At 44.8% G+C, this 72,089-nt stretch overlaps 2 protein-coding genes and 1 long non-coding RNA gene across 3 annotated transcripts; all 3 read right to left on the minus strand.

Moving 5' to 3' along the window:
* Positions 1-14,293: 14,293 nt before the first annotated feature.
* LOC109705662 (pentatricopeptide repeat-containing protein At2g35030, mitochondrial) lies at positions 14,294-16,873 on the minus strand. Its single transcript, XM_020226414.1, has one exon. The coding sequence runs from the start codon at positions 16,689-16,691 to the stop codon at positions 14,757-14,759; it is 1,935 nt and encodes a 644-aa protein (XP_020082003.1). The 5' UTR covers positions 16,692-16,873; the 3' UTR covers positions 14,294-14,756.
* A 6,688-nt stretch (positions 16,874-23,561) lies between these two features.
* On the minus strand, positions 23,562-24,874 carry LOC109705661. Its single transcript, XR_002214833.1, has 3 exons — positions 24,833-24,874; positions 24,682-24,741; positions 23,562-23,595 (listed from the first exon to the last, which is right to left on the minus strand). It is a non-coding gene; the product is annotated as an uncharacterized LOC109705661 (long non-coding RNA).
* Positions 24,875-60,435: 35,561 nt separating this feature from the next.
* LOC109705663 lies at positions 60,436-61,936 on the minus strand. Its single transcript, XM_020226415.1, has 3 exons — positions 61,388-61,936; positions 60,771-61,299; positions 60,436-60,683 (listed from the first exon to the last, which is right to left on the minus strand). The coding sequence occupies exons 1-3, from the start codon at positions 61,934-61,936 to the stop codon at positions 60,436-60,438; spliced, it is 1,326 nt and encodes a 441-aa protein (XP_020082004.1).
* Positions 61,937-72,089: the final 10,153 nt, after the last annotated feature.

Genomic DNA, 72,089 nt, shown 5'->3' on the forward strand with positions numbered 1-72,089 from the left:
GACAATTCCTTTTGTTGTGTCCTTCGATGCCACATCGATGACACACTTTGCTTTTTGAAGTTGTTGAGACTTTAGATGTCGCCGTTTGATCCTTCTCAACATATGTCCGTTCATATCCAAGGCCCAATTTGCTCGTTTGACCCAATCCAAGCATTTTGTCCAACTTCTTTGATTCCGAAGAAAATTGTTGAAGATCGGATTGGAGTTGACGAACTTGATCGGTCAAAACTTGATTGGACTTGTGCGATTCATGAAATTGATGCTCCAAAAATCCAATCTTGTCGTTAGAAGATTTGATCGTTGATTCCGCTTCATTGAGCTTCTCTTGGAGGTCCGAATTAATCTTCAGGTTTGAATCCCTTTCCTCCTCAAGAACTTTATTCAAATTCTTTACGTTGTTGTTTTCCTCCTCAAGTTCCAACAAACGACGTCTCAACTTCTTGTTGAGTTTAGCCATCTTCTTTGATTCAATGAGAAGTTGATTGTACGCTTCCGCTATGTCATCGTCGTTTGAATCCTCCTCACTTTCGTCATTGTTGCTCGATGAATCATGTGAAGAAAGAGAAATATTTGAGTTAGTAGCAATAGAGGATAAACACACAACTTTCGACGAGGGAGTATTAGCAAATAGAGCAATTTGATCATTCTTTTCTTCGTCACTTGACGATGATTCACTTGATGTTGAATCATCCCACGTCTTTGCTTGCATAGCCTTTTGTCTATAAGGCTTCTTTGAAGGACAATTCGTCGCAATATGACCGTAACCTTTACATTTGAAGCATTGGATTTCTCCTTCAAATTCATCCTTTTCCTTTGAAGACTTTGTACGGTTTTTATCCTTAGACTTTGAAGATGAAGATGATTTAGACAAAGATTGTCGCTTAGATGATGAAGCCTTGTCCAATCTATTCTTGTTCCGAAAATTTCGACGAAACTTCTTCATGAGGAGTGCTAATTGATGTTCGAAATCGGCAAGTGAAATATCTCCGTCGAAATCCGAGTCGTCTTCTTCTTTCTTTGTTGATTTGAGCGCAACCCCTGTGCTTTTCGAAAAAGACTTGGAAGAAGATTGATTAGTAGGAAAAGTCATCTCATAAGTTTGTAAAGCGCCTACTAATTCTTCGACCTTCATCTCGTCTGGATGCTTAACCGTTTCGATCGCAGCAACCTTTGCCCGAAAGCGTTCCGAAAGAGTTCGAAGAATCTTTCGCACAACTTTAGCATCCGGGATTTTCTCTCCCAAGTTAGCGCATGTATTGACCACGTCTTGTAGACGCGTATAGTACTCGGTAAAGGTCTCATTTTCGTCCATAAAAATTGAATCAAACTTGCTAGATAGCATTTGCAATTTTTGTACCTTTACTAAGCTCGTTCCTTTATGCGTAACTTGTAGAGTATCCCAATTTTCCTTTGCCGTTTCGCAAGCCGAAACACGAGTAAACTCCGTTTGAGACAATGCATTAAATAAAGCGTTTATGCACTTGCCGTTAAACGAAGATGTCTCGTTTTCTTCCTTCGTCCACTTGTTCCGTGGTTTTGGCTTTTCAACATTATCGACCTTTTCTATCGGATGTTTCCATCCAAATTCAATTGATTGCCAAACCGGCTCATCGATAGCAATTAGAACAGCTCTCATGCGAACTTTCCAATAGGCATAATTCGTGCCGTCGAAGAGCGGAGGTCGATTAATGTTACCACCTTCGGCCATTAGATAACAATTTATCTAGATCCCGCTCTGATACCAATTGAAAGTTTTGAGGAGCCTGAGGGAATCTATCTAGATGTACTCTATCACCTAGAGGCGGCGGTGAATAGGTGATAAACGGCGCAAAACTGCACAAATCTCCAATGCAATAAAAATAGATGCGGCAAAATAAAAAGCAACACGCGAGGGATTACGTGGGAAACTCCATAACTTGGAGAAAAACCCACGGGACCAACACGCGAGAAAAATAATTCACTAAGAGTAAAAGATTATAAGGTGATTACCGACTCCACGGATTAACCTCTCTTTAACTTTATGAATCTATCGGCGCTACCCTCACGGTTGTCCACCCTCCCACGTCCGACATACACGAACGCACTTCACTTCGAATCCACGAAGCTTCAATCACGCCGAATCGCACGCGCCACTGCGATCCGAGCGAGCCTACGATGACCCGAATCCACGAACGCGCCGTCAAATATCGCCGAATCCAGCAACCACCATGAAGAGTTCATAATATGGGTATCCTCCGCTTTGGAGTATCGTAGACAAACAGAGGAATAGAACTCCAAGCGAAGTGGAGATCAAAATCGACATACTTAATACTCAACTTTCAATATCTCGATTGGATCTCCAAAAGATGCTTTGTGTCGAAAATAGTTTTACGATGAAATCCAGCCTCTTAGGGTTTCTCAAAATCGTATTTTCGTAGGATGCTTATTCAGATTAGAGAACCCCTATAGCTGCTTATTTAAGACTTTAGATCAAAACAGAGTAGGATCTAGAAAGTTTCTTTCAAAATCAGCACCAGTTACCAAACAAGGAAAAGCTGTCCAGGCGTACAACGATAGACGGACAGATTTTTCTGCCGAAGCTCCTTGTAACCCTGGCATAGCTTCAGCTTGTTCCGGACTAGGGGCCTGTACCGCTACGCGTGAAGGTTGTAGCCGGAACAACCATCAAACTCTCTGCGCGATACGTTGATGGCTGTACCCTGGACAGAAAACCCTTGTACCGGTACAACAATGCAATTTTCGCTGAAAATGCATTATTTTGGGTTTTACAAACTGTTAGAAACTTTCTAATCAATTACAACTTGAAAATATGATTCTAAGATCTATAAATAAGTATGAATCACCATAAATAAGATTTAAAACTTACCTACGCATCGTGATTCAAGTTTTGCGTGTTTTGCGTCCTTTCCGGTTCTTCGAAATCTTGAATTCTTCGATCTTTAATACTCCGCTCTCGACTTCTTCAAAACTCCGACTCGACCCACGAAACTTGCCAACACATAGGACCTAACAAGTGTGGTGACACTAGGATAAGCATACAGGTGAATGTTGGAGAACAATTTCACTGAGCGTGACCAACTATAAACAATCACATGGATGTTTACTCACTCGTCAGTAAATTGTTCCATACTGTAGTAGTGTGAGTGATCCTTTGACTTGTGGCACCACGGTTATCTTGCTTGTGGGTTATTGTAGTTTGACTGTGTAAATACTTATACCATAATCATGGGTTAAGTCAACACATGTTGGCTGCAGTGGGTCATACGTGGAGGTTGGTGTGTGTCAAGATGGAATCTATCACCCTCGGTAGAGAAGTAATTGTCCTATGCTATCTGATTTACAAGTCCTTGGCTAAGGCAGTATGATTTTATGGAACGGAGTTTCCATATTAGTTGTTAATCAGATTAGACATATGATTGAGTAATGGGGTTTGACGAGTAATCCATAACCTCGGCTCTATCGGGACAAGTGGTAGAAGGATTTTATCACATGGTAACTACACCTAGAGATTCTGTCTATTATTAATTCTACTTGGATTGCCGCGATATACTGCTAGGTGTCACTCGTGGATTGTGGGACCCATGAGAGTAATTAAGATAGTTAATTACACTCAGTTGGGAGAGCAAAAAAATATTTTGGTCCATCGAGAAGAGTTCCGATGGTGACATTAAAAGAGTTTAGTGTCACATCTCACTACCAGGTAGAATTGAACCTAAGTGGTCACACACAATAAAGGTTGCGTGTGATCTAGTGCTTAGAGAATTAATAGAGGCTATTTTGCTAAAGTAGCAAAGTAAGAATTTATTTGCTAAGGTGATTAGCAAAACTCTAATTGCAAAAGATGAAATTTGTGTAGAGTGACCTAATACTAAATTTGATTTAGTACGAGGGCTTATGTGCAATAGTTGCAACAACTTATGAAGTGACTACTCTCTCTTCGTATTTAATCCTTTTATTGATTATTGGGAGATGAAGACAAAAAGGGAGAGAGAAAGAAAATGAAACTGTACATTAATTGTACTATTAATGGAGAAGAAAAGAGAATGTTCGTTTTCTTTTGTTCTCTTTGTCTCCGTACATATTAAATAAAAGGAGTTAACTCTCCTCTTATTTATGATGCACGTTTCATTCCTCTCGTTTCTTTCTCTCCTCTCCAAACAGAGAGATGCTTTATTAATTGTATTGAAATGAATGTCTCATTATGAGAACGCTCCTCTACCTCTATCTCGTCTCTCTACATTTGGCCTCAGCTTTAAATAGATGGATCTCCCAATGACGAAAAAAAGATATAGGTGATTTGAAGTAGAATGCAAACAAAAAGAGAAAGCTTTTCAACTATATAAAGCTCTCTTTTAATCATAAGAGAGTGATCTCCTATATTAATTGGTTTCTATAGTTAATCCTCTTGAAATTGCTAGCACAATTTGAGGATTAATTTTTCTCCACATTGACACAAGAGATCACGTAAGGAGTTTCGAGATTATACTGTAATTGTGTGAAGCACATATCCCGGAGCAGCCTTGTGTGGATACACATAGAGGTCGAACACTTGTGCGGCTCAAAGGACCAGAAGTTCAGATCCACATCAATCGTGAAATAATTTTGGTAATTTGCACTGGTTGAAATTCGAACCATTCTTCTAATTAGATTAGAATAATAATTTTGTACGTCACATGAGATGACCTTGGTACATATATATTCTAATATTATAAATGTTATGATATTAAAGTATACATGATTGGATCATATTTTATAAATAAAATTTATTTTCGCTACATTAAATGCACATGTAGATGCATACATTTCCTTACAGCTGAGATGCCGAGCTTATTTTTACAGCAGTGTTTAGGCTGTTCCGGACTGTCGGGTGCCGTTGAGGTTAACGGTGGACCCAGATTGCTGTTTTTACATCAGATTGTGCCGAGCGCACGTGAGTTGGTTGTTAGACCCTGGTTACTTTGACTATAGCCTGTGAGAGCCTGATTGAGCTCGGCTGAGATATATGTGCATACTCAGTTGAGTAGCGCCCACGTGTGCCACTCTGGAATCGGGCTTAGTGCTGTTGCGTTGGTGTCGTTGTGTCCTGGTTGGACTCGCTCTCCACTGACTATCCAGTATGGTGGTTGTTAGTGTAGCTTCGACAGGCGGAACATGTATATTCACAGTCCCTAGTGAGATTGGATCAAAGATTGCATTGTTCTACAGATAGTTACTGTTGGATCATGATAGTATAGTGGCATATAGCTCTAGATTGTTTCCAGTTCCTTACTATCATTGAGCATACCTTCTGTAGATGTAGTGGGTGAGCCGTTGAGGTCGGTAGTTGTACCCACTGAGGACTACTTTTTGTAGTAGTTCTCACACACAGTTGTGGATCCTTTTTGCAGAGCCCTCTTCTTCGGCTGCTGCTATCGTGGAGACTGATCGTGGAAAGGAGTCGCGTGCTAGATCCCTTCCCAATTGCTGCTGACCTAGAGATTTATACCAGCTACAGATAGTTATAGTTTGTGGTTCTTATACATACTGATGTTGTACCTCGCTGGAGCGAGTGCTTTTGTATCAGGATACTATGTATGTATGTTGAACCGATGTTATTTATATATGTTTCTTTTTAGCAGCTCTATGCTATTGCTTGTAGTGTTGTATGATTACAGGTATAGGTACAGCTATTGTTTCGTGTACATGAAAAAATTTTTTGTATACGGCGGATTTGTCGACGTGCCTAGGGAAACGAGTAATCCGGGGTGTGACACCTGGTGTCAATAAATACACCCAAATGCTGTGACTAAATCATGCTGATATGCTCAATGCGAAAACCGACAAGAAGCCGGTACCTAGGCTGAAACTAGATACAAGGGAGTACAACGATGAACCATGAACAACTAGATCAAAACACACAACAAAGGAGTCGATGTGTTGCTTGGACCCAAGGTCCACAGATATACAATATATGCAAGCCTGCTCTACATGTCTCCTAACAACTATCACAATGCTACTATCAAGTTATAGATAAACGAATGATAACAAAGGCAATCGACATGTAGAGACTAAAGTACTGATATGCAAGTGCAATAGCAAGGGAGAGGAAAGTGAAACGATGTCACCGACTACCAGCTCGAAGCACCTACATGTATCAGTGTTGCGCTTGTCACCAAACTGTATACGATCGTCAACTGGACCTACGGAGGTTCCATTGGGTCATATCCAACCCACGAATCCAAAATACACGACTCACGAGCCCCACACAATACCCGAGAATCGGTTTCCTAAAATCGATCACTATAACTCGCTGGAAGTCCCGAAAATCGCACCGAGAATCTGCCGGGACCCACGAAGTGTTCCGAAACTCACCGACTCGCGCCACGAGTCACCCGCTACCACACAACACCATAATAAGGGTGTCCTGACAGCAAACACGTATACTCACATCGAAATGATTATCGTCGGATAACAGTTCCGATTCGGGTTCCTGAAAATGTCAAGTTCGATACCGGAACCCACCGTCGCTCACCCGTCATCTCCGAACCCTCGAAATGACATAAGTGATCAGCCAACCAGGCTCAACGACCATTAATAATATGCTCGAACATCGTCGGAAGGAATCCGAACTGAAATCGCGTTTGGTCGGCGAATTTTGCCGAAAAACGCATCAAAAATCGATATTCGATTTTCGCAAAGACCTCGGACATTGGACAATTAGTCCAGAGATCACCCGCCACCCACACATACTGCCCACAGCAGCTACGAAGTGTACATTTGCACAAAAGTCCCTACAATCACATAAAATCACATTATTTTTGTGATTTTTGAGGTTTTACCGCCCAACAGCACAAATCGAGGGCTTTCGAGGCTGACCGAGACACATGCTGACAGGTCTCAACGTGCCGGAGGTCGTGCTCACAATCCAGACAATAGTCGTCCGAAATTGAGTGAACTTCGTGCACTCGGGGTAAATCACGTCGAAAACGCAGATTCGAAATTTGCTGATCATAAGTAAGGTGAGCACTATGATCAACACTGTCCAGCGATCACCGTGCTCACCTCCGGAGGCCTCGAGACAGTCTTGGATTGCCGAAAAGGTGAGAACAACCCAGAACACCCCAAAAACTGCACTGCGTAGACTTACCGAGCAGGGGGAGCTAGGGCACGGCCGGCAGCAGCTCGACGGTGGGCGTGTTGGAGGCAGGTGGGTGTGGCCGACGAGGAGAGGCTGAGGCTCGCGCCGGCTGGCAACAGCGGCAGCGGTGGCGGTGCTGGAGTAACCCAAGCTCGCACGGGCTGAGCTCGGGCTCGGGTTCCACGTCGGCCTCAGCGGCGACCAGGGCACCTCGGGGCGGCTGTGAGGGATCGCTTGAGGCTGGAGGGAGGCAGCAAGGGCTGCCCAGGGTGGCGGCGGTGCTCGGGAAAGAGTGCAAGGTCAGCTCAGCCCAAGCTCGCCCAGGGAGGCCGCAAGGCTGCTGCAGTGTGGCGGCGGCGCTCAGTGATGGGTGGCAGTCGGCGTAGGAAGTCGCCGAAGGTCCAGTGAAGTGCCGGAAGAGAGCCCAAGGGTAGGGGATCACCCAACCAAGTTCTCGAGCAAAAAAGGTGGGGGAAGGAACAAATGTGAGGGAGATGGAGAGAGGTGGTGGCTTTTCGGCAGCCGGAGACGCGCGCCGGAGGCCAGGGTGCACGCAGCGAGGGCAGGGGAGGGTGGTGAGGTGGCTGGGGTCTCAGCTCAGGGTGGCAAAGGGCTAGGGGGTGCAAACCCTATGTGGACTTGTATACATGAATGTATAATTGCGCGTAAGTCCACCGAAACTTAGTATTTTCAACAAAGTCCCTCACAGCGCGAGTAAAACGTGCGAACACACACCAATATTTGATTTCACGCAAAATGGTACATGTCAAACAAAATGTCAAGCCAATTGATATATCACTACTAAACCAAAAGTTCACCACCAAAACTGTCAAAACATCGACTTTGCAAGTCGATTTTCGAAATAAGATCAACCTTGGGCCAACTCATTGTGAGTCTTTCAACTCTCAACATCCAATACTTGAACATCCAATAGCTGCTTGCAACCCTAGGCCGCAAACCACACAAACTAAAGTTTTAGGAAACGGTTTCTTTAACCGAATTTCTAACCACACACAACCAATACCCAAAGCTCCGAGACCTCCAACAACACCTTGTAGTATCTCGCGACAAGACGCAAGCCTACAAAGACCACCTACTGTCTCATAACACGCCAATTTAGGTGTTAGGATAACTGGATACGATGTATGAACCAATAGTGATCTGATACCAAGACTGTTTCTACCAAGTCCAGTATACGTCAGTTTGACGTATGAATTAGTTGAAGGTTGAAAGACCTGCACCGACGATTCTATATGCAAAAAAGAAGGGGGGGTAGGCATCACAATCATACCCATAAAATCTAATAAAGAAACACCAATGTTTAAGTCGCCTAAATGGCCCACTGTAGTTCTGACTATAGCCGCTCTAAGAGTCGTCTCCGTAAAGACACTTGCAGTAGCTCTCGTGCTCTACATAGGGAGTGAGGCCTGGCCAATAGCAATTGTGTTACGATATATTTTATCTATATTAGGATATTGTGTATTATTGCCTTATATAGAGTAGTATCATTGCTTTCTATAGAGTAGGATTATATAGTATGTAATCCTAGTTATACTCTTACTATAGTAGTCATTGTTACTATAGTAAGACAATCTCTTGTACTATATATATTCATTAATACAACTCAAGAGGGCATGCTCTTTAACCCTTCTTTCATGGTATCAGAGCAGGAACCCTAATATGGGGATATCGATCCATAGCCACCATTCACCATAAATCTAACCTTTTTCTATAGGTGTCTTTTCTTTTGGTTTTCTATCTTCCCAGTACTGCTACAGGACTATCACTACAGTACTGCTACAGTATCATCGCTACAGTACCAACGCTACAGTACCAGCACTGCAGTGCCTCTGCTACAGTATTTCTGCTACAGTATTTTCAGCGTTTCTGTGATTCCTCTTTGCTCCTCTGGTGCCGTTCGGACTATCCTACTGTTGGTTGCTCGTATCGCTCGGTTCTTTCCTTGGTGCGGTCGATCTTATTTGGTGATAAGTGGTTCCTCTCATGTGGTAGAATTCAAGTTCTTTTTTATTCTCATCCGCTACATTCCAATTTATTTTTCTTTCTTATCTAGTGGTGGATCCTTATCTTAAGGTAGTAAACATGTTTTCTTCTACATCAAATTTGCCAATTGTTAATATCAAAACTCTCATACCACTAGAACTCACCGATTCCACATATCTTGTGTGGAAACAAGTCTTTCTTAATATTCTAGAAAGTTTTGGTGTTACAAAACATGTGGACGGAACTAGTGTTGTGCCTTTTCAGACTATCGATACTGCTGATATGAAGGAGGTTACGATACTACTATACTTTTATGGATTAATGCCACTTTATCTCTTAGCATATTACATATTGTTGTTTCTAGCTCACCTAAAACTGCATATGATGCTTGGAGAATTATTGATGCATATTTTCTTGATAAGACTGCTTCCACGGCTTTTTCTCTGAAGTCTGAATTGCGGAGTATCAAGAAAGGCTCAATGAGCATGAGTGATTACATGCAAAAGATCAAGACGATTGGTAATGCTCTTCAGGCGATTGGTGAAATCGAGTCAGACCATAATTTGGTCATGATTGTTCTTCTAGGGCTACCAGAGGAATATCGAGGTTTTGTTAGTGCTCTAAACACACACAGAAATAAGCCAACTTTTGAACAACTTCGTCCACTCTTGATGCAAGAAGAAACAGAAGTTCAGCGTCCCACTAGTGTGACAACATCCTCTGCTATTCCCACTATTGACGGTGAAGCTCTTTATGCCAATCGTGGACGTAGTAATCGTGGAGGCCATGGAGGTAGATATCGTGGAGGCCGAGGACAACGTGGTAGACACTATTCTGGTCGTGGATCTCCTGAAATCTATCCACAGTCTCAACCCAATTATCCTCAACAATCTTACACTCCAAATCAACAACCATACATTCCGAAGTCCGGCATACAATGTCAGATATGTGGAAAGTTCAATCATTCTGCTCTTCAGTGCAGACAACGCTTCAATCATTCTTTCGCTGCTGATGAAGTTCCTCAGACCTTTGCTGCTATGAATCTTCACGAACCCGATGAGTAAGTCTGGTATCCGGATACCGGAGCATCAAATCATATAACCGCAAACTCTGGTATTCTCTCATCTTCTAAACCTTATAGTGGGCATGAAAAAATTCTTGTTGGTAATGAAAATTTACTTGATATTACTCAGACAGGTGAAACTCAATTGAATACATCTTATAACTCTTTTACTCTCAAAAATGTTCTTGTTGTTCCTACTATTAAGAGAAATTTACTTTCAGTGCGTAAATTCTGTCAACATAATAATTCTCTTTTTGAATTTGACTCTACTAGTTTCTCTGTGAAGGATAAGGAAACAGAGAAGGAGCTTCTTCTATGTCTTAGCTCGGGAACATCACTTTATCCAATTTCTTCTAGACTTGCAAGTGTAGGGAATAAGCAACAACTAGCTCTTGTTGCATCTAGATTTAGTGGAGATGTCTGGTATAGACGGTTAGGTCATCCTAGTTTTCCTGTTCTTTCTACATTTATTAAAAATAATAAAATTATTTCTGATTCTTCACTGAAATTATCTATCTGCAATGCTTGTAATATGGGAAAACATGTTAAACTCTCATTTCATGATTCGGAATCTCAGTCTGCTTTTCTTTTTCATATTATTCATTCTGATGTTTGGCAATCATCTGTACCCTCGGTTTCTGGATACAAATATTATGTTATTTTTATCGACGATTATTCTAGATTTTTCTGGCTTTATCTTTTAAAATTTAAACATGAAGTTTTTGACAAATTTTTCGAGTTCAAGAAGATGGTTGAAAATATATATCACAGCTCAATAAAAATATTTCAATCTGACAATGATACGAAATTTGTAAATGACAAGTTTTCTAGTTTTTGCTCACAAAATGGAATTATTCACCGATTTTCTTATCTTTACACTCCTCAACAAAATGGCCTTGCTGAGAGAAAACATAGCCATTTATCTAACATTGTTAGAAGTCTACTGTTCCAAGCTGGCTTGCCTTCTCGTTTTTGGGCTGAGGCCATTCACACTGCTGTTTTTCTTGTAAATCGACTTCCGTCTCTTACTATTTTAAATGGGCGGTCACCATATGACATTCTCCATGGTTGTGCTTCTCCTGACTTGCAACTTATCAGAGTCTTTGGATGTTTGTGTTATCCCGATGTTCAGGACATTGCAGATCACAAGTTCTCTCCCCAATCACTTCCTTGTGTTTTCTTAAGTCTTTCTGACAAACATAAGGGCTTTCACTCCCTCTATCCGAGCACTGGTAAAGTTTTTATTTCTCGCCATGTTACTTTTGTTGAAACTATTTTTCCTTACTCTTGTCTGTCCAAATTTTCTTCCTCATCTTCCCCCACTACCTCAAATTTTCAAATGTTTCAACATTTTCTTTCTAATCCTCCCTTATTGGGCGAAAGTCCTTCCTTTCTTGATGCCATCTCTGGTTTTTCCTTCACACGCCTTTCTCCGGATGTTAGTTCAAATGCATCTGTTTCACCATCTGAGACTGTATCGACTTTTCCTTCCACCTTGAATCATGATGCCACACAGGTTAGTGATGAACATGCTGCCACTGTTGTTGGTCCACCTGAACTCCGAGTCTATATCAGACGACACACTCTCCGACCTACTACTGCTATAGCTTCACCTTCTCCTGTTGAGTTGACGCCTTCCACATCGAATAGGCCACCTTCACCTCAGCCTGCTGAGCCTTCCTTACCGATCCGGACACACTCTATGCTTTCAATCTATAGCTAAGAATTTTGCTGGGTCTTTCTCCTTCCTAGCTTCTACACATACTACTCTTCCTACTGTGCCTACTACTTTTCATGAAGCTTTTTAGGATGCAGGTTGGCGTGCTGCCATGGCTGAAGAATTTGATGCATTACTCACCAATGATACTTGGGAGCTTGTTCCTGCTCCTCCTTTTGTCAATCTTATTGGCTGTAAAAGGGTCTACAAAGTCAAACAGAAGGCGGATGGCTCTCTTGAGCGTCTCAAAGCTCAACTAGTGGCTCAGGGTTACAAACAACAACAAGGCATTGATTTTGATGAGACTTTTTCTCCGGTTGTCAAGTCGACCACTATTCGTACTGTTCTTTCAGTCGCTCTCTCCTCTAGATGGTCTCTCCGACAACTTGATGTGAAAATGCCTTTCTTCATGGCACTCTCTCTGAGGAGGTTTATATGAAACAACCACCTGGCTTTGTGCATCCTTCGCTTCCTAGTCACATTTGCCGCCTACATAAAGCGATATATGGTCTCCAACAAGCTCCTTGGGCTTGGTTTCGGCGCTTCACTTATTTTCTTTCTGAGATTGGTTTTGTTGGCGGCACTGCTGATCCCTCAATATTTGTTTGTCATTTTTCCTCTGGTACTCTTGTTCTTCTCTTGTATATTGATGATATTATTGTCACCGGCAGTTCCTCATCTCTTCTCGATGCTCTTATCGTTACTTTACAACGCGAATTTGCCATGAAGGATCTCGGACCGCTGCATTATTTTTTGGGTATTGAGGTTCATCACTCTCCCTCTGGTCTTCATCTATCTCAACAAAAATATGCGCATCAATTGCTTCAGCGACATAGTTTTCTTAACAGTAAGCCCATTTCTACTCCTCTTTCGCCAACATCTCATCTCTCTTCCCATGAAGGGCATCTTCTTTAGGATCCATACACTTATCGTCAGATCGTTGGTGCTCTCCAGTATCTCACTTTCTCCAGACCGGACGTTTCATATGCCGTCAACTCTGTTGCCCAGTATCTTCATGCACCTCGTGAACCACACATGCAAGCGGTCAAACGTATTCTGCGTTATATTCGGGGGACGCTGACTTATGGCCTTCCTATCTCTCGCTGTGACAATCCTTCTCTTGTGGCCTTCGCTGATGCTGATTGAGTTGGTTGCCCGAATACACGTCACTCTACTTCTGGATATTGCATTTTTCTTGGGCCAAATCTTATCTCCTGGTCCGCTAAAAAACAACCCACCATTTCTCGTTCTAGTTCTGAAGCAGAGTATCGTGCTGTAGCCTACACACTTGCTGAGACAGTCTAGATTCGTCGTCTCCTTCGTGACCTTCGTGTTTTCTTATGGCGCTCTATCAGTATTTATTGCGATAATCTCAGCACTACCTACCTTGCGGCCAATCCTGTTCTCCATGCTCGCACGAAGCACATTGAACTTGATCATCAATTTTTGCGGGAAAAAGTTCAGTCTGGTGATTTGGCCTTAATTCATATCCCTTCTGACAAGCAACTTGCCGACATTTTCACCAAGCCCCTGTCATCCTCTCGGTTTTCGATATTGCGGCTCAATCTTCGCATCCGACCACCGGATGCTTAGCTTGCGGGGGGATATTACGATATATTTTATCTATATTAGGATATTGTGTATTATTGCCTTATATATAGTAGTATCATTGCCTTCTATAGAGTAGGATTATATAGTATGTAATCCTAGTTATACTCTTACTATAGTAGTCATTGTTACTATAGTAAGACAATCTCTTGTACTATATATATTCGTTAATACAACTCAAGAGGGCATGCTCTTTAGCCCTTCTTTCAAATTGAATCAACAATATAGACCTAATAAATGCCATCACCTGGCCCGTTAAGGCCACCACTTGCCAACAAGTGGCTATACCCCAGGAATCTCACCCTGCCCTATGTAAATGCCACCACTTTCAGTATAAGCACGAGTCTGTGCCAACACCGTAATACATACACAAAGTAGAGAAGTAATTAAACACCTGTAGCACAAAATACGGGGTAATAAAATAACCATACACCTCGAGATTATTAAATCTCGACCCAGACACCAGGACTTAATCCCAACAACCACGCGCTCTCACGTGCCCATAAGCCTTAAGTTATCCTAAAAGTCATCCTAAACTGTGGTTGATTGTGGTCAACATTTTCTCTGATACCATTTTAATTTATCACATCCAGGAGTTCTTTTGGAAAGTCCTTTTAGAAAAACTAGGGAAAAACATATAGATTTTTTTTTTTATAAACACCTTTGAGAATAACCCGCGAATGCACACAGACCCGCCATATGAACAAGAGATTCCCTGTACGAACAGACAGTCCCCTCTGTACATGCACGGCATAGCACTATAGTACAAGATCAAGAACATACAACCACACAACACAAACATCTATTTAATCATAATAAAACAATATTTCAAATACATCTATTAATATTTAAACATCAGTGTGCAAAGAACTAAACAAATCCAACAGAAGGATAATGAACGTCAACAACGAATAACTCTGGGACAACTATGTAGCACCGTCCTCATGCATCGTCCCAACCCTTACCGACCGCGTCATCTGAAAAATGATGGGGGTGAGAACATGTAATATTTAAACATGTAAATGGTGGGGGTTTGCAATGGAATTCACAAATAGAGCCTAGGCCAAAAAGGCACTTGATCTAAAGCCCTTCACTGTTTTTGCAGCTTACTTGAGCTGCCAATTCAACCATATAGATCGACTAACAAAGCACAATGCTCTTTCATACTTCAATGAACCTGCGCTGCACAATGCTCTTTCATACTTCAATGAACCTGCGCTAAACTAGGTCAAATCATTAGTTCTTAATCATTTGTTTATCCAACTCATATCGGGTGTGTAACCATCCATCTTCATCTTGTGATGGAGATCTTGTAGCAAGCTATAGATCAAATCAGACTCTCCATGGGACTTATCACACACAACAAACACATGAACCCTATTCCCAACCTCAATCCAACTGCATCCAGGCTGTTTCTTGAGCCCTTTGTCTTTCATCTTCAACTTTATTTTTGCCACTTCTCTCCATTTCCCAGCAGAAGCATAGATGTTTGACAGTAGCATGTAAGTTCCTGCATTATTAGGTTTCGCTTCCAAGAGTTTCTTAGCTGCCACCTTCCCTATACTTTCATTCCCATGAACATTGCACCCAGCAATAAGGGCTCCCCACACACAACCTGATGAAGGCTTAATATTAAGCTTGTTAATTAGATTTTTAGCTTCTTCGAGCCGCCCGGCTCGCCCACAAAGATCAATCAAGCAAGCATAATGGTCTTCCCGCACTTCAATCGATCCATCTTTTATCAGCGAATTAAAAATTCTAAGCCCCTCATCAACCAAACCGGAATGGCTACATGCTGAAAGCAAGCCCACATAGGTCACATCATTTGGTTTAAACCCATTTTTCTGCATGTCTTCAAACAAGCTTACTGCCTCTCTACCATTTCCATGATGTCCATAAGCCGCAATGATACCATTCCAAGAGACCAAATCCTTCCGCTTTGACATATCAAACACCTTCCGAGCAATACATATCTGGCCACATTTTGCATACACATTCATGAGAGCCGACTCGACGAACGGATCAAACTGAAATATGGTTTTGCTTATGATCTGGTGTATTTGTTGCCCTTCTTGGAGTGCTGCTAAATTACTTACAGCATCAAGAGCACTCACAAATGTCCCCTGGTTAGGATTAACACAATTACTAAGCATTTCAACAAACATCTTTAAGGCCAATTCATTCTGCCCATCTTGAACATAGCCTGATATCATTGCAGTCCAAGTAATGACATTTCTATCCTTCATTCTATCAAACAAATCCCTAGCTCGGTTCAAGCAACCATTCTGAATTAACCCAGTGATCATCGTGTTCCACGAAGGAATATCCCTCTTGGGCATTTTTTGAAACAGATCAAGAGCTTCATGAAGCCTCCGATTTTGGGCATAACCTGATATCATGGCATTCCAAGAGACAACATTTCTCTGAGGCATTTGATCAAACACATCGCGAGCATCATCGACCTTTCCATTCTGCGCCAATCCTGCAACAATCGCTGTCCACGAAATCACATCTCTCTCAGGCATCGATCTAAACAGATCGTATGCTTTGACAATCCTTCCTGACTGAGCCAGCGCAGTTATTATTGCATTCCACGATACCACATTCCTCTCCGGCATCTGCTTAAACAGCTCGTACCCTTGATCGACAAGTCCGCTCTCTATATAGCCGGAGACCATCGTGTTCCACGACACCACGTTCCTCTCGGGCATTTGTTCAAACAGTTCCTCGGCCTCTTTGAGGCGCCCTGACCGGACATAGCCGGAGAGCAACGCGGTCCACGTGACCACGTTCTTGCGGGCGTCGGCGCGGTCGAAGAGGAGGCGCGCCTCGCGAAGCATACCGTAGCGGGCGTAGCCGGAGATGATCGCCGTCCACGAGATGACGTCTCTATGGGGCGTTCGGTCGAACAGGTGACGCGCGTCGGCCATGCGGCCCAGGCGGCTCAGCCGGGTGATGGCGTGGTTGGACCGGGCGACGGCCGCGTCGGCGCTGCGGTCTTCGCTGCGGAGTGGGGAGGAGATCGGCGGAGGAGTGCCGCCGCCGCCATTGGTGGAGCTGGGAGAGGAGGACGCGAGGTGGTGGAGAGAGAGAGTTAGGGAACGGAGGAGGAGGGCGGAGAGACAGGAGAAGCGAAGGGAGGGTTTGAGAGTCCCGAGGAGGCGTAATGATGCGCGGCGCATCACAGAGAACGGGAAGGAATTTGACGAGAACGAGCACTTAAAACAAGGCTGCCTACGTTGGCCCAATTAGTGCGTAGAAATTAGCACAGGCCGCGAGTTTGGTTCTGTTCAAGATTGGAGACAATTCTGTCAGGATTGTTGTATTTGATTCATTTTGTTCATAATTTGATCGGAAATCTATATCTTCATGCTTATGCTTATCTATTAACTATTATATATCCCCAATAGCTTTGTCACTTGGCAAGCTATCCTTCACCCTCACCAACCTGTCTTTTGAACCAAACCGTCTTTCTGAACCAAACCGCTATTTTTTTTTCTTAACCGAACCATTCCTCTCCTCTCTCTTATCTGTCTCTTTTTTGAACCTTCTTTAAACCGAACCGCCCCTTCTTTTTTTGAACCACCTCTAAACTGAACCGGGCTCTCTCCTCTCCATGTTTTTTGTATGATACTTTGAACTGAACCATGCCTTTGAACCGGACTGCTATATTTCCCTCGAACCGAATAGAACCATCGCTCTCTCTTCTCCACGTTTTCATACAGCGTTTCCTCTCCCCTCTCGGCCTACCGTCTCTCTCTTCTCTCTGCTACGCGTTTCCTCTCCCCTCTCAGCCTACTATCTCTCTCCTCTCTCTGCTATGCGTTCCCTCTCCTGTCACCATTCCGCGTTCTCTCTCCTCTCACCGTTTCCTACGATATGTCATTCCCTCTCCCCTCTCCACCACATGGTCTCTCTCCCCTCTCCACCGCATACGATGGATCCGATGAGATGGATCCGAATCTCATCAAATCTGCCCTCTCCTCTCACTATTTCGTACGGTACGTCGTTTCCCCTCCCTCTCCACTGCATCATCCCTTTTCCCTCTTTACCGTATACGATGGATCCGATGAGATGGATTCGAATCTCATCAAATATGTTGCTCTGCCTACGATTCATCTTGCCTACTATATTAATTTTTTTTTCTTATAGAATGTGCAATTGTCTTCTTTTCAGGAATTTGAAGGCTTTTAGATGAGACCTGAGGTGGCAAAAGGGTCAACGGATGGGTTTTTTAGGTATCTCTTCATCTCATATTTAATTTGTGGATTTGCATATTATACATTTGATGTAGTGATGAATTTTGTTGGTTGTTAGCTATATAATTTTCCGAAATGCTTCGATGGTTATTTTTGAAACTTTTTTAATTCATAAAAATTTTGTAGCTTTTTAATTGATAAAAATTTTGTTAGCCGAACAAATTATCATGCTTTTAAGTCATATTTCATTATTTTCAATGTTTGGTTAATCAAAGTAATGGTTATGACGAATGAAGGTGCTCAATTGTGTTATTGTGGAAGGACGAAAGTATGAGATTAAATTGATTCTTAGCTTAGTCAATAATCTAAAATATTACGATTGGAAGACGCAATATATTAAATAGGCGTGAGACAAAGACATAGGATTGAGCTCCTCAAATGATTCTTTCTTCTTTGATCCATCGATTTGGAGTTATTCAAGATTTATTAGAGGGTAATATCAGCTTGCTGCTAAATATGTACTAAAAAAGGTTTATTGCTAAGTCGCAATCGAATTTATTTGGGATGTTCTGAGATATGAACTTTAAATATAATGATATTTGATCCAATATCGGATACCTCTTAGACGATGCTAACAAAGAAAAATCACTTGGCTAGAACTGAATAAAGATAATCCCATCATCTTTACATGGGAATCAATGAATGAGACTCAGTGTATATCAGATGCATTTGGTGACACCTTTCAAGTAAGTGCTCTCAATTTATTTTTCTTTTTTAGAGAAATAAGTATTCTCAATTTCATATATCATTGACGTGTCATTCATTGATTCCCATCATCTTTACATGGGAATCAATGAATGAGACTCAGTGTATATCAGATGCATTTGGTGACACCTTTCAAGTAAGTGCTCTCAATTTATTTTTCTTTTTTAGAGAAATAAGTATTCTCAATTTCATATATCATTGACGTGTCATAAAATATCATGTCACTTTGTAATTCAAGTGCAATAGATAATAATAGTACATTGTGAGTTTTCAATTAATATTTTTTGCTCTAAAGAATTGCAGGATTGGATTGAAGAAATGGCAGAATATGTGAAGTTGTGTCACGCCCGGGTACCAGCGGAAGCATATCTGGTACGTGCACAGACCCGCCATACACCTACAGTATATAAGGCATCTACAAGAAAGCAAGTCGATAGGAGAAAAATAGAGAAGAATCATATCCTGATATCAGAGCATATATAAGTCTATAAGACTATCAACAAGAGAACAATAGTGTCCAACTCAAAATATAAGTACAAACAAAAGTACCAAAACTATAACATCTGGATCCAATACTTATATACATCATAGGCTACACAAAACATCTGTACAATGGTAGTCTCTCTATACACTGGACATCACCCTCGGCCGTAGCCCGAGTAGCAAGGTGATCGACTAGCAAGCTCCTAGCAATGTCTAGCTAGACGCGACTCCCTTTCCACGATCCCTAGCCTCTCCTGTAGATGGCTCTATAAAAACAACCATAAAAGGGCGTGAGAACTATTAACAATAGTTCCCAGTGGGTAAGCCGCCAGGCTCGGCGATTTACACCACTAGGCTCATGATGTACTAAATGAAAGTAAAAGCGATAATTGCATTATATATATATATATATATATATATATATATATATATATATGCTAACAAGTAATAGGCATGTAATCAACATATAATTATAATTTCTGCAGTAATGAATCAACTGAACAATAGAAGCATATCAACTGCTATAAACATGAATATAAACATGGATGTGTAAGTAAACACTGTACACTATAACTGATAACCATTCATTACTGTCATTTGTCATTTAGTACTTTCATTTCATTCATAAGGACCTACTCAAGATAGTCCAGCTTGCGCCGCGCCTAATGGTCCCGTGGTAGTATACACTCCCCACGGCAATCCACTTCGGCACCCAATCCCGCACGGGCGAGCGACTGTCGCGTAGGCCAACTCCGAAGTGCCAACTTGTAGGGAGCTACCCTCACAAGCGTGTGCGAATGAGCACGATGGCAAGCAAGCAAAGTCCATAGCCCAATATGTCTTAATGCTCACGATTTAACTTGTAATGTTCTCACTCTCGATCCTTTGATCGGAATTTCAATATAACGAATATTGACAATAGCTAGTATCCACTAGATTAATAAACATGTGAGAATAATGCTAATTTACATATGGCATTAGAAACTTTTTCACTATCATGGCACTATCATTATAGTCACAAAGCATGTCATTGTTCTTTAGTTTCTAGGAACGTGATAACTTGTCCTTTAGTCATTCAACTGAATTGAACATAAACATAAAGACTTGTATGCATGAATGTTCTCTACTTTATATAGATCTCAATTCAATTATGTATTGACACTATAGTATAGTGACTAGTCTCAAGTCTTATATCAATCACAAAAGCACACAACTATACCAATTCTATAGTAACATATAGAACATAGGGGAGCTTCACTTGCTCTGGTTAGGTCAAACCTACCTATTAATAGGCTCAAATCAGTCCACAAAAGTTCCGAAATTCAGCTCAATCAAGCCTCAACCCTGTTGAAAATAATGCATCAAAACCGTATCAAACATACATCCGAAATATCCAATTTCGGCTTAACTCGCACTTAGTATAAAATAGTAACTTAAATCCCTGCTTTGAGTTACATTCGTACCTCAAATGTAACCTCCAAGAGTCAGTCGAAGACAATCCAAGGGTCGATTGCACTCTCGCTGCGAACAATCATTAAACGGCGTCAAAACGCACGTATACTAATTAATATAGCCGAATTCTTGTGAAATTAGGTTTCTAACTAAAATTCCAGCTTACCTCAGGTTAGAACACCTTCTGAACCAGTCCCCAAGGTCACCAATCAAGCTCAATTTGGTTCAAAAACCTGCTGCGAAGAGAACAATCCAAACTGCATTAATTCGCCGAAACAACTCGTATATAGTTCCGAATTAGCTTCATAGTGAACTAATTATCTCTACTAAGCTTCAAAGTAGCTTATCCCTGGTCTAAGGAGGTTAATTCACAGCTAATTAACTCATCTTTATTTGCTGAAACCTCAGTTTAAAATAGTTGGAAGCAAAAACCCAAAATCTATACTCAACTCGTCTAATACAACGTTGATAACGGAAAAATTGAGTCGATTACCTTCTCAGGCTTCCAACCAGTGAACTACTGGCTCAAGGCTACGAAAAGCCTTTCAGAACACTTTCTCACACGTCCACGTAAGCTCTGCGACGCTTGCAAACAGCGAAGAACAGGCGAGGCGACGAAAACGAGCTAATTCGGCGATTTCTATGTAGAGAGAGAAAAAAACCCTAGTGAGAGAGAGTGGAGAAGGTGGAAGAACAATTCCCTGAGCTCCAGCAACTTCCACTCAGCTCCTGTAGTCGTGCTGGGCACAAGGGATAAGAACAGGGAGCAAAAAGACCAAAAAAATCCTGCTGCCACGCACCTGCTGCTGCTGCTGCTTGCTGTACCGGTACAGCATAATGCCTGTACCGGTACACAATGCAAAAATGGCCCAATTCGCAAGAGCAATGCACTTTCTTGTCTCCGACAATCCAATCACTCTCAAACTTGTCCAAAAACTTGTCCAAGTCTTTTAGAACATGTAGGATAGTTCCACATATCATTCGACACACTCGAACTCCGCAATTTGTAAAAGTTCAGTGTATTACAAGTTGTGGGGGTGAGGAGGATGTTCTGAAGCATCCAAATATGCATGCCATACACATGCTACCGAAGGTCAAATGGGCCCTACCTCCTCTCCCCCATTCCTATGACATCAACTATAATTTACCACACAAACTCTTTGGATTTTGCTCTTTTACTCCCAAATCCTGCTATTGCCTTGGTTGTAATCTCTAGATTAAAAATACAAAGAGATAAAATTGGGTTTTTCTTTTTTTTGCATACTTACCCTTGATAAATATATCAAATACTAATTTTTAGTCTTGCCCCTACAATTACTATAATATTCGAGATTTTTGACAGTGTAGCTAAACCCTCTGTTGACGATGTTTTTGTGTGTAATGTAATTACATAAGCACTCGTCAAGTTTCGAAAGAAAACGAGTTAGGATGGAGAAGTTACGCGACCTGTGTTAATCACTTAAAGTGAATAGTAACTCCGATTTTCTGGAGAAGCCAATGAGTGGAGAAGGCTTTTGGTGCGTATTGGACTTCGTTCATAGTGATCCAGTAGCTCGTTTTCGACGGTTCGACTATCCCGGACCCAATGGCACTGACGGATTTGGGTTCTGATGCACGGTTTTCAAGAAAAATAGTTCTATTGGATCTTTATGTATAGGTGTGGTTTTTGGAGATTAGAGATGGTTGGTTTTGTCGCAAATCGGCGACCAAATCAGACGAAACAAAATGGTAGATTCGATGCCCCAGTCATGTTGAACGCGCTGTCGTGATCCGGTCGAAAATCTGACGGACGGATCTTCAGGAAACGCAAAAGTCCGCTGAGAGGTCAAAATTGGCAAAACGGAAAAATCGCGAAGACCCCAATATTTTATGCGCCGTTTTGCGCGAATTCGAACGTCGAGGGACTTGTGTGCATAATACATGCATTGACAGGGACTTGGCTGGAATTATACAGCTGAGGAGGACTAAAGTGCAATTTGCCAACTATATATATAAAGCCATGCTAGGGTTTTCATGAAATCTAAACCCTAGTCCACCTTAGCATCCCCCAGCTAACCCTAGCTATCGCAGCACCCATCCACCTTGCTCGTGCGCGCGCCCCGACTGCCGGCAAGCTGCTCCGGCCGTCGGAAAACCTCTCATCGTCCTCCCTCTCAACTTCTCCCTCCACTTGTCTCCACCACTTTGGCTGTTGGCCTCTGGAAAGCATCCTAACCTTTGTAGTCGTCATCCCCTGGGCGAGACCCACCTCCGGCGCCGTCGGCGCCGCTTGTAATATATCGAAAATTTAAAAAATAAATATCGAACTTTAGTCAAATTGACCAAAGTGCGAGGAAGGTACACTTCGGAAAGTCCGAAGGTGTTAAAATGATCAAAAGTGCATTGCGGGAGGTTTTCGAGAGCTAAAGAATCAAAAATCTGCGTTCTACAGGTTTTGTGCTCTCGGGGACCGGTCCCTGGTGGGAGAGATCGATTCCCGAACGCGTGAAAATTGAGAAAGCTGAAAAATCGGCCCAGAAAACCAGCTCTCGGGAACCGGTCCCTGTGGGTAGAGACCGGTCCCCGAGAGACCGGTCCCTCTGGGAGAGACCAGTTGCGTCGTGCGGGAGCCCTGGCTACCTGCGGGGAGAGCTCTCTGGGATCGGTCCCTTGTCTGGGAGACCGGTCCCCGAACACGAATTCTGCCCAGTTTGGGCAGTTTAATAAAATGAAAGCTGAGGGGTCTAAATGCAAAGTTGCATTTTATGGGTTGTGTTGAGTGTAAGATAATGTTGTGTACGCCGCGGAAGACCCTAGCGTAATTCCGCCTTTTGCTTGCAAACCAAAGATCACCTCGTGTTTCGTTTTAGATCGTTAATAATGGGTCTAGATTGATCTAATCAAATAGGATCTATATTAAAAGACATCTAGGAGTATCAGAGCATAATAAATGTCTAAATGCTACAGCAGGGATAAGGATAAAACTGAAAATCCACTAAGTAAAACATAAAGAAGTACAATAGGAAGTCCCAAATACAAGTGCTAAAAGGAGTACAAGGTGGTCTCTCTATACATGGTGCAAATCCTCTCCCTCTCTCCCAAAATATAAAATGGAGAAGAAGTAACCACCTAGCGCAAAAGAAACTCTCCCGAGCTAGCTACGCGACACCCTTGCCGCGATCCCGTGCCTCCGCCGGTGCCGAAGGCTCTGAAAAGAAAACATAGAAACAGGGGCGTGAGAACTATTAAGAATAGTTCCCAGTGGGCAATTACTGACTTCAGTGAATGCACCACAAGGCCCAAAGCTACGAAAAGATGTCAGTGACTATAAAAGTAGAAAAGCGAGAGGTAAGTAAAAATGTAACCTACTACGACATGATATCTCTACTTAGCATAAATAACATAAGTATGAAAGCAACTATGCATGAAGTAAATGTCTCCAACTATCATGATATTCACAATGTGAAATAGCCAAGTTCCGTTGTTTACTATTCTAATCAATGTCCAAGTAGTATACTAAATCCTCATCTGTCCACATGTCATAATGGATACACAAAGTCAAATCTGACGAGACCCACCCGAAGGCTGTCTATGGCCCTGAGACCCACCCGTAGGCTGTCTGGCCGGTGCCGAGCCTAATGGCCCCGTGGTAGTCATCATCCCCACCCTAGGAATGAGCCTGTCCCACGGCAATCCACTTCGGCGCCCAATCCCGCACGGCGAATATGAATCGCGATGGCTATCTCCGGAGTGCCGGCTTGTAGGGAGTGACCCTCACAAGCATGTGCGAATGAGCACAATGGCAAGTAATCAAACAATCTGTCGCAAGTACCAAGTCATCATGTCTACAACATGGCATATATCACAACTCTCACATAGGCCTATCTCTATGTCATCATGTCTATAACATGGAAAATAATAGGTGTTCAAGTGGCCTAATTCTATGTCTCAATACGATAGTCCCATAAGTGCTAGTCTAAGTGCCCCTTTATGACACTTTCATCTACTAAGCTCAAACTCATCCCAAATGTTCATAATTACATAATTGAACCATTTTAAGCATTTAAAGCGTGTCTCCAAATGACCAGCGAGAGCTCCACCCGAATGCATGCAACAATACCCAGAATGCTCTAACATATAGAGTGTAAATTTTCTTATACATAACACATGTATTTCAGGGGTTCCAAAATTCACATAAATACTACTTAGCATAAATATGCATTCAAAAATAGTATACGAAGAGTTTAGAATGCTTAGGGGCCGTTTCGCCCCATTTTCATGAAGCCAAACCCACCGATGGTAAACGAAACCTTTCGTTTGCTCCAACGAAGACGTCCAATAGCCTCCTAGTGTCCTAGAGGTACAAGAACATGCGTCACACGAACCATACGAACAACCAATTACCCAAACATTAAGCTAATCAAGCATAGGTGAGGAAAACTCACCTCTAGTGCCAAATCTCCTCTAAAGCTCCAAAATGAAGCTAGGGCTCATCCAATCTAACCCAAAGGGAGCCTCTAATCCACTCAATCTAGCTTCAAAAGCCCTAGAATCAAAATGCCCAAAAATAAGCCCTAAATCTCCAATTTAGGGTTTCATCACAAAAATCTCAATAGAACTCTATTCTAGAGGAAGAGAACAAGTGGATTACCTCTTAGAAGCTTCAATCTAAGCTTTAAAAGCTCTAAGTCCCAAGATCTTCCCTCCACAAGGTTCCAATCCCAAGCTCTTGGCTTCAACCATGGAGGAAAAACATCAAAAGGGAAAAAGGGAGAGATTAATCCAATAAAAACCCAAAAGAGAGGGACCAAACCCAAAGAAATAAAGGGGAGGGTGCCCTACCTTCTCCTCCCTGTGCTGTGAGCTCAGGAGGTGCCCTAAGGGGCGTGGGTGCTAAATAGATTAGGCACAAACGCGGAAAACCCCCTGCAGAACATACTGTTCAGATTCTGCCAAAGTGTACTGGTACACGGGAAAGTGTACTGGTACACGGGAAAGTGTACCGGTACACATCCTACGAAAATGCGAACCCGAGGCTCGGGTTCGGAATTCGCCACAAGTGTACCGGTACAACCATCAAGCGCGTACCGGTACAAAGTGTGTACCGGTACGACCATCAAGAGTGTACCGGTACACCTTGTGCAGAATGCAATCCGAGAGTAGGCTAAGTCCAACTTTTTAGTGACCTTAGCGTTACATAAAAAAACTACAATTCTCGGGATGCGAGCCATAGGTCGGAACACTGTCAACGACCCACCAGAAAGTCTGGAGAAACTCGGGACACAGTCCAAACACTCGAACCTCGCAATTTGCGAAGGTCCAGTGCGTCACAGTTGTGAGGGCTTATTTCTCATTCCCTCTCCCTCTATTCGAAATGTTTGAGAACCTATTCAACCCTATATGTATGCATGAGATGATGTCAGCGTCCAATGAGATGAAAGAACAAAGTGACACAATAGAACACTAGAGTTAGTGTGTGGCATCAAAGAGAAATGTGATGCAAAGAACGATGAAAATGAGTATAGACAAATAAAGAAAATGAAAGCAGCATAAAGAACGAGTAAAGTTAAAGAACAATGATTGATAGAGTGAGCAAAATAAAGTGATGTAAAGAACACTACAGTTAGTGTAAAGACAATGATTGAACTATATCCTTAGAGTTAATGATCGATCATACTTGCAATGAGTTCCATGCTCGAGGGCGGTCGCTCCCCCTCGAGCGATGCGCTCCGGAGTTTTGCATCACAGATTGGAGTCAACCCGAGGACGGTCTTAGCGGGAGGCAGCTGAGGGCCCGCGATGATGGACTTAATGTGGGCAAGTTAACGTGGCGAAACCCCGGGTTAGTCGTGAGATTAAAGAACAAAGAATAAAGATTAAAGAACAAAGAGTAAAAAACAAAGAACTTGCATACTTGCATGATTTACGTTGAGCGTACTTCTTGCTTATTGTTTAGGCATATTAGCATCATGATCATAGTTTGGTTACTATTCTGCTTATCCTTTCTATTATGCCTTAGTTAGTTCTAGTGGAAAAGTCGGTGAGATTGGGGCCAAACCCATTGGGAACTTCGTTGTAGTTCTCACCCCACTATTTCCACAGAGCCGGGACCGAGCTTGCCGGCGAGTGACCGCGGTAAAGGTATCGCGCCATAGACAGTGACTACTAAGTCGGGATTACATTTTGTAGTGGCATTCCCTTACTTCATCTTTTGTATTTGATGAATTGAGATGTAAAAGAAAAAGAATGTAATGTTTATTTTGAGCAAATGTGATGTAAAAGAAATGATGTAAGCAATGTAAAGAATCATGAATATGAAGGTTAAATGTAATGTATATGATCAAAAGTGAATCATAGTACTTATAGTTGTTTAGTTTCCTATCTTTTACTCATGGCTATTGCTTTTCCTCGTGTAAGCCGTTTGTGTATGTTTCCGCTAGTGCTTTTTTCTACTTGAAAATGTACATGTGATGAGCCTTGGGCGTACGGGGGAAACTCCGTCCGTTCGGCGTCTGTTTCACGTGCTCAGGCCGGCCCAAATTGGTATCGGCTGCGGGGCATGACAGATATTGTGATATCAGAACCTAGAGTGTAAGAATTGGAATGGACCTAGAGACCCTTAGGATTGGTAGACCTTAAGGATCTAGAAAACGTGAGTGACGTGGAATCAAAGTTAGCGAAAGCATGTGATTTGGTTAAGTTCGGACGTCTCTAATGTGATTAGAGGCTAAGTTTAATTTTCATTTGTCCTCTACTTTAGTGTTGTGTCAGGCGGCCGACGACATGATGCTTGGGGCGAGAACAAATGTATAAGTTCCTTTCGCCGAATTGGGTATTGATGAGTAATGTTGGTCAAGTAGCTAATGCGTGTTGCTTCTTTTCAGGAAGCAATGGCACCTCGTGGTCGACCGCAGACAAGGTCGATGCCACAAGAGCCGAGTGCGAAGCCCAAGCGATCCGGAGCGAGTCGCGACTGAGAGCTTAGGGAGCAAATAGCCGTGCTTATCGACGTAGTGCGGCAACAGGCGGAATCTGTTCAACATCAAGGGGAGCAGATTCAGCGGCTCCAGGAGGCCTTGGAGCGTCAGCAAGCGGCGGCCCAGGCGAGTGTCGAGCATGTTGCGCCCCCTGTGGTAGTGCCGAGCGTGGACGAGGGAGTGGCGGCAGCAGCGGCTGTGCCAGTTACGGTAGTACCGGCCGGATCGGGAACCTCAAATCCCGATAGTGCGGCGGTAAAGGCGGAGCGAGAGCGCACATTGGCGGCTCTCATTCAGTTCAAGAAGTTCGACCCACCTAACTTTGAAGGCGATTTGGTGGAGCCAGCAGTCGTAGAGTCGTGGATCGACTCAATGGAGAAGCTCTTCGAGGACCTAAATACCTTGAAGAAGGACAAAGTGTACCTCGCCACCCATTGTCTCGAGAAGGCGGCGAAGGTGTGGTGGAAATGAGTTAAGCGGGATCGACCTATCGATCTTCCGCTTATGCTTTGGGAGGAGTTCAAGAGAGCGGTATTCGCGAACTACTTCCTCGATACGGTAAAGCAGAGGTTGCAAGAGAAGTTCCGCAAGTTGAGACAGGATGATCGATCGGTGGGAGAATATGAGCAAGAGTTCTCTCACATTATTGACTGCGTTCCCGATATTGTTCGAGATGATCGGGACCGGGCTGATTGGTTCTTACGAGGACTCCAGCCGAGGATTTATGAGAAGGTGCAGATTTTGAAGCTGGCGACCTTTGCGAAGGTCTTTGATAGAGCATTATGGGCTGTAACACACTGGACCTTTGCAAATTGCGAGGTTCGAGTGTTTGGATGTGTTTCGAGCTTCTCACACTTGGTGGAGGGTCGTAGAATGTTTTCCGACCTAAAAAGTTCGAAAACTGGAATTCTGGACAAGTCCTGAGAGTTTTTACTCTCGGGGACCGGTCTCTGTAAGGAGAGACCGGTCCCCCAATGAACAGTGTTGCGGCAGCCCTGAGGTAACCGGTCCCTGGCGGGCGAGACCGGTCCCCGAGCCCGTCTTCGCAGAGAGAGACCGGTCCCGCGCAGGGAGAGACCGGTTCCCGAACGTTGGATTTTCGGGTTCGCAGCGAGAGACCGGTCCCTGCTGGGGAGAGACCGGTCCCTCTGGGCGAAAACTGCCCAGTTCGGGCTGTTGCAATATCGAGGTTTTGAGGGGCCTCTCCGGATTTTGTTACACTAGATGGGCTTATTAGCCATTTCCTCCTCTTCCCTCTCTCATTCTCTCATTCTCTCATTCTCACCCTCTCCCTACACTTTCTAGAGAGAGAAGAAGAAGAAGAAGGAGGAGTAGAAGAAGAGGGGCTAGCTTGAGCGAGCTTGGAGCTCAACCCCTTTCTCTCTTTTCCACCTTTGCAAGGCTTGGAGCTTGCTTGTAGGGCTTGGTGGTGGACCAATCTTCAACCCTAGAAGATTTGGAGCTTGTTTTGAGGCATCTAGAGAGGTTAGTACTTTGATTCTACCCTTTGATTCTTGCTTTGGTAGATTTTGCCTCTTAGAACCCTAGAATGGGTATTAGGGTTGATTTTTGGGCATTTTTGATCTAGGGCTTTTGAGGCTAGATTGATTGGATTTGAACCTTCCTTGGGCTTGGTTTGGAAGGATTCTAACTCTCTTTTGGAGCTTTGGAAGAGATTTCTTCTCTTGAGGTGAGTTTTGACCCTTTTTGCTCCTAGGTTAATGTTTGATTTTACGGTTGGTCGTAATGCCCTCGTATCTCTTCGCTGATCACTTTTAGGGTATTGTGAGACTCATGGACAACTTTGTTCGGCGAAACGAGGCGCCACGCGACTGTTCGGTGGGTTTGACCTAGCCTATGATATGAGGAATGCTCATATTTGGCAAATATGTTTCGTAAAATTGAAATTCATACATTTCCATGTTAAATGTATTTAATATGAATTTTAGGATGCTTAACATGCATATATTATGTATAGTGAAATTTTAGACCCCTATGTGGTAGAGTGCATGCATGTGAGACTTAGCATTCTAGTTATGATTGGGAACCATGACCCCTATTATGAAAACGGATCTCGCTCTCTTGCATTTAACCCATATGCCAATTGGGACATTAGGAATTTTAGAAGCCTAGAGAGGGCTTGAGAACTGGGACTATTTGAGAATTGGGCCAATGTCATAAAGAGGCATTGGGCCCGGTCTATTGTAGTCATTAGTATTAATGTTTAAATGAAACGTAGAACAAGAATGACGCTTGATCAGTGTGATGCATTAAGCTGTCCATAAAGAGGCACTAGAAGTTGAGTGTTGGGACATCACTTAGAGACATTGGCTAGATCCCTTGGGATGCTGTGAACCTTTGCCTGTTAGAGACCCAGCCGGCATCAGAGTATTTGAGACCAGTGACCTTGCTTGTTTGCCATTGTGCTCATTCAGCACATGCTTGCAGTGAGGGTCCCGCTCCTACAAGCGCGCCTTGCCGGAGTTAGCCTATGCGACTACCGTCGCTCGTGCGGTATTGAAAGCCTACGGGTCGGAGTGGACATGACACATACAGAGTAGTGGATGTCGGGCTACCACAGACGACTTAGCGCACAAGCTGGATCTATCTTGAGTAGGTCCTTTAAAACTGGAATCGAAATCGACACGGTGTTGCGTAATGGACAATCACGTACTAGTAGGATAGTAGTTGGATTGCTTGGACATGCTCATGATATTAGCATTGGTAAATTAAGTATACTTGCGTTCATTATTGCCAATAAGCTTAAGTACACTTGGTCTTTGGAGTGAGTTTGACCTTATGTTTGACATAATTCATCGTGAGGTTTACTTGTTGTATTATGTTGAGACATATTAGTATGCATTGGAACACTATTATTGTTATGAATAGCGTAGATGTACATACTGCATAATGCTGTACTTGCGACATATAGGTTTAGCACTTCAAATATGCTTCCTTACTGTGTTACGGTTATGCCTTATTGTTGTTTATTATACTCCTGTCCACCTATCCTTTCTTTTGGGGCCTAGTGGTGCGATGAGCGAGCTCAGTAATTGCCCACTTGGGAACTATAAATATAAGTTCTCAACCCTCTGTTTGGAGTTTTCTTTCAGAGCTTCCACCGCCGGGAGAGGCTAGGACCGCGGGAAGGGAGTTCTTCGGAGCTAGCTTCTTTTCGATGACGATTCGCTAGGTGTCTACCTCTCGCTGTACTTTATTTTGAGAGGTTGAGAGTTTTACCAGTGTACTAGAGACCACCCACTTTTGTACTAGAGGCTGATACTTTCATAACTTAGTTTACTTTTATGTTTTAGTTATGTTCTATTACTATTAGTATGATTTTAGAACTTTACTCGCTCTGATATCATTAGCTGCTAGTTATTCACTTCTCTATTTGTTCCATCTCTTACTTTACTTCCGCTTTTCTTGTAGAACGCTTTATATGTGTAGACATATGGCGGGTCTGGGCTAAGGGGAGCTCGCGTCCGGGGCGTGACAGTTAATTTGGTATCAGGCCTAGAGTTGAGTCTTAGTTCTAATAGGCCGTTGGACTATAGGAAATAGGCTCGTGAGAGACGAGGTCTATTTGACTTGTGAGCGAAAGTATCCTGATTGGTTGTCTTGATAATCTAAAAGTTAGAGTTTGATCGGAGTGTATGGCTCCTAACTTCGGCGGAGGGTTAACGTTGGCGGCCGACAACGTAACATCGGGAGTTTATAGTGAAGGACACTTCCTTACTTTCGCATGATTTTGGGGTTTTATCTCTTGACGGTGGATGCGATAGCGTGGGTTACTAACTTGCGCTCTTATGTTTGTAGTGCGATGCCGATTATCCGCTCCAGTCTGCCGGGGCGGATGATGGCGGCACACCCCGAGGAGGTCGAGACCTCCGCTACTTCCGGATCTAGTGAGGTCCGTGACCTTAGGGCCCAGCTTGCGGTTCTCACTGATTGTTGGCGCACAGACGGCGGCGGCGCAGCGACAGGCTGAGGTGGCTCAGCGCAGGAGGCGCGATGAAAGCATCTGAGGACTCCTACTGCAGCGGCGGTAGCTTCGAGAGAGACCAGGGCCCACACGCCAGCACCGTGGTGGACGTCGCACCGAGGGCGCAGTCTCCCGCGCTCTGCTCTTCACGTCGGCACCGCGACCGACCCCGGAGAGGAGTGGCTGCAGCACTACTGTTCAGAGACCAGTGACGGGGGCGGCATTTCCCGTGATGGCCCAGGGAGCCGAGCGGATGACTCATGGAGCGCCTCGCGAGTTCAGGAGGTGCAGCCGCGAGGACGTTTGATTGGAGAACGTCGACCACGTAGATTGTGAGAAGTGGTTTGCTGCACTATGGAGAAGTTGTTTTCGAGACAACCCTTTGTGAGGAGTGGGATAGAGTTTGGCTCGCCCCCCATTTCTAGATGGCGAGGCCTATGGTTGGTGTTGGATATCCAGGACAACCCCAACCCGACTTGGCAGCGATTACTTGGACTAGGTTCAAGGAGCTTCTTCTGGCACACCACTTTTCCTACCAGCGTCAAGAGGAAGATGGAGCAGGATTTGCGCAGCTTGCGCCAGGATGAGCGGTCAGTGGCTGAGTACGAAGGGAGTTCTCCCGGATACTACACTGTGTTACGCGTTTGTTGTGAGGGAAGACGAGGACAAGCCCGCTATCTTTGAGCGCGCGGTTTGCGGCTTCTATCTTCCGGTTGGTGGCAGTCTTCCAACTCACAGACGTTCGGAGGTGGTGGATCGAGCCTTGATAGTGGAGGCAGGGGCGGCGATCTGCAGGAGCGTCGCGAGGCCCTCAGATAAGGGCAAGGGCCAGAGCCAGCGGCTGAGGGTGCGCAAGTCAGACGCACTCACGGAGGCCGCCGAGGCACCCAGACGATAGCCAGTCGCGAGGACGTGGCCAGTCTACTCAGCGAGGAGGACCCCGTATGTCGTCAGCTCCCGCTGCGTGATCTGTGGCTGTCCTCATTATCCGCGGCAGTGTTCACGCAGCCGGGGCAGGTGCTTTGTGTGTGCCAGGAGGGCCACTTCCACAGTCGGACTGGCTCGAGGAGTCCATTGCCACGCCCATCTTCGGCATCCGCCACAGCATCCACGGATCCCAGCCAGGGGACATCTCTGGCATCACCAGGCAGAGACGGCCGCCAGTTCTGCGACAGGCGGAGGTCACGACAGGATCGAGCGGGGACGATGCAGTACGCGGCCTAGACTGAGAAGGCGGCGGAGCCGAGAAGTGTCGCAGTGTATCATTTACTTCATGGTAGTTCGAGTTAGAGATTTGTTTGATAGCCGGTGCATTCGCATTCATTCATTGAATCGCTTGTTGCACGAGCTGCATGGCATCGCACTTGTTCCTTTGTTGATCCGAGACGAGTTGTGTACCGATCAGTCTTTAGACATTCGAAAGTTTTTGCCTCAGTTGCCCTGTTAGGATTGGAGATGGATACGCACGTGGCTTACAGTTTGCACAAACTCGGGGGAGTTGATGTTGTAGTGGGACATTGGATTGGCTGACAGGTACTTTGCCACCATCGATTGTAGAATCGTAACGGTGACATTTAGAGACGGGGCAGGCGGAGTTGTGTCGGAGGATGCCAGAGTTCGCTGTTTGCGATGCGATTAAGCTCTTTTCGAGCTCGCGCAGCTTGATTAATAGAGGCTGCGTAGCCTACTTGGCTACTGTTGTGATGGGGTGTGGCGATGACCCCCTGGGTGAGAGATATTCCCCGTAGTGCGGAGTTGGAGATGTGTTTCCAGCGCGAGTTCCAGGATGCCTCTGGATAGGGGATTGAGTTTGTGGTAGATCGTCCTGGACTACCCAATTCAAAAGCGTCGACTATAGGATGACCAGCAGAGTTGAAGGAGTGAAGGCACAGCTGCAAGATCTTCTGGACAAGGTTGTTGTGGCGACGATGTGTGTCCCTCTGGGAGCGACGCGTTATATTTGGTCAGAAGCAAGATGGATCACTTCGCTTATACCGTGGACTATCGTGAATTAATAAAGTCACGATTAGAGAAACAAGTATCGCATTGCCGAGGATTGAATCTATTTATTTGATCAATCCAGGGATTTGTGTATCCAAGAATTGATTTGCAGTCGGGGATATTCACAGTTGAGGATCAGACCTGAGGATGTCGAGACGGCTTCGAGAAGCGGTATGGACTATAGAGTTTACGGTTATGGCGTTTGGGACTTACTAATGCCCGGCAGGCTTTTTAATGGACCTGAGAACCGTGTTTCAAAGCCTTATTTATGACAGATTCGTTGTGTGTTTATTGACGACATCTTAGTGTATCCCGGAGTGACCGATCCGAGGAAATTGGACTATGTATTCAAGTGCTTCGGAAAAGAAGCTCTACCGCCAAGTTGAAAAACTTGTGACTTCTTGGCTTAGAGAGGTGGCCGTTTTTGGGCATGTGATTTCCAGGGTCAGGCATAGCGGTGGACCGCGAGGAGAATTGAGCGTATCAAGCGATTGTGCGCGAGGCGCGAAGCGTTGACGCGAGATACAGGAGTTCATTGGTTTGGCCGGCTGACTATCGACGTTTGTTCGAGGCATTATGCGAAGATTATCTACTTCCCAGTCACGAGAGCTCGAGCATAAGGGCGACAATTTATTGTGGAATGATGCCGTGATTGAAAGGAGCTTCCAGAGTTTGAAGCAGGCGATGAGGACTGCCGCCGATCCTAACCTTGCCAACTGCTGGAGCAGGGATATAGTGATTTATAGTGAATACTTCTGTATGAATGGATTTGCGCTGTGTTTTGATGCAGGACGGGAAAGTGATCGCCGTATGATCGTCGCCACATGAAAAGGACTGATGAAAGAATTACGGCGACCGAGCCACCGACGTTGGAGTTGGCGGCCGTATTCGTTTATATTGAAGCTAATGGCGCTCATTTACCTCAATGGCGAGCGATGCGAAGTACATACGATCACAAAACTTAAAGTATTTTGCACTCAGAAGGAGTTGGACTTGAGGGCGCAGATGGTTGGAGCTACTCCAGATTATGACTGTGACTATTCTTTACCACGCCGGCAAGGCTAATCGTGTGGCAAGATGCACTAGAGTCGGAAGTCGAACTGAGAAACGTAGCGATGTCTTGTGGTTACTAGCAATCCGCCGTTGATACGATGCAGATGAGACGGTTTGGTGTTGGATTTGGCTGGCTCTGATAACTTTGAGACTGATGAATGGTGGTGGCAAACCTAACACTTTGGAAAAGGATTAAAGAAAAGCAAGTCTCCAGCTCGGAGTTGGCAAAAGATTCGAGTACGGAATGGTGAAGGTCACCGTGTGACTTCACTTTAGACGTGATTGATTGATAGGCTCGTGCCGCGACAGCTTGTGACCGGCGGACTGGGCCATTAAAGAGGATATTCTTCAGAAACAATCGAGCACCGATGCTTAACATCGGAGCACCTGAAGATGTACAAGGATTGAAGTTGCTTTACTGGTGGCCTCCGGAGATGAAAAGGATGTTGGTGAGTTTGTTGCTGAGATGTTTGACTCCAACAGGTGAAGGCTGGAGCATGCGAGTTCCTGCATGGAAGCTGCAAGACCTACCGATTCCAAGTGAAAATGATAAAAGATCAACACAGGACTTCGTGATGCGGATTGCTCGCTCACGGCACAGGCGCACGACGCTATTTGGGTGATTGTGGATAGGTGTAACGAAATCGGCACATTTCAACTCACTATCCACACTACTTGGACTGGTGAGAGACCTCACAGGTTTATTTGACGAGATTGTGGATTGCACGGGTACTACTTCTATCTGTTTCAAGATCGAGACCCCGTTTGTTATCCACCTTTGGAGAAGCTTGTACAGGACCTCTGGTACTGCGTCTGGACTTCAGTAAGGCTTCCACCCTCAGTAGTGACGGGCAGGTCGAGAGTACTGATAACAGACCTCGAGACAGCTTCGAGCTTGTGTATTGACTTCCAGGTAGATGGTCCGCAGTATCTACGATGCAGAGTTTGCTTATAAATCAACAGTTATCAAGCAAGCAATCAATATGGCAGCCGTTCGGGCATCTTATGGACGAATGTAGATACGCCACCTCGTCCAAAATTGGAGTGAATTGGTGAGGATTGGCTTTAGGCCTTGATGTGCTCGCAGGAAGCAGATGGTACAAGTCGCACATTGGCGTCGGGAGCGATTGTTGACAACGCAGATAGGCAGAGGAGTTATGCGATCGGGTCGACGAGAAAAATTTGTGATTTCAGATTGAGACCATGTGTTCTTGAAAGTCTCGCCGACCAAGAAATTCGAAGGTTTGGAATCCGGGCAAGTTGGAGCCCCCCCAGATACATGGACGCAAGAGATTTGGCAGCAATGTAGGCCCGGTGGCGTATAGACTTCGCTTCTAAACCGCCACACTTCGGGGTGTAACACAATGTTTCCATGTATAGGCTTCCGAAGTACCACGACCCCTTTCATGTGTTGGGATGCTGCATCTATGGGCTGCGGAGATTGAGCTTTGAGGACCCTTGAGGATTTTGGCTCGTGTGAAGGCTGAAAAGTTATACGGAACCGAGAAATTCCTTATCGTGAAGGGCTTTGGAGGGCAACCACAGAGCGCATGGAGGCCACTTGGGAGCTGGAGAGAGCACTGAGGGAGCGCTATCCCCATCTTTTCAGATGGAGGCTGAGTTATTTTGTCCCTTTGAGTTTGCGCGGACGAAACCTTTTTAGGAAGGGGTGAATGTAACACACTGACCTTTGCAAATTGCGAGGTTCGAGTGTTTGGATGTGTTTTTCGAGCTTTTCCACACTTGGTGGAGGGTCGTAGAATGTTTTCTGACCAAAAATTTCGAAACTTGGAATTTCTGGACAAGTCCTTGAGAGTTTTTACTCTCGGGGATCGTCCTGAAGGAGAGACCGGTCCCCCAGTGAACAGTGTTGCGGCAGCCTGAGTCAACCGGTCCCTGGCGGCGACGAGACCGGTCCGCCGAGCACGTCTTCGCAGAGAGAGACCGTTCCCGAACGTTGGATTTTCGAGTTCGCAGCGAGAGACCGGTCCCTGCTGGGGAGAGACCGTCCTCTGGGCGAAACGCCCAGTTCGGGCTGTTGCAATACGGGTTTATGAGGGCCTCTCCGGATTTTGTTACACTAGATGGGCTTATTACTATTTTCTCTTCCTTCTCTCATTCTCTCATTCTCTCATTCTCACCCTCTCCCTACCTTTCTAGAGAGCAGAAGAAGAAGAAGAAGGAGGAGAGAAGAGAAGGGCTAGCTTGAGCGAGCTTGGAGCTCAACCCCTTTCTCTCTTTTCCACCTTTGCAGGCTTGGAGCTTGCTTGTAGGCTTGGTGGTGGACCAATCTTCAACCCTAGAAGATTTGGAGCTTATTTTGAGGCATCTAGAGAGGTTAGTATTTTGATTCTACCTTTGATCTTGCTTTGTAGATTTTGCTCTTGAACCTCTAGAAGGGTATTAGGGTTGATTTTTGGCATTTTTGATCTAGGGCTTTTGAGGCTAGATTGATTGGATTTGAACCTTCCTTGGGCTTGTTTGGAAGGATTCTAACTCTCTTTGGAGCTTTGAGAAGAGATTTCTTCTCTTCGAGGTGAGTTTGACCTTTTTGGCTCCTAGGTTAATGTTTGATTTTACGGTTGGTCGTAATGCCTCGTATCTCTTCGCTGATCCACTTTTAGGGTATTGTGAGACTCATGGAAACTTTGTTCGGCGAAACGAGGCGCCACGCGACTGTTCGGTTGGGTTTGACCTAGCCTATGATATGAGGAATGCTCATATTTGCAAATATGTTTCGTAAAATGAAAATTCATGACATTCCATTTAAATGTATTTAATATGAATTTTAGGATGCTTAACATGCATATATATGTATAGTGAAATTTTAGACCCTATGTGGTAGAGTGCAGTGCATGTGAACTTAGCATTCTAGTTATGATTCGGAACCATGACCCTATTATGAAAACGGATCTCGCTTCTTGCATTTAACCCATATGCCAATTGGGACATTAGGAATTTTAGAAGCCTAGAGAGGGCTTGAGAATCTGACTATTTGAGAATTGGGCCAATAGTCATAAAGAGGCATTGGGCCCGGTCTATTGTAGTCAATTAGTATTAATGTTTAAATGAAACATAGAACAAGAATTGAACTTGATCAGTATGATGCTTAAGTTCATAAAGAGGGCACTAGCAAGTGAGTGTTGGGACATTCACTTAAGAGGACATTGGGCTAGATCCTTGGATGCTAGTGACTTGCCTTGTTAGAGACATGCGGATAGAGTATTTGAGACAGTGACCTTTGCTTGTTTGCCATTTGTGCTCATTTCGCTACATGCTTGTGAGGGTCGCTCCTACAAGCCGGCACCCCGGAGTTAGCTCTATGCGACTACGTTCGCTCGTGCGGTATTGAGAAGCCTACGGGGTCGAGTGGGACGACACATTCCAAGAGTAGGGATGTCGGGCTACCACAGACACTTAGGCGGCACAAGCTGGACTAAGCTTGAGTAGGTCCTTAAACTGAAGAATGGAAATCGACACGGGTTTGCGTATGGACAATTCACTACTAGATAGGATTAGTAGTTTGGAGTGCTTGGACATGCTCATGATAATAGCATCGGTACAGATAGTATACTGCCGGTTTCATTATTGCATAGCTAGTATACTCGGTCTTTGATAGTGTTTACCCTTATGCTTTGACATATTGCATCGTGAGGTTTACTTGTTTATTATGTTGAGACATATTAGTATGCATTGGACATATTATTTTATGATAGCGTAGATGTACATCACCATGCATCATGCTTACTTGGGACATATAGGTTAGCACTTCAATTATGCTTTCTTACTGTTGTTATGGTTATCCTTATTGTTGTTTATTATACTCACTCCGTTTCTTTTGGGGCCTAGTGGTGCGATGAGCTGAGCTCAGTAATTGCCCACTGGGAACTATAAACTATAGTTCTCACGCCCTCTGTTTGGTGTTTTCTTTCAGAGCCTTCCACGCCGGGAGAGGCTAGGGACCGCGGGAAGGGAGTTGCTTCGAGCTAGCTTCCTTCGAGGACGATTCGCTAGGTGGTCTACCTCTCGTTGTACTTTATTTTGGAGAGGTTGAGAGTTTTACCAGTGTACTAGAGACCACCACTTTTGTACTAGAGGCTGATACTGCATAACTTATGTTTACTTTTATGTTTTAGTTATGTTCTATTACTATTAGTATAGATGTTAGAACTTTACTCGCTCTGATATCATTAGCTGCTTGTTATTTCACTTCTCTTATTTGTTCCATCTATTGCTTTTACTTCCGCTTTTCTTGTAGACGCCTTATATGTATAGACATATGGCGGGTCTGGGCACGCTATCGGGAGGGCCTCCGTCGGTCCCGGGGCGTGACATGGGCGGAGCACGGTAGCACCCATGTACGTGAAGAAAGAGAGGCTATCGCCGAGTCAAAGGACAAAGGCAAAAAGCGAACGGCAGGCAGTGCCGGGGGCCGGCCAAACTCAAAGAAACTCCCTCGGTATCCCCGACAACAGTCGAGGAACTAGAGACCAGCTCGATGTGTTATTTGTGGCGGAGAGCACCGAGTGTTGACTTGCCCGCAGCGCGACGACAAGTGTTTTAAGTGTGGCCAACCGGGACATCTTATCTAAGAGTGCACGCGCTGGACGTCGTCTGTGCCGACAGCGGCATCAGCACCATCTATCCCGAGACAGCTTGCGGGGTTACCACCAGCGATGTCGGCTGGGCGCGCGTCATCACCTCGTCAGCCGAAGGGATCGAGAGCACCTAGCGGACGGATTTTTGCCGCTCAGGTGGAGGAGCAGCAGCCTGTAGCACCCGACGACGTCGTGGCAGGTATAATTGTAATTAAAGGCACTAGAGCTAGAGCAGTGTTTGATATAGGCGCATCTAATTCATTTATTATCGCATCATTTGCTCGAACTCATGACTTAGAGATGACGTATAATGAGGACTACTGGTGGGTGAACGCCCCAGAACATTCGTTAAGTGTCCACAATGAATGTTTGGCGTGTCCAGTGCAAATAGGCGATTGGATTATGCCGATAGATCTGCTAGTGCTAGATCAGATGTGGGGATTCGATGTTATCTTGGGGACCAACTGGCTCTCCAAATACTATGCGGTTATAGATTGTGAATACAAGATAATCACTTTTCGTGAACCTAATCAAGAAGAGTTGGTGTACCAAGCGTGCAAAAGTAGGCGCTTCGCGGCGACCATATCGTCTGTAAGGGCGAAGAAGATGATCAAAGGAGGGTGTAAAGCCTATTTGGCAACCATGGTAGATGCTCGAACGGAGTACCCAGAGTTGGAGGATATTCGAGTAGTGTGCGAGTACCCGGATGTATTTCCGACGGAGTTACCGGGATTGCCACCGGATCGGGAGGTCGAGTTCATTATTGACTTGATTACTTGGGCGGAACCAGTTTCCAAGGCTCCGTATAGAATGGCACCGGTGGAGCTAAAGGAGTTGAAAGGCCAATTACAAGACTTGCTCGATAAAGGCTTCGTGAGGCCGAGTGTGTCACCGTAGGGAGCTCCAGTGCTATTTGTGAAGAAGAAGGATGGCACACTTCGACTCTGCGTAGACTATCGCGAGTTGAATAAAGTGACGATAAAGAACAAGTACCCGTTGCCAAGAATTGACGATATATTCGATCAGTTGCAAGGGTCAAAGGTGTATTCGAAGATCGATTTCCAATCGGGGTATCATCAATTAAAGATTAGACCGAAGGATGTACAAAAAACGGCATACCGTACGCGGTATGGCCATTATGAGTTCACGGTAATGCTGTTTGAGCTTACTAATGCCCCGGCAACATTTATAGACTTGATGAATCGAGTCTTCAGGCCGTTGTTGGACCGGTGCGCCGTGGTGTTTATAGACGACGTATTGGTTTACTCAAAGAGTGAAAAGGAGCACGAAGAGCATTTGAGAGCTGTGTTGCAAATACTCAGCCAGGAAAAGCTCTATGCAAAGTTAAAGAAGTGTGACTTTTGGCTGAAAGAGGTCACATTCTTAGGTCATGTGGTATCGGGCGACGGAGTGTCGGTCGACCCGAAGAAAGTAGAGGCGATAAAGGATTGGCCTCGCCCGACGAACGTAGTAGAGGTCCGCAGTTCTCTTGGACTTGTGGGCTACTACCGGCGGTTCGTGGAGGGGTTCGCCAAAATAACCACCCCACTAACGCGCCTCACGCATAAAGGAGTAAAGTATGTTTGGAGCGACGATTGCGATTGGAGCTACGAAGAGTTAAAGAACAGGTTGACGTCAACCCCGGTGCTTGCCTTGCCGACTCTGGGGGAGACCTTTGTAGTGTATAGAGTGATGCCTCTTATGTTGGTCTCGGGTGTGTGCTAATGCAAAATGGGCGAGTCATTGCGTATGCATCGCGCCAATTAAAGAGTTATGAGAAAAACTATCCGATTCACGACCTCGAGTTAGCCGCGGTGATCTTCGCGCTAAAGCTATGGAGGCATTACTTGTATGGTGAGCATTGCGAGATCTATACAGATCACAAAAGTCTCAAGTACTTGTTCACCCAGAAAGAGTTGAACATGCGGCAGCGGCGGTGGTTGGAGTTGTTAAAAGACTATGATGTCACTATACTATACCACCCCGAAAAAGCCAATGTCGTGGCTGATGCTTTAAGTAGAAAATCGGCGGAGAATTTAGCGGCGACAATTACGCCTCAACCGCTATTGCAAAAGAAAATGCAACGACTTGTGTTGGAAGTGGTAGCGCCGGGAGTGCCAGCTATTCTTGCCGCATTGATCGTGCAACCGACACTGTTTGAGAGGATTAAAGAGCTTCAAGCTTTGGACCCTTATCTTCAGAAGGTACGAAGTGAGGTTGAAAGTGGCAATGCCGAAGACTTTGGTTTTGGAGCCGAGGGCGCATTTCGATTCCGAAATCGTTGGTGCGTGCCTAAAGATGATGAGTTGCGAAGGGCGATTATGCAAGAAGCACACCAATCCCCTTATAGCATACACCCGGGCGGCACTAAAATGTATCAAGACTTAAAAGTGCATTATTGGTGGCCGGGTATGAAAAGAGATATTGGGGAGTTCGTGGCGCAATGTCTAACGTGCCAACAAGTGAAAGCAGAGCGCCGGTTTTCGGCGGGAAAGCTACAAAGTCTCTCAATACTCGTTTGGAAATGGAAAAAATATAGCGATGGACTTTGTTACCGGTTTGCCTCGATCACAAGGCGGACACGATGCGATATGGGTGATAGTGGATCGATTGACAAAATCGGCACACTTTTTACCGATTCATACTACGCGGAAGACAAGCTAGCTCAAATGTACCTTGACGAGGCTGTGAGACTTCATGGGGTTCCGGTATCAATTGTATCGGATCGAGACCCCAGATTCACTTCCCACTTTTGGAAGAGCTTACAAGACGCGCTAGGCACACGGCTCGACTTTAGCACAGCGTTTCATCCTTAGACTAATGGACAGTCGGAGCAGATGGTACAAATCCTTGAGGACTTGCTTCGAGCGTGTGTACTAGATTACAAAGGAGGTTGGCAAGATTTCTTGCCAATGGCGGAGTCCGCCTATAATAACAGTTATCAAGAGAGTATAGCGATGGCGCCATTTGAGGCACTATATGGTCGAAAGTGTCATTCTCCTATTCATTGGAGCGACGTGGGCGAGAGAACGGCTCTTGGCCCGGATGTAGTGCGGGAGGCAGAAGTGAAAGTTTGCCTTGCCCGTCAATAGTTAGCGGCAGTGCAATCTCGACAAAAGAGTTATGCCGACAAGTGAAGAAATGGCTTAGAGTTCGCGGTTGGAGACCGCGTATTTTTGAGAGTGTCGCCAATGCGTAGAGTAAAGCGATTTGGGGTCTGTGGGAAGCTAAGCCCCCGATACGTCGAACCATTTGAGATATTAGAGCGTGTGGGTGCGGTAGCGTACAAGCTCGCACTACCACCGAGACTCGCGGGAGTTCACAATATTTTTCATGTGTCAAATCTCCGAAAGTATATTCGCAACTCGACACATGTATTGGAGTACGAGCCCGTGGAGCTACGTAAGGATATGTCTTATGAGGAGTACACGGTGTGCATCCTCGATCAAGAAGAAAGGAAGTTGCGGAGTCGCAAAATTCCCTATGTGAAAGTCCAATGGAGCAACCATGCGGTGCGAGAAGCCACTTGGGAGCTCGAGGAGACCATGCGGAGAGAGTATCCGCATCTATTCGAGTCGACGAGTTAAGGTATGCGTAATTTCGAGGACGAAATTATTTTAAGAGGTGGAGAATGTAATATACCGAAAATTCAAAAAATAAATATCGAACTTTAGTCAAATTGACCAAAGTGCGAGGAAAGTACACTTCGGAAAGTCCGAAGGTGTTAAAATGATCAAAAGTGCATTGCGGGAGGTTTTCGACAGCTAAAGAATGAAAAATCTGCATTCTGCAGGTTTTGTGCTCTCGGGGACCGGTCCCTGGTGGGAAAGACCGGTCCCCGAACACGTGAAAATTGAGAAAGCTGAAAAATCAGCTAAGTCCCAGAAAACCAACTCTCGGGAACCGGTCCCTGCGGGTAGCGACCGGTCCCCGAGAGACCGGTCCCTCTGGAAGAGACCGGTTGCATCGCGCGAGAGCCCTGGCTGCCCGCGGGGAGACCGGTCCCTTGTCGGGGAGACCGGTCCCCAAACACGAATTCTGCCTAGTTTGGGCAGTTTAATAAAATGAAAGCTGAGGGGTCTAAATGCAAAGTTGCATTATACGGGTTGTGTTGAGGGGTTGTGAGGGCTTATTTCTCATTCCCTCTCCCTCTCACACTCTTTTCTCTCTTTCTCTCTCTAGACAAAGGGAGGAGAAGACAAAGAAGAGGAAGAAAAAGACAAGGATAGAAAGGGAAAGGAAGAAGAAGGAGAAGGAGAAGAATGTGAAGAGAAAGCTAAAGAGTAGAGCTACTTCCTCTTCTTCCTCTTTGGAGCAACGTAGGAGCAAGCTTAGAGGTAAGCTTGAACCCTATTCATGGTAGAATTCAAACTAGGGTTTGAATTAAGCTAAGAATGGTTTTTATAGAACCTTTAGAGTATTTGAAGCTTTCTTTTTGCTTCCTTTAAGAGATCAAAACCATGCATTTGGGTATAGGTGGTGAAGCTTATAGGAAAGCTTCAACCCCTCTCATGGTGAAACCCTAAAATGGATTTTGATTGAGCTAAGGATGGTTCAAATGGAACCTTTAGATGATTTGAAGCTTACTTTTGCTTCTCTAAGAGATCAAACCCTAGGTTTTGATATGCTATGAGCTAGGGCACCCAAATTTGGGGCTTTTGCTTGTAAATGTTCTAAAATAAAATTGACCATCTAGAAACCTAAGTGGGGGTATTTCCGATGCGTTGGTGCGCTCGGATTGATGTTACGAAAAGCCAATGTAAAGATATGAGCAAAATGGCCTAATAGGGCTTCGTTTTGCCGTAGGTGACGAACTAGGGGTCTAAAAATTTCGAGAAAATCGTTGTAGCATCCTAGTACGCCTACGAGGTGGGTGGTGCTATCCAAACTTGTTGGAATTCCTTTTATGCCTAATGCGTCATTCAATTGAGCATATATGTATATTGTTGCATGCATTATAGGGTAGATGTGATGATATATAAGTGAGTGTTGCATGATGTGAGTACACGTGCTAATCGAAATGTTTGAGAACCTATTCAACCCTATATGTATGCATGAGATGATGTGAGCGTCCAATGAGATGAAAGAACAAAGTGACACAATAGAACACTAGAGTTAGTGTGTGGCATCAAAGAGAAATGTGACGCAAAGAACGATGAAAATGAGTAGAGACAACTAAAGAAAATGAAAGCGGCATAAAGAACGAGTAAAGTTAAAGAACAATGATTGCTAGAGTTAGCAAAATAAAGTGATGTAAAGAACACTAGAGTTAGTGTAAAGACAATGATTGAACTATATCCTTAAAGTTAAGGATCGATCATACTTGCAATGAGTTCCGTGCTCGAGGGCGGTCGCTCCCCCTCGAGCGATGCGCTCCGGAGTTTTGCATCACGGGTTGGAGTCAACCCGAGGGCGGTCTTAGCGGGAGGCAGCTGAGGGCCCGCGATGATGGACTTAATGTGGGCAAGTTAACGTGGCGAAACCCCCGGGTTAGCCGTGTGATTAAAGAATAAAGAACCAAGATTAAAGAACAAAGAGTAAAGAACAAAGAACTTGCATACTTGCATGATTTACGTTCAGCATATTTCTTGCTTATTGTTCAGGCATATTAGCATCATGATCATAGTTTGGTTACTATTCTGCTTATCCTTTCTATTATGCCTGAGTTAGTCCTAGTGGAAAAGTCGGTGAGATTGGGGCCGAACCCACTGGGAATTTCGTTGTAGTTCTCACCCCACTATTTCCACGGAATTGGGACCGAGCGAGCTGGCGAGCGACCGCGTTAAAGGTATCGCGCCATAGACAGTGACTACCAAGTCGAGTTTACATTTTGTAGTAGCATTCCCTTATTTCATCATTTGTATTTGATGAATTGAGATGTAAAAGAAAAAGAATGTAATGTTTATTTTGAGCAAATGTGATGTAAAAGAAATGATGCAAGCAATGTAAAGAATTATGAATATGAAGGTTAAATGTAATGTATATGATCAAAAGTGAATCATAGTACTTATAGTTGTTTAGTTTCCTATCTTTCACTTATGGCTATTGGCTTTCTTCGTGTAAGCCGTTTGTGTATGTTTCCGCTAGTGTTTTTCTCTACTTGAAAATGTACATGTGATGAGCCTTGGGCGGACGGGGGAACTCCGTCCGTTCGGCGTCTGTTTGACGTGCTCGGGCCGGCCCAAATTAGTATCGGCTACGGGGCGTGACACCGCTGGTGCAAACTACGGCCAATCGGGGTCAGCTCGGGCCGAGCTCGATTAAACTCGAGGCCCGCGTGCAGTAGCTGCTCGCATCGGCCACCTCGTCTTCCTCTGGCCGTCGGCGACCTCCCGCGCGCATCCCTGCTGTCCCCGCGTGCCGCCGGCCGCCGCTCATGCTCTCTACTTCGGCTCAGATCTGGTGTGGGCCGAGCTTGGGGCCACATTGTCTCCGAGCGTAGCCACCACCCGCTGTCGAGGGCGCCGCCATCCCTCAGCCTCCGGCGACTGACCACCGTCGCCCGGTGCTCCTCCGGCTGCCGCCTGGCCGCCACGGACTCCGTGAACCCGAGAACAATCTCTCGGTTTTGATCGCTGCCGCCGTGCCACCGACTGTCGCCCGCCGCCGGCCAGCACATGCCCCGGACCCCACTAACCGGCTGTAAAGAAGTGAATTCTTGAAATCGGAGAGTTAGACTTCGTTCAGAATCGACTAATTGTCGAGTGAATGTGCTTCGGAGAAGCCGAAGTAGTTAAAAATGCGAAAAGTGCATTGCAACGGACCTCGGAGAGCAAGATTGTGAAAATCTGCTAAGTTGCAGGTTTTTGCTCTTGGAGACCGGTCCCTGGTGTGAGGGACCGGTTCTCGTAAGCTTGGTTGCGGCAGAAAAATCTCTGCGCGCGATATTTGCTCTCGGGGACCGGTCTCTGGTGGATGGACCGGTCCCCGTGTGCGCGAAAATTGGCAGACAGCTTCTGCCCGCGAGAGGTGCTCTCGGGGACCGGTCCCTCTAGGGACAGACCGATCCCCGAGCACGAAAAATGCCCTGTCTGGGCAGGTCAAGAGGAGTAAAGTGGAGGGGCTAAACTACAATTATGACTTGAGTTGGGGATATAGAAGAGAAAGTACTCTCTCTTTCTCTCATTTCACACCCAACTCTAGCTCTCTCTCTCTCTCTCTCTAAACTTTCCTTTCTCTCTCTTTAGAAGGTGTAGAAGGAGGAGGATCCTTGGCATCTTCTTCTTCCTCTCCATCATTGGAGCTTGCTATTGAGGTAAGCTTTGAGAGCTTTCATGGTAGATCCCTCTAGATGGATTTTTATCCTTTAGAAATGGTTTTGTTGGAACCCTAGCTTCTCTAATAGATGGATTATGCATGAATCTAGAGCTCCAACGAGAGATTCTTGCATTGGTTAAACCTAGGGCTCCAAAATTAGGGTTTTTGAAAATGAGGGGTTTTGATCTAAATTGATCATGTATTAACCTAATTGCTAAGTGTCTAAACGCGTGGGAAACGACGGATTGAGCATTCGTTTAGCGGGTGCGAAGGTATAGCCGAAACAAGTGTTTGAGGCTTCGTGTTGACTCGAAGAGTTGAAGCGGCGACCAAGGATCGCGAAGTAGAGTTTCTAGCCTCACTACGTTGCCTAAAGGTGGGGGGTGTCATCCCGAAGCAACTAAGCTCCTCCCTATGTCTAAGTACTTATATGTTGATCATATTCCATATGTGTATATCATGCATATTAGGGTGTTTAGATGTTGCATTTACTATTCTTGCATACTCCTTATAGTGTGGCATAGTAGGCTTGACACGTGAACATAGGGTGCATGAGAATGAGCTATTGTGACATAGAACCCTATAGAGATAAGTTAAATGATAACTTGATCTTGTATTGATGAAATATAACTAGAATAGTCGAGATCTTACATCATGATGAGTGGCATGTGAACGAAGTAAACAACTTGATGAGTGGCATTAGAATTTAGTGTTAAAAGAACACTTGTGGCATGATGATCCTAGTGACAGGGTATCCTCATTAGACGAGGATTTGATTATACTCACATTGTCTGTTCAGCGCATGTAGCGGTCGCTCCGCACAGGTAGTGCGCTCCAGAGTTTGGCACGTGAATCGATTGGGATAGCCTATGTGGAGTCCTGCAAACAGTCTCTCGGGTGGTTCGAGTCCCCCTTCATAGACGGATTTGAGATGTGAGTTGAAGGCGCGCCTATAGGCCAGCCAGATGATTGGATAATAAACTTAAGAGAGTTATGCAAATTGGGCATATTGTGCATATTGAGCATAGTAGAGTTGTATCCATACTCGATGTTGGTATTATAGCATGTTAGCGAATGCATGGCCATCTTGTTCATTCTTGAATCTCAAGGCATAATAGTATAATACAATTCTTTCGGTATGCATCGTTTACGGCTTTAGATATCTATCTATCTATCTATCTATTTATCTACTTATGCCTGCTTAGACGTAGCGGGGAGATCGACGGAGGCGGCGGCCGAACCCACTGGAAACTATATTTATATAGTTCTCACCCCACTTTGTTGCAGGTCCCAGCGAGAGAGCACCGACAGAGGACCGTGGTAAGGGCATAGCGCCGTAGTCAGATAGTAGCTTTCCATTTTGCATTAGAGTACCCTCGAGAACCTAGAGATGTGATGTATTTTGGGAGTTACTTATGTATTTGGAGATCGGAACATGTGTATATTCATTTTGAGGGTTGCAGAATGTAAACTTGATGTAAAAGAATGGTTGAATGAATGTAATAGATAGACATGTCTCTCTTTATTTACTTGTATGATATACTTGTATCTTGCTCTTACTTGTTGGCACTGGTGGTGCTCTTTGTGATCATGTATGTATTGAATATAAATTTCTAGGCAAATTCTTGTACATGATCTAGTTGTTTAGCCTTGGGAGGACAGGGGAGGTGTTGTCCGTTCGGCGTCTATTCGACGCGCCCGAACCGGACCAAATTGGTAGTGGTCTCGCGGCGTGACACCGGCTGCACCCGTCCCCTGTCGGTGCGCCCCCCCGTCCAGTCGCCGGCGACCTGCCCGTGCTACCACTGGTCCGGTAAACCTAATTTTAGGTTATCTGCACATCATTTTGGGGTATCGATCACCTTTCCGGTGATCCGAGGGCACCCCGACATGTTTGGAAGTGAGCACGATGATCCTTACTTCGTGCTGAACATCGTGTTCACCTCCGTTGGGGTCAGTGATGCCCCGGTTTGCGAGTTAGACGTGATTTAGGCGTTGTGTGCGCTGTTTCACTGAAGTTTGCGTCGCTCACGCGCCCATCACAGTGGCCGGCAGTGCTCCGAAAGGTGAGTACGGCCCCTGGCATGCCGAGACCTGTCAGAGGGTGTCTCTGCTTGGCTGAATGACCCTCGGTTTGAGCTGTCGGGCCATAAAACCCCTGAAATCACATGAAATAATGTGATTTTATGTTGTTGCGGGGGTTTTTATGTAATTATACATTATGTGGCTACTGTTGGCAGCATTTTCGGGCAGAGGGTAACCTCTGGACTGGTTGTCCAAGGCCCCAAGCCTTTCCGAAAATCAAATATTGATTTCCGATGCGTTTGTCGGCGAAATCCGCTGACGAAACGCATTTTCGGTTCGAAATTCTTCTGACGGTGCCTCGTGATGAATTGTGTCGTCGCTGAGCCTTGTTGACTGGTCACCCGCGTCATTTCGAGGGTTCAGAAACGACGGGTGAGCGACGGTGGGTTCCGGTGTCGAATTGGACACTTCCAGAAACCTGGATCGGAACGATTATCCGACGATAATCGTTTCGGAGTGAGTTAGTGTCTTTGCTGCAAAGTCACACGAAAATATGTGTTTAGTGGCAGCGGGCAACTCGTAACATGAGTCGGTGAGTTCTGGGATAGTTCATGGGTCCCGGCGGAGTGCCGGTGCGGTTTTCGGGACTTCCGGCTTGTTCGGCAATCGATTTTGGGAAACCGATTCTCGCAGGTTCGTTGGTGGGGAGTGTGAGTTAGTGATACATGTTAGTGGGTTGGATTCTAACCCGGTGGACCCTTCGTAGGTCTGGTTGTTCCGTCTCCGCAATCGAGAAACCAGTTCCATATTTGTACATGTGGGTACTTCGACGCGAAGTCGGTACAGTGGTGCACGCTCGGTAACATTCCTTTCACTCCTTCCTTATTGTTTATATTGCATATTATATATATTGAGCCTTGCACCCATGTTATTCCCGTATTACTCTACTCGGTTGTTTCCATGTTTAGTATCATGAGTAGGAGTAGAGTAGATTTATCTGCTCTTGATATCTGTGACCTGGTTGGTTGGTTCTCATATCTTATATATGTGACTTGATTGGTCGGTTTTCGTATCTCGTATTTGTGACCTATTTGGTCGGCTTATTGCATGGTATTGTGACCGATTTGGTCGATTGGACTACTTGATAACCTATACGGTCGGTGTGCCCTGAGGGGCAGGATTGTCGGCTGGTTGCCGACGGTTGGCCATTGAGCATATCAGCATTGATCGCCCGATACTCGTACGCATTTCACGAATATCAGCGGTCTGATCCACCGCAAGAGGTATTTTTTTTACGGAAAAGTGGTTGCAGGTGCCAACCCGTTAGCCCAAGAGGGGTTAGATGCAACTAGAGTAGCAGTTGCACAGGCTTGAGGTTTGCGGTGTGGACCAACAGAGCATTGGTTTCAAATTGGGTATTTTGGACTGGTCGTCCGGTTGATGCATGCATTGTAACACACTGGACCTTCGCAACTTGCGAGATTCGAGTGTTTGATTTGTGTTCCGAGTTTTTTCAGGTATTCTGGAGGGTCGTTGACAGTACTCCGACCTATGGCTCGTATCCCGAGAATTGAGGTATTTAAAGCAGCGCTAAGGTCACCAAAGTGGAGGACTTAGGCTGCTCTCGGGTTGCTTTCTGCTGGATTGTGTACCATTGCACCTTGATGGTTGTACCGGTATAGAAAGTGTACCGATGACACCTTGATGGTTGTACCGTTACACATGCTGTTAATGGCCAACCCGAGGCTCGGGTTCGCGCATTCGGGGGAGTTGTACCGGTACACTTTTCCGTGTACCAGTACACTTTGGCAGATTACGAAATGACAATTTTTCAGGGGTGTAAATGCAATGTGGCTTCTCTACTTAAACCCCACGCCCCTTAGAGCTTCCCTTGAGCAGAGAACTGTGGAGATCAAGGTAGGGCTTCCTCCCACTTCTCCCTTTTGGCCTATTCTTTCCTTTTTGCTTGGAATTTAGGGTTGTAACCCTCTCTTTTTGCTTTTTGGACATTTTCCTCCAGGGTAGGAGCTTGGAGCTTGGGTTTGGGAGCTTGTTGGAGAGTGGATTCTCAACCTAGTTGGTGTTGAGCCTTGATTGAACTTCTAAGAGGTTGGTAACAAGTTTCTTCCTCTAGATTCTAGTTTTGATGCTTTAAACTAGATGAAACCCTAGAAATGAAAACTTAGGGTTTAATTGGGCATTTTGGATTTAGGGCTTTTGGAGCTTTATTTCTTGGATTAGAACCTTTCTCTAGGTTGGATTGGAAGGGTTCTAGCACCCTTTTGGAGATCGAGAGAGACTATCACCATCTTAGGTGAGTTTTGCCCCTTTTCGTGATTTTGTTAAAGATCGACCTATGTGTTGTTCGTAACGTTCGTGTAACTCTCCTTTTATTACCTTTAGGGTGCTAGGAGAATAGTGGACAACCCCTTTCGCACAAACGAAGGACTCCAAGGAGACTTGGTGGGTTTGACCTCACCAAAATGAGATAAATTTCTCAATGATGGTTTTTTACTTGTTGTAAAATGGAAAATCATATATATTCATGTTAGATGCAATATTTGTGAATTTAGACTGCTTAGAATGCATATGTTATATACAATATATATTTGGACCCCTATGTAGTAGAGGGTTTTCATGTTGGGCTTATGCATGAAATTAGCATTCTAGATGTGACTCGAGATCATGTTTCATATAGTGAAAATGATAAGTGTAAGATACTATTGGATATATTCCTCATGTTGAACATATGAGCAAATAATGCCATAAAGAGGCGTTAGACTAGAATGATATGTGAATTAGTGAGCTAATGTCATAAAGCGACATTGAGCTTGGGTTATGTGTGAACCTAGTAATTAATGCCACGAAGAGGCATGGAATTTGGAATAAGCTTGGGTATAGCAACGTGCTAGTGTCATAAAGAGGCACTAAACTTAGTGAACATTGGAACTTCACATTGAGACAAAGAACTAGACCGTTGGGTTGCTAGTGGTTATTACCATGTTAGAGACATGATGAGTGGGTACTTGAGACGATGACTACGCTTGCTTGCCATTTGTGCTCATTCGCACATACTTGTGAGGGTCGCTCCCTACAAGTCGGCACTCCGGAGTTAGCCTATACGACTTATGATCGCTCGTGCGGTACTGAAAAGCCTACGGGGGCCTCGAGTGGGAATGTTGGAGCTACCACGGGTACTTAGACGGCACAAGCCGGACTACCTTGTGTAGGTTCTTAATTAGAAATGAAAATAGACACGGAGTCATATAAGTAATAATCACTACTAGACAGTTCATAATAGTTGGATTTATCGGGCATTTGGACATATAGTGTATTTGATAGTATTGCATTATAGCATACTTGTTTGCCATGTTGGAGCATACTAGTCATGTATTGACATTTCGAACTATGATAGAATAGATGTACACTATGTTGACATCATATATATTTATGGCATTGTAGATTAGCATTTCATTACATGCTTTACATATCGCAGCTTACTAATAGTTCTTTTATCTACTTATGCTTTTGGGCCTAGTAGTGCATTTTTCTCAGGTCAGTAATTGGCCACTGGGAACTATAAATTGTAGTTCTCACGCCCCTGTTTTATATTTTCTTTCAGAGCCTTCCACTCCAGGAGAGGCTAGGGACCGCGGCAAGGGTGTCGCTTTGAGCTAGCGAGCGAGGGGTCTTGCTAGGTGGATCATTTTCTCCTTTTTGTTTTAGATGGAGAGAATGAGAGCGTTTGTACCCTACATAGAGACTACTATTTTGGATATTGTAGTACTTACTTTTGAGACAGTTTGATGTATTCACTCTATGTTTTATCTCAGTTGATAATTTTACTGCTTCTACTTATTGATAGATGTTAGCTGTACACATGCTCTGATATCTCTAAATATTTATTATCTTTTCTTTATTCATCGCTATTATTGTAGACGCCTTATATGTGCAGACATATGGCGGGTCTGGGCACGCACCGGACGGGCCTATGCCGGGTCCCGGGGCGTGACATGCATACAGTAGCTGTATTGTTTCATATATACATCTCGTTTTACTTGTTTATCATGGCTACTGTGTTACCACTATCTATACCTTTGTTTGTTCTCCGTGACTGGTAGTACCCCTCGTCCTCGTCAGCTTGCGGTACCCATTGGGAGGGGAGACATATGTACATGTTCTCACCCCCCAACCCCATTACAGGTGACATCGCTGGTCCTAATGGGACGGTTCGTGAGGAGCACTCTTAGTGGTTCGTTAGAGCTTTCGGACCCGTCCATTGGTTTAAACTCTAAACTCTTGCTTTCTTCAATAATTGAATTAGACAGTTATATGGTTCAGCATTTTATTATATTTGAATCTGGGATTTCATGCATGTAATAAAGGATTTATGAGTTTTCGTGAAATGAAAATGGTTTTCTACCTTTCATGGTAGCGAGTTTTAAAAGGAAAAGGTTTCCGTGTGGTAAACAGTTTTTAAAAGGTTTTCTCGTAGTTTTTCGTGACTTAGTATTTCAAAACCAGTTTCCGGGTAGGAAACATTTTTAAACAAATAGTTGTGGATTTATGGTTAAAACTCTGAATGTGAATCTGAATGTGAATGGTGTATGAATGTATGAATGTTTGTATGTTCAGTTGTGGTGGTTATATTCTGTTTATGTATCTTGTACTTGTGCGACACCGTGCAAATACAGGGGAGACTCTATCCATGTGAATAGTAGACTCCCTATATTTGTGACAGATCTGGCATACCCTGGGGGTCAAGTTTTCAAAAAAAAAAAAAAAATTGGGCACTTCCGCTTCACTTTTAAATCAAAAGGGACCCCGGGGCGTGACAGATTAAAGTGGTATCAAAGACAAGTTACAACCACAGCATCATTCACAGGTTGTTTTGAAAAATAAATGAAGCTGAACCCAGAGGATGAAATGACGTGCTAAAGTCGAGCCATGAGCCCAGAGCATCTTGCAAGCTCTTGCAAAAATAAGATGTGAACCTGGGGTCTCGATCTGATACTATAGACGTCGGAACCCCATGCAGTCTCACAACCTCATCAAGATACACTTGTGCTAACTTATCTCCAGACCAAGTGGTATGGATCGGCAAGAAGTGAGCCGATTTCGGCAAACGATCCACCACCACCCAAACGGCATCACGTCCGGCTTGAGATCGGGGCAAACCGGTCACAAAGTCCATCGCTATATCATCCTACTTCCACACGGGTATGGATAAACTTTGAAGCTTTTTTGCTGAAAATTGGCACTCCGCTTTCACTTGTTAGCATGTCAAACATTGCGCCACGAACTCTCCATATCCTTCTTCATGCTCTGCCACCAATAATGCCCTTTTAGATCATTTTACATTTTAGTGCCGCCTGGATGCACGCTATAAGGAGATTGATGCGCTTTTAGTAATATCGCCTTTCGAATATCCTCATCCTTGAGCACACACCAACGGTTTCGAAACCGAAGTGCGCCATCGGACCCTATGCCGAAATCACCGGCGCACCCGCTCTCAACCTCACCTCGCACCTTTTGGAGATAAGGATCTGAAGCTTGTTGCTCTTTAATTCTCTCCAACAAGGTCCGTTGAACCACCAATGCGACAAGAATAGCCGGCACCTCCGGAGCTACTACTTCCTGTAGCACACTGGACCTTTACAAATTGCGCGGTTCGAGTGTTTGATGTGTACTCCGAACTTTTCTACACGTGGTGGAAGGCCGTAGATGGTATTCCGACCTAAAATTTCGATCTCTAGAGTTTTGACTTAGTCCTGAGAGTTTTCACTCTCGGGGACCGGTCCCTGAGATGAGAGACCGGTCCCCTAAGAGCAGTGCTGCGGCAGGACTTGAGGCAACCGGTCCCTGGCTGGGAGAGACCGGTTCCTGAGCGCGTGTTTTGCGAGAGGGGTCCGAGAGACCGGTCCCTGGCGGGGAGAGACCGGTTCCCGAACGTGGGATTTTCGGGGTAGGCTGAGAGACCGGTCCCAAGTCGGGGAGACCGGTCCCTCTGGGCGAAAATTGCCCAGACCGGACAGTGCACAGAGTGTATTTTTGAGGGGCTTATCAGGATTTTGTTACTTTAGAGGCTATAGAGAGCCTTCCTCCTCTCTCTTTTCCTCATTTCTCTCAACCCTTTTGCACTCTAGAGAGAGAAGAAGAAGGAGAGGAAGGAGAAGAAGAAGAAGAGGAGAAGGGGATCAAGCTTAGAGGCCTTGAAGCATCAGCCCTTCTCTCTTTCTCGCCCTTTGGAGGTTTGGAGCTTGCTATTGGAGCTTGGTGGTGGACCAATCATCAACCTAAGAGGATTTTGGACTTGGTTTGGAGCTTTCTAGAGGTATGTGACTAGTTCTTCTCCTCTAGATGCTAATTTTGGAGCTTTTTGCTTGAAGAAACCCTAGATTAGGATTCTAGGGTTAGATTTGGGGCTTTTTGGATTTGAGGGCTTTGAATCCTAATTGATGGGTTTGGAACCTTTATTTAGGTTGGATTTGAAGAACTCTAACTCCCATTTGGAGCTTGAGAGGGGATTTCTTCACCTAGGTGAGTTTTCTCCACCTTAGCCTATGTTGCTTAGTGTTTGAGTTTAGGGTTGATCGTAAGATTTGTTTGACCCTTGTTCCTATATCTTTAGGATGCTAGGAGACTAGTCAACACCTTCATCGGGGCTTATGAAGGGTTTTGGCATCATCGGTGGGTTTGGCTTCATGAACACGGGGCAAAATGGCCCCTATGTTTTCTATACTTGTCGTAAAGTATTTTTGAATGCAAATCCATGCTAAATATGAATTATGTGAATTTTAGAACACTTGAAATGCATGCCTTATGTATTCATGAAATTGCACTCTATATAGTAGAGCTATATGTGTAGACTGCATGCATTGTGAAAGGTGGATAGCTTTGAAAGTTGAGAACATGTCTCCTATGTTTGAAATGAGTAGAATTATGTATTCATGAACATAGATACCATGCTTGGACTTATTGAACAATAGTGTCATAAAGGGGCACCTGAAACTAGTAAACTATGAAAATGCAACGTAAAGACATAGTGATAGGCCATTGGATATCGACTATATTCCATGTTAGAGACATGACGACATAGTGATAGGCCTTTGTGACATTCGATGTATATTCCATATTTTAGACATGAGGACATGGTACTTGAGATAGACTTATACGCATGCTTGCCATTGTGCTCATTCGCACATGCTTGTGAGGGTTACTCCCTACAAGCCGGCACTCCGGAGTTGGCCATCGCGATACGTTTGCCGTGCGGGATTGGGCGCCGAAGTGGATTGCTGTGGGAAAGGCTCATTCCTAGGGTGGGGATGTTGACTACCACGGGGCCATTAGGCACGGTAAAGCCAGACAGCCTTCGGGTGAGTCTTATGCCAGACAGCCTTCAGGTGGGTCTTATCAAAGTTGAACTGTAAACAATTAAAGTGACAAGTGGACATTGACTAGAATAGTAAACAATGACAACTTTACTATTTACATTGTGGACATTGGATTAGTTGCATACTAATGCATTTGCATGTTGGATACTCTTGTGCACATACTTGTAGTAACTGCCTTCTTACTTATGCTAATCATGCTAAGTAGAGATATCATGGTTGAATAGTATTCATATTTATTTTCTAGTTGTTCTTATCGCTTTGGCTTATACTTGTACACTGACCCACTTTTGTAGTTCTGGGCCTAGTGGCGCATTTCACTGAAGTCAGTAATTGCCCACTGAGAACTATTATTTAATAGTTCTCACGTCCCTATTTCTATGTTTTCTTTTCAGAGTCTTCGGCACCGGCGGAGGCACGGGATCGCGACAAGGGTGTCGCGTAGCTAGCTCGGAGAGAGTTCGTTTTGCTAGGTGGTTACTCCTTCTTTGTTTGTGATAGAGAGGGAGAGATTTTGCACCATATATAGAGAGACCACCTTATATTCAGACTAGTACTTGCTATGGGACTCCTTTCGTATTATCTTACGTTTTACTTAGTGGATTATCAGTTCTATGATCTTCTCTTTGTTGTAGCACTTCGTAGTATTTTGCTCTGATATACTTAAATGCTTCCTTTTTATTGCTTTATTTACCGCTTTATTTTAGACGCCTTGTATGTGTTAGATGTACGGCGGGTCTGGACACGCGCCGGGCGGGCTTCCGCTGGGTCCCGGGGCGTGACAGATTAGTTTGGTATCAGAGCCTAGGGTTGAGTCTCAGTGGACCTAGCAAACCTTAGGCCGGTTGGACTATAAGAAATAGGCTCATGAGAAACAAGGTCTATTTGACATCTAAACGAAAGTATCTCGATTGGGTATTTTGGCTAACTCTAGAAAGTAGAGTTAAATCGAAGTGTACAGCTCCTAACTTCGCGGAGGGTTACGTTAGCGGCCGCCAACGTAATATCGGGAGTTAGTAGTGAAGCACACCTCCTTACTTTCGCCTGATTTGGGTATTATCTTTGAGCGGGGATGCGATAGCGTAGGTTTGCTAACTTACTCTTTTATGATGTTGTAGTGCGATGCCGATCACACGCTCCCAATCTGCTGGAGCGGATAACGCGGCAAATCTGGAGGAGGTCGAGACCTCCGCTACCTCCGGATCCAGCGAGGTCCGTGAGCAGAGGAGCCAGCTGGAGACTCTCACTGACTTGGTGACGCAGCAGGCAGAGGAGGCCCGACAGCAGACTGATGCGGCGCGCCGACAGGAGGCGCGGATGAAGCGCCTGGAGGACCTTCTTCTACAGCAGGCGGCAGCTTCCAGGGAGACCCAGGCCCCTACACCGCCAGCACCAGTTGTAGATATTGCACCGAGAGCACCGTCCCCTGCGCCCAGTTCGTCGCTTGCGGCGCCCGTGGCCGCGCCTTAGGAGGAGGCTTTGGCGGCGCCACATGTTCAGGCACCCCCGATTGGAGCTATTTTTCCCTTGTTGGTTGAGGGGGCAGAGCGGGACCGACTAATGGAACGCCTTAATGAGTTCAGGAGGTGCAGCTCTAGGATTTTCGATAGCGAGAAGGTCGACCACTGGATTGTGGAAAAGTGGTTGATGCACATGGAGAAGCTCTTCCGCGACACCTTCGTGGAGGAGAGGGATCGAGTTTGGCTCGCCACACACCATCTGGACGGCGAGGCCTACCGCTGGTGGTTGGATCTCCAGGAGAACCCCAGCACTGATTTGGCTGCTATCACGTGGACGAGGTTCAAGGAGCTTCTATTGGCTCACTACTTCCCGACCAGCGTCAAGCGGAAGATGGAGCAAGATCTGCGCAACTTGCGCCAAGGTGATCGGACTGTGGCCGAGTAGGAGCGGGAGTTTTCTCTACTTCTTCACTACGTGCCTTTCGTCGTGCGGGACGACGAGGACAAGGCCCGCATCTTCAAGCGAGGGTTGCGACCATCGATCTTTCGGTTTGTGCAATCCTCTAACCTCCAAACCTACCGGGAGGTGGTGGACCGCGCGCTCATAGTAGAGAGCGGCGCAGCAGAGGTCCAGAAGCGACGAGAGGCCATGGACAAAGGCAAGGCCAAGAGGCCTGCGGCTCAGTGTGCGAGCCAGACGCACTCTAGGAGGCAGCCGAAGCATCCTAGGAGCCAGCAGCGTGGACGCGGCTCAGCAGCGCAGCGAAGAGGATCTGACCGACGTCGGCCCTCCTTGCGTGTGATCTGTGGTGGTCCTCATCACCCACCGCAGTGTCCACAGCGGGCGGGCAGGTGCTTCCAGTGTGGCCAGGAGGGCCACGTGCGGGCTGAGTGCCTGAGAGGTTCTTCACCGGCACCGTCCACTGCATCGGCACCGTGCGGGCTGAGTGCCCGAGAGGTCTTATGCCAGACAGCCTTCGGGCGGGTCTTATCAAAGTTGAACTATAAACAATTAAAGTGACAAGTGGACATTGACTAGAATAGTAAACAATGACATCTTTACTATTTACATTGTGGACATTGGATTAGTTGCATACTAATGCATTTGCATGTTGGATACTCTTGTGCACATACTTGTAGTAACCGCCTTCTTAGTTATGCAAATCATGCTAAGTAAAGATATCATGGTTGAATAGTATTCATATTTATTTCCTAGTTGTTCTTATCGCTTTGGCTTATACTTGTACACTGACCCACTTTTGTAGTTCTGGGCCTAGTGGCGCATTTCACTGAAGTCAGTAATTGCCCACTGAGAACTATTATTTAATAGTTCTCACGCCCCTGTTTCTGTGTTTTCTTTTCAGAGTCTTCGGCACCGGCGGAGGCACGGGATCGGAGCAAGGGTGTCGCGTAGCTAGCTCGGAGACAGTCCGTTTTGCTAGGTGGTTACTCCTTCTTTGTTTGTGATAGAGAGGGAGAGATTTTGCACCATGTATAGAGAGACCATCTTGTATTCAGACTAGTACTTGCTATGGAACTCCTTTCGTATTATCTTACGTTTTATTTAGTGGATTATCAGTTCTATGATCTTCTCTTTGTTGTAGCACTTCGTAGTATTTTGCTCTGATACACTTAGATGCTTCCTTTTTATTGCTTTATTTACCGCTTTATTTTAGACGCCTTGTATGTGTTAGACGTACGGCGGGTTTGGACACACGCTAGGTCCCGGGGCGTGACACTTCCAAACCAAACCATTGCATCTCCATTTGCAATGACGGTTGGTGTGTGATTGCGGTAGCTAGATTCTCCACCGACTTTCTACTCAGTGTATCGGCCACTACATTGGCTTTTTTCGGGTGGTAAAGAATAGTGACATCATAGTCCTTTAATAATTCCAACCACCGCCACTGCTGCATATTTAGCTCCTTCTGAGTGAACAAGTATTTAAGCTTTTGTGATCTGTATAAATATCACAATGCTCACCGTATAGATAATGCCTCCATAGCTTCAACGCGAACATCACCGCGACTAGCTTAAGGTCATGGATAGGGTAATTCTTCTCATAACTCTTCAACTGGCAAGAAGCATACGCAATAACTCGCCCACCTTGCATCAGAACACACCCAAGACCACTGTATGAAGCATCACTATACACCACAAAACTCTCTCCCGGAATCGGTAAAGCAAGTACCGAGGTAAAAGTGAACCTCTCCTTTAATTCCTTGAAGCTTCGATCACAATCATCGCTCCACACACACTTTGCTCCCTTGTGCGTGAGGCGCGTCAGTGGAGAAGTTATCTTAGCAAACCCCTCCACGAATCGTTGATAATAACCCGCAAGGCCAAGAAAGCTGCCGATTTTCGCGACACTCGTCGAACGAGGCCAATCTTTAATCACCTCAACTTTCTTTGGATCAACCGAGACACCCCTCCCGAAAATGATGTGGCCTAAGAAGGCGATCTCACGTAGCCAAAAGTCGCACTTCTTCAGCTTGGCATAAAGCTTCTCTTTTCGGAGTATTTGCAACATGGTTCTCAAATGTTCCTTATGCTCTTGATCACTCCGAGAATAGACCAATGCGTCGTTAATGAATACCACGACGCATCAATCCAACAACGGCCGGAAGACACGATTCATCAAGTTCATAAATGCTGCAGGGGTATTGGTAAACCCGAATGGTATCACCGTGAACTCATAATGGCCATAACGCGTATGAAACGCCATATTATGCACATCCCCCGGCTTGATCTTCAACTGGTGGTACCCCGACTGAAGATCAATCTTCGAATATACCCGAGACCCTTCCAACTGGTCGAACAGATCATCAATCCTCGGCAACGGGTACTTATTCTTAATTGTCACCTTGTTCAGCTCGCGATAATCCACGCAAAGTCGAAGCGTTCCATTCTTCTTTTTCACAAATTGCACCGGAGCTCCCCATGGCCACACACTCGGCTTCACAAAGCCCTTATTGAGTAAGTCTTGCAATTGAGCTTTTAACTCGCTTAACTCCGCCGGTGCCATTCTATATAGAGCTTTCGAAATTGGCGTCGTCCTGGGAATCAAGTCAATGACGAACTCGATCTCCCGGTCCGGTAGCAATCCCGGTAACTCCGCCGGAAACACATCCGGAAACTCACATGCTATAAGAATATCCCCAAGCATTGGGAGCTCCCTTTGAGTCTCCACCACTGTCGCCAAGTAGGCCGCACATCCACTTTTAATAAACTTCCTCGCTCTCGACGCCGACACCGTCGCCGCGAAGCGCGAGCTCTTACACGCACGATATACCACCTCCTCCTAGTTAGGCTCACGAAAAGTGATCACCTTACTTTCACAATCAATAACAGCATAATATTTTGAGAGCCAATCAATTCCAAGAATTACATCGAAGCCCCACATCCGGGTCAGGACAAGCAAGTCCGCAGGCATAAACCAATCGCCAATTTGCACTGGACAAGCCATGCACTCCTCCTTGACACTAAAAGTATGCTCTGGTGCGTAGACCCACCAAGCATCCGGACTATCCGATACCTCAATACCATGAGCTCTAGCGAATGATGCGCCAATAAATGAATGGGATGCACTAGTATCAAACAATGCTCTAACTCTAGTGCCATTAATTAAAACAATACCTGCCACAACATCATCGGGTACGACAGGCTCCTCCACCTGAGGAGCGAAAACCCGGCCACTTGGCGCCACCCGAGATCCCTCTGGCTGACGCAACACTGAAGAGCGTCCAGCAGACATAGCAGGTGGCAATCCCGCGAGCTGCCTTGCGGTGTACTGAACTGATGCAGCCGTCTGGGCAGACGATGTCCAACTCGGGCACTCCCGACTAATATGTCCAGCTTGGCCACACTTAAAACATCTTCCATCACGTTGTGGGCAGACCGTCAGTCGATGATCACCGCCGCAAATGACACATCGGGCAGGTCTCCAATTCTTCGATTGCCGTCGTGGATAATGAGGAGGTCTCTTAGGACTCGACCGACCCCCGGTACCACTCGCAGTACGCTTCTTCCCTTTATCCTTTTCCTTTTCCACAGACTCGCACTCCCCATACGCATAAGCACTGTCGTGCTCCGCCCACAACGCCCGAACCAAAATCTCCGCAAAGGTCGTGAGCTTGAGGATCTGGACCTTCTCATAAATCCTCGGCTGAAGTCCTCGCAAGAACCAATCGGCCCCGAACTACATCCGGGACACAGTCGATAATGTGGGAAAACTCCTGCTCATATTCTCCCACCGAGCGGTCTCTATGTCTTAGCTTCCGAAATTTATCCTGAAGCTTCTTCTTCTCACTATCGAGGAAGTAATTTGTAAATATTAATCCCCGGAACTCTTCCGAAACCATAGGTGGAAGGTCGGAAGGTCGATCCCACTTCACTCTTTTCCAACACACCTTCGACGACTTCTCTAAACAATGTGTGGCAAGGTGCACTTTATCTTTCTCCAAGGTATAAATATCTTCGAAGAGCGTTTCCATCGAGTCGATCCATGACTCCACTATCCACGGCTCCACCTTTTCTCCATCGAACACAGGCGGATTGAACTTCTTGAACATCACGAGAGCAGGGAGTGTATACTCCCTCGCTGCCTCCATAGCCGCACCTTTGGGATTTGAGGTTCCCAAACCGGCTGCCACCGCCGCGACTAGTATAGCCACCGCGGCCACACCCTCGATTGCATTCGGTATCACGACAAGGAACGGAGGTTGCTCGGCGCCCACTTGAGTTGTCGCCGCCTGTTGTTGCACCAAAGCCTCCTGGAGCTGCTGGATTTGTTCCCCCGACATTGCACCGATTACACTTGTTGCTGCACTATTCCCACAAGTGCGGGCACTTACTCCCGAAGCTCCCCATCGCCGCTCGCTCCGAATTGCTCGGGAGCCGAACTTGGTTCCTCGGGCGTCGACCTTGTTCGAGGTCTACGACGAGGCATTGCTTCCTGAAACATAGCAACTACATTAGTTACTTGACCCATAACGCTAACACGTCATTACAACATACCCAACAAAACCAAATCAGGTGAAAGCATTCAAGTGAATCCATTCTCATTCCTAGGCATCATGTTGTCGGCCGCCCAACATAACCCTTAGAGTAGAGAACAAATATCAACTTGGATTAATCCCTAATCACCATTAGAGACGTACTAACACTAACCCAATCCATATGGCTTTCGCTATAAATCGATTCCACTCGCTCACTTCCCTAGATCCTTTAAAGTTTCCATCCTAACTTTCACTTTTCTGGGCTCTGATACCATTATATCTGTCACGCCTTGGGACAGTCGGTTTGGTCGGGTTCGAGCACATCAACAGACGCCGTACGGACAGCACCTCCCCTGTCCGCCCAACACAATATCAACATGTATATAATTTTGTGCAAGCGAAAACATAAATATACATGACTTGCTCGAAGGCAAGCAACAACCAAAGTGAAAGTTCTATACTAACATCACATTCATACAAGTATCTTGATTACTTTTAATCAAATACAAGCGTATTACAACTACATTCATTCTTTTCTTTCATTTATACATCACATGCTCGTCATTCTTCAAAATATAAGTCCTTTACATCATTTATACACTTTTACAACTTTGTTCATCATATACAAAAGATGATAATAACAGTGTATGAACTATACTTGGGTAGTCGCTATCTAGGGTGTGATACCCTTACCGCGGTTCTCAATCGCATCGCTTGGCCCCGGCTCTGTAAAAATAGTGGGATGAGAACTACAAGAAAGTTTTCAGTGGGTTCGGCTACCGACCCCGCCGACTTTCCCACTAGGTCTAAACAGGCATAAATAGAAGAAACAGATAGATAGATAGCCATGCTAAACAAATGCAGCTATTATGCCCGAACAAGATACTATCAATATATGATGCTCATGATACATGCTGATTGCCATTCTCAATACCCAATCCTCTCGGCTAACCCGTAGGTTTCGCCCCAAAACTCACTAACTCAAATCCCTACTATCGGGAAGATACTCGCTGTAACCCGATGGGACCTTCCTCTGGGGAAACTACAACCCAGTGATGACTACTTTGGAGCTCATCGCTCGAGGGGGAGCGACCGCCCTCAAGCCAAGACTTACATGTGAGTATAATCCAATCCACAACTATGAGGATGTCATGTTCACAAATGCCGCAACACAGAAAGTGTTCCATTCTCTCGCATTCAATGCCACAAAGTGCTATATCAATCACTTGTCATAATGTCACCATGTTCCTCTACTCGGCTAAGTCATGTCACAATTCATACACCTATAGGGTTCACAATTGTAGTTCACAATTGTTCAATATCTCATTCTCAACTCATATGGATCTTTATACTAAAAGCATGCAAGGGATATACACATACACATACATTCTCATTAACCTTACAATGCATGAATCCTAATATACACATATATGCTCAAATGGTGACTTAAGACATAAAGAGAAATCCGATGATTTCGGAAAGCACCACCCACCTCGTAGGGTCACTAAGATGCTAGAATCCAAGTTCCACAATTTTTACTCGCAGCTTTCACTCGACCCTCGGCAAACGAAGCCGAAATGGGGTTTTCCTTCAATATCTTGGCGTAGACTTAATGGAATCCCGATCCGAGGTTCCCAATGGATCGGTTTTTGCTCCAATTAGGGCTACAAGAGATCAAACCCTAGTTAGATCTCATACTTAGCAAAACCCCAATTTGACCCCTAGGGTTTCCAATAACTCAACATATCCACAAACTCATGGATAAACATGAGGTAATCTACCACAATAGCTTCTAGATACAACTAGAAGAATTAACTCAAAACCCTAGCTTACAACTATAAGGACTCACCTTGAGTTCAAGCCCTCTCCAAAACCTTTGCACAAAAGCTAGCTTCACCACCAAGCAAGCCTTCTTCTCCACCAAACCCTTCTCTTGGATCAAACTCTAGTGAGAGAGGGAGAGAAAGGGAGAGAGAGAGTGTGTCTTAGAGAGAGAGAGAGCTCCTACTCCTGTGTTCTCATAAGGGGGAATGAGCTTTTAGGGCACAAAACCCATATAAGAGGTCTCCTCCACAATAATTACAACTAGGCCCCTCTCTAATAACAAAATTGGACCAACCCACGCATTTGCGTGTTCGGGGTCCGGACCTTGCACTCAGGGTCCAGACCCCGAGAGCATTTCCAGCACGAATTAAGCTGAAAATTTTTCAGCTTGCTCTCCAAGGTCCCTACACTCATGATATACACTCCGGAACACTCGGAATGATTAACGAACCACTCTAACCTGTCCCACTCCGCACTTCGATCAATTTAACTGAAGTTCGATACAACCTACCGAAGTTTTGGTATATTACATCCACATAAGTCCTCTCACAACTTACTAACTGTTAATAAGTCCTCTCTAGCAATATTTGCACTTTAATACCACTAATTTGTAATAATTACATATTAGTCCAATTATCAACATATTGACAATTAGGTCCTCTCGCGATTCAAAATTCACGATCCAGCTATTTGATCGTCGTAACCTCTTATGTGTGTGACCCCATAAGTTCTATTCTATCTGGTAGTGAGATATTTTCTGATCACTATCAACAATATCACTGAAACTCCTTTCAGCGGATTGAAATAATTTCATATTTGCCCAATGAGAATTATCGATTATCTAGATAATTCTCATGAGTCTCACAATCCACCAGTGACGCCTAGCAGCTTGTAGTGGCATTCCAATAGAATGGAATACTAAATCTCTTGGTATAGTTACCATGTGATACATTCCTTCTATCATGAGTCCCGACTAGACGGAGGTCATGGAATAGCTCATCAAACCCCATCATCTGTCATATGTCAAATTTATTCGACTCGGGTATAAACTAAGTCTCATAAATCACATAGAACTAATGCTCCTATCTACCAAGGGGGATAAATTTCATATAGGTGCACACCCTACTCCTACGAAGAACCTATTGCAGCCAACATGCACCACAAGAACCCGAATTGCTAGGGACTAAGTGTATGTACAGTCAAATTACAGTAATCTTATTGTGAATAGCTAAGGCACTGCAAATCAAAAGACCAGTCACACTACTGCAACTGTCACGCCCCGACCTGCAACGAAAGCCCGCCGTGTGCGTGCACAGACCCGCCGTACACACTAACCACAATGTGCACAAGGCGTCTACACAGTCAAAAAAAGTAATAGAAAAATCCATCCTAAACATGGTAATCAGAGCGAGAATGTACAACAGCTAGATATAAAATTTTGGAACTAAGACCTCAAGATTACAACAATTCTAATCAAGGGTACAAAATGAATATACAAGGTCTCGCATAAAGCACAATAGAATCCACTAAACTAAACCAAATAAATAAACTTATAGGTTCATCTATTGCAACATCGTGAGACTGTAGCTATTCGTTGCCTTCCTTGCCACGATCCCTAGCCTTTTCCGCTGCGGAAGGCTCTGAAACAAAAACAACGAACCAATGGGGGTGAGAACTATTAAACAATAGTTCCCAGTGGGTAAGCCGTCGAGAGTGGCGAAATACACCACTAGGTCAACTGAGGCATAGATATGATATAGGAAGTATTAAGAGTAAATGTAACACACTAGACTTTTGCAAATTGCGAGGTTCGAGTGTTTGGATGTATTTCGAGCTTTTCCACACTTGGTGGAGGGTTGTAGAATGTATTCCGATCTAAAAAGTTCGAAAACTGGAATTCTGGACAAGTCCTGAGAGTTTTACTCTCGGGGACCGGTCCCTGGAAGGAGAGACCGGTCCCCCCCAGTGAGCAGTGTTGAGGCAGCCTGAGGCAACCGGTCCCTGGCAGGCGAGACCGGTTCCCGAACGCGTCTTCGCAGTGAGAGACCGGTCCCGCGCAGGGAGAGACCGGTTCCCGAACGCTGGTTTTTCGGGTTCGCAGCGAGAGACCGGTCCCTGCTGGGGAGAGACCGGTCCCTCTGGGCGAAAACTGCCCAGACCGGGCTGATGCAATATTGGATTTTTGGAGGGCCTAGCTGGATTTTGTTACATTAGATGGGCTTATTAGCCATTTTCTCCTCTTCCCTCTCTCATTTCCTCATTCTCACCCCTCTCCCTACACTTTCTAGAGAGAGAAGAAGAAGAAGGAGGAGGAGAAGAAGAGGAGCTAGCTTGAGAGAGCTTGGAGCTCAACCCCTTTCTCTCTTTTCCACCTTTGCAAGGCTTGGAGCTTGCTTGTAGGGCTTGGTGGTGGGCCAATCTTCAACCCTAGAAGATTTGGAGCTTGTTTTGAGGCATCTAGAGAGGTTAGTACTTTAATTCTACCCTTTGATTCTTATTTTGGTAGATTTTGCCATTTGAAACCCTAGTTTTGGAACTTAGGGTTTATTTTGGGCTTTTTGAACCTAGGGCTTTTGAGGCTTGATTAGCTGGTTTAGAACCTTCCTTGGGCTTGGATTGGAAGGGTTCTAGATCTCTTTTGGAGCTTTGGAAGAGATTTCTACTCTTGAGGTAAGTTTTGGCCCTTTTTGCTTCTAGGTTAATGTTTGATAGTGTAAGATGGTCGTAATGCCCTCGTATCTCTTCGTTGATCACTTCTAGGGCATTTTGAGGCTCGTGGACAACTCCGTTCGGCGAATCGAAAGAGCACGCGACGGTTCGGTGGGTTTGACCTAGCCTATGATATGGGAAATGCTCATATTTGGCAAATATGTTTCGTAAAATAGAAATTCATGCATTTCCATGTTAAATGTATTTAATATGAATTTTAGAATGCTTAACATGCATATATTATGTATAGTGAAATTTTAGACCCCTATGTGGTAGAGTGCATGTATGTGAGACTTAGCATTCTAGTTATGATTGGGAACCATGATCCCTATTATGAAAACGGATCTTGCTCTCTTGCATTTAACCTATATGCCAATTGGGACATTAGGAATTTTAGAAGCCTAGAGAGGGCTTGAGAACTTGGACTATTTGGGAATTGGGCAAATGTCATAAAGAGGCATTGGGCCCGGGCTATAGTAGTCATTAGTATTAATGTTTAAATGAAACATAGAACAAGAATCGAGTCTTGTATCAAGTGTGATGCTTAGGTCATAAGAGCACAAGCAAGTGAGTGTGACGTCATCTTGAAGACTTGGACTAGATCCTTGGGATGCCTAGTGGCCTTGCCATTGTGAGAGATGCACTGAAGAGTAGAAGTACTTGAGACTTGACCTTACTTGCTTGCCATTTGTGTCATTCGCACATCCTTGTGAGGTTCCTCCCTACAAGCGGCACTCGCGATTAGCTATGCGACCTACTGTGCGCTCGTCCGCGGTATTGAGAGAGCCTTACGGGGTCGAGTGGACCAGACACATTCCAAGAGTAGGCAATGTCGGGCTACCACAGCACTTAGGCGGCACACAGCTGACTACCTTTTAGGTCCTTAATTGGAAATGGAAATCGAGCACGGTGTTGCAGTTTTATATGAACACTACTAGTCAGAGATAGTAGTGGATTTACTGACTTACTTCTAGCCAATAGTTGTGACATTTGGGCGTACTCATACATACATGTAGTATGCTAGGAGATTTGTTTATTGATCCTGATATGCATTGTAGTCATGACCAAGTATTACTTATATATTCGTTACATTAAAGCCATGATATTACTTTGGCATATAATATCCATGACAAGATTAAAGTCGCATTAGAAAATGCCATGTATATAATTGCGAAGTTGTAGTTAGCATCCATCATTATTATGCTTTCTTAGTATGCCAATTTACTCATTACTCTATTGTTCAGACTTACCTTCTCTTGTGGGCCTAGTGGTGCACCCTGGAGTCCATAATTGCCACTGGAACTATAAATCTAGTTCTACGCCCATCTTTTCTCGATGTTTTTCAGGCCTTCCACTCGAGGGTGAGGCAGAGACGCCGGGAAGGGAGTTGCTTCGAGCTAGCTTCCTTCGAGGACGATTTACTAGGTGGTCTACCTCTCGTTGTACTTTTTGGAGAGGTTGAGAGTTTTACCGGTGTACTAGAGACCACCATTTTTGTATTAGAGGCTGATACTGTATAACTTATGTTTACTTCTATGTTTTAGTCGTTCTATTACTATTAGTATAGATGTTAGAACTTTACTCGCTCTAATATCATTAGTTGCTTGTTATTTCACTTCTCTTCTTTGTTCCATCTCTTGCTTTTACTTCCGCTTTTCTTGTAGACGCCTTATATGTGTAGACATATGGCGGGTCTGGGCACGCCACCGGGAGGGCCTCCGCCGGTCCCGGGGCGTGACAGTAAAAGTGACAGATAATAAACATTTTCAACTATATCATGCCTCTACATGAAATATCTCTAACATGTATATGAATTCCATCTCTATAGTTACATGCATAAGTAATTGTGTATGCTACATTAAATTGCAAGTCCATATTTAAGCTATGAATAACTATCATGGTACAAGTCTCACATTGTTATTGACATCAAGTTGCTATAGTCATCAGTGAGATATCCTTCTATATGTAACATCACAAGTGTAGGTTACCACCACTAAGGTGTCAATGCAATAATGCCCCACAAGAACATCCCTCTTGTCACACCCCGGGGCCCAACAGAATCCTGCCCGGTGCGTGTCTAGACCCGCCATATGCCTACACATATAAGGCGTCTACAACAATAGCGATAAATAAACGAAAAGTAACAAGTATTTAGAGATATCAGAGCAAGTATACAACTAGAATCTAACAACAAGTAGGATAAAAGAGAACTAAACCACTAAGATAAAATATAAAGTAGTACATCACCAAGTCTCAAATACAAGTGCTAGGGTATAGAAATGGTGGTCTCTATACGCGGGTACAAAACTCTCGTCCTCTCCAAAAAAAATAAAACCAAAAGAGAGGTAGACCACCTATCGCCAAATCCCTCGCTAACTAGCTCGAGGCGATCCCTTTCCCACGATCCCGAGCCTCTCCCGGAGTGGAAGGCTCTGTAAGAAAACATCAAACATGGGGCATAAGAACTATAATTAATAGTTCCCAGTGGGCAATTACTGACCTTAGCAAAATGCACCACTAGGCCCAAAAATAGAAGTAGATATGTGAAACTACTAATAAACAGTAGGTATAAACAGCATGTATTAAATTGCTAAACTACTATGCCACAAATATAGCATGATGTCAACGTGGTGTACATGTATTCTATCATGGTCAAATATGTCCAATACATAAACTAGTATGCTCTAACATGTTAAACAAGTATACTATAATGCAATGAGCAACACTATTAAGTATACTACATGTCCAAGTATGTCAACCAAATGTCCAATACTATGCCACAAGCATGTCCAAAAAATCCAACTACTATATGCTATCTAGTAGTGATTGTCATATTATGGTTTAATGTCATTGTCCAATCTCATTTTAGGACCTACACAAGTGAAGTCCCGCTTGTGCCGCCTAATTGCCTGTGGTAGCCCAACATTCCCACTCTAGGAATGAGTCTATCCCACCCGGCCCAGTAGACTTCTCAATACCGCACGAGCGAGCATCTGTCGCGTAGGCCAACTCCGGAGTGCAGGCTTGTAGGGAGCGACCCTCACAAGCATGTGCGAATGAGCACAAATGGCAAGCAAGCATCATCAACCGTCTCAAGTTCGATGTCATCATGTCTCTAACATGGTAATAATCACTAACAACCCCAAAGGTCTAGTTTAATGTTCCATGGTAAGGTTTAACCATATATCAAGATCAATGCCCCTTTATGACATTATTGTTTACTAAGTCCAAATACATTCCAAACCCAATGCCACTTTATGACATTAGCTTACTAAGTGCATACATATTCCAAGCCCAATGTCACTTTATGACAGTAGCTTACTATGTCACTATCATTCAAATCTAATGCCTATTTAAGGCATTATGTTTTCTCCTATGTCAACATGAGTTCTAAGTCCAAGAGCATATTGTACTTGTCATTTTCACTATATGAATTATAATCCCAAACCACATACAAAAATACTATCCATATGCATAATTCCAACATATATAGCTCTCTACTACATAAAGGTCCAAATTTGCATTGTACATAACATGTGCATTTTAAGCATTCTAAATTTCACATATGCTCTATCTAGCATGAATATGCATGATTTTTTATTTTACAATATTTAAAATGACATAGATGAGATTTTCTCATTTTGGTGAGGTCAAACCCACCGAGGCTCCTTGCAACCCTTTCGTTTGCGCAAAAGAGGTTGTCCACAAGTCTTCTAGCTCTCTAGAGAAAATTCTAGGAGGGTTAAACAAAATAAACAAACACCCAAAGTGTTCATCTTTAACCAACCCATCAATAAGGCAAAACTCACCTAATGCGTAGAAAATTCCTCTCAAATTTTAAATGGAAGCTAGAGCCCTTCAAATCTACCCCAACGAGATGTTCTGCACCTATCAATTGAGCCCCAAAAGTTATAAATCAAAAATCCCCAAAATAAACCCTAGGTTTCATATTCTAGGGTTTCATCTCAAAAATTCTACCAAAACAAGATCTAAAGGGAAGATCTTTGATACTAACCTCCCAATAAGCTCCAATCCAAGCTTGGAATGAGCTAATGTAAGAAAGTGAATTCTCGAAATCCGAGGATTGTACTTCATCCAGAACCGACTATTTGTCGAGAGAATACCCTTTGGGGAAGTTAGAGATGTCCAAAACACAAAAAGTGCTTTGGAGTTGAGTCCGCGAAAGCAAATAAGCAAAAATCTGGACTTGGCAGATTTTGCTCTCGGGGACCGATCCCTAGAGGGGAGGACCGGTCCCCGTAGCTACAATGGCGGGGTTGCTTGGTGCAACCGGTCCCTGGCAGGGAGGGACCGGTTCCCGAATGTGGTCCCAGCGAGAAACGCCGAAATTTGGCTAAGTCCTGAAAATCGAGCTCTCGAGGACCGGTCTCTCAGGCGAGAACCGGTCTTCCGAGGACCGGTCTCCCAGGGAGAGACCGGTTCCCGAACGCGTACGCCCGAGGGAGGTCCTCGGGGACCGGTCCCAAGTCGGGGAGACCGGTCCCTCCGCACAAATTCTGCCCAGTAAGAGCAATGCATAGGATTAAAAGTTGAGGGGTTTTTATGCAAAATGGCATTAGTTAGGGAGGGATTAGAGGGGCTGAGCCCTCTTCCTCTCTCTCACCCTCACTCACACTCTCTCCCTCTCATATTTTCTCTCCCTCTCTCTATCTCTAGAAAGAAAAGGAAAAAGAGAAGGAGGAGAAGAAGAAAAGGGAAAAGAAGAAGGAGAATAAGGTGGAGAAGAAGGAGGAGATCAAGGAGAAGGCATCAAACATCTTTCTCTCCCTCTCTTCTTCCCATTGGTGTAGCTCAAGAGGTAAGCTACTAAACCCTAGTTTCTAAAACTTAGGGTTTTGGGTTTTGATGCTTTGGAATGGATCAAATAGACCCTAAGCATGCTTCTAAGTAGATCAATCACAAGAATCTAGGGATTTATTGATGGTTTGCTAAAGGTGCAAACCCAGGGCTCCAAAATGGGGTTTTTGGTAAAGTATGAGATTGATCTCATTTGAGGCCTTGTAAACCTAATTGGTAGGTCACAAAACGTGGGGGCGAAGTCGATTTCGCGATTCGTCGAGCGGATTGGGAGCTATCGGCGAAATACGGCCGATTTAGCCTTGTCTTGGACCAAGAAGGCCGAAACCTTGTCGTAAGGTGCGCCGAGGAGCGTTTCTAAAGCCTCTACATCGATTAAAAGTGGGGGGTGCCATCTCGAAGCTTTCGAACTCCTTTCTATGTCTTAGATTGCATTTAATCTCATCTCTTACATGTTGTATTGTAGGATTGCATAGTAGCTCCATTCCTTATGCTTTCTAAATGATAACCTAGTATACTTGGAACGCTTGGTAACTTAGATAGGTAAGGATTGGGTTGGAATGTGGATCCTATGATATGAAAGAAAAGAGATGAACCCGATGGGGGT

Source organism: Ananas comosus, unplaced genomic scaffold (genome assembly GCF_001540865.1).
Source record: "Ananas comosus cultivar F153 unplaced genomic scaffold, ASM154086v1, whole genome shotgun sequence".
NCBI lineage: Eukaryota > Viridiplantae > Streptophyta > Magnoliopsida > Poales > Bromeliaceae > Ananas > Ananas comosus.

Bases quoted from the DNA above. Each gene is read 5' to 3' on its own strand.
- LOC109705662 (XM_020226414.1), bottom strand. From the start codon at position 16,691: ATGCGCCGCGCATCATTACGCCTCCTCGGGACTCTCAAACCCTCCCTT.
- LOC109705663 (XM_020226415.1), bottom strand. From the start codon at position 61,936: ATGTCGGGGGAACAAATCCAGCAGCTCCAGGAGGCTTTGGTGCAACAA. The intron at 61,300-61,387 runs GTGGGAGAATAT...CGAGGACTTCAG, and splicing joins TAAGACATAGAGACCGCTCG to CCGAGGATTTATGAGAAGGT. The intron at 60,684-60,770 runs GTATTGTTTTAA...CATTCGCTAGAG, and splicing joins ACCCGATGATGTTGTGGCAG to CTCATGGTATTGAGGTATCG.